This window comes from Nuphar pumila, chromosome 15 (assembly GCF_984573655.1).
Source record: "Nuphar pumila chromosome 15, dmNupPumi1.hap1.1, whole genome shotgun sequence".
Taxonomy (NCBI): domain Eukaryota; kingdom Viridiplantae; phylum Streptophyta; class Magnoliopsida; order Nymphaeales; family Nymphaeaceae; genus Nuphar; species Nuphar pumila.
In genome coordinates, this window is record NC_143263.1 from 23,054,692 (window position 1) to 23,126,780 (window position 72,089).

General features: G+C 39.0%; 3 protein-coding genes across 4 annotated transcripts in view; 2 read left to right on the top strand and 1 right to left on the bottom strand.

Annotated features, from left to right (window-relative positions):
* Positions 1-6,985: 6,985 nt before the first annotated feature.
* Positions 6,986-8,255, top strand: LOC149814792 (TORTIFOLIA1-like protein 2). Its single transcript, XM_089990426.1, has 3 exons — positions 6,986-7,660; positions 7,875-8,069; positions 8,229-8,255. The coding sequence occupies exons 1-3, from the start codon at positions 6,986-6,988 to the stop codon at positions 8,253-8,255; spliced, it is 897 nt and encodes a 298-aa protein (XP_089846552.1).
* A 5,586-nt stretch (positions 8,256-13,841) lies between these two features.
* On the top strand, positions 13,842-45,936 carry LOC149814793 (TORTIFOLIA1-like protein 2). The gene is made up of 9 exons (XM_089990427.1): positions 13,842-13,998; positions 14,134-14,231; positions 14,349-14,543; positions 14,601-14,893; positions 37,544-37,659; positions 41,873-42,552; positions 44,375-45,106; positions 45,229-45,394; positions 45,799-45,936. Exons 1-9 carry the CDS (start codon positions 13,842-13,844, stop codon positions 45,807-45,809), a joined length of 2,448 nt encoding a protein of 815 aa, XP_089846553.1. The 3' UTR covers positions 45,810-45,936.
* A 15,448-nt stretch (positions 45,937-61,384) lies between these two features.
* LOC149814794 (Protein kinase superfamily protein) overlaps positions 61,385-72,089 on the bottom strand; it is a 12,809-nt gene continuing 2,104 nt past the window's right edge. The window contains exons 2-6 of one of the 2 annotated variants that reach the window (XM_089990657.1): positions 71,020-71,351; positions 64,395-64,530; positions 63,687-63,823; positions 63,352-63,475; positions 61,385-62,121 (exon numbers count right to left, since the gene is read on the bottom strand). In XM_089990657.1, the coding sequence (XP_089846783.1) occupies positions 61,493-62,121; positions 63,352-63,475; positions 63,687-63,823; positions 64,395-64,530; positions 71,020-71,351 (1,358 nt within the window). In that variant the 3' untranslated portion in view covers positions 61,385-61,492. The remainder of the gene's footprint in view (positions 62,122-63,351; positions 63,476-63,686; positions 63,824-64,394; positions 64,531-71,019; positions 71,352-72,089) is intronic. The other variant, XM_089990658.1, reaches the window with a different exon arrangement.

Sequence of the window (72,089 nt, forward strand, 5' to 3'; positions counted from 1 at the left end):
TTATGGTAAACCCATTTTAAGTGCCAGTGAAAGTATCCTTTTTTATAGTGACTTTTTTGTAATCACGAATGGAACTTTTATTGATGCACTATGTGATGGGCGTTGCGTGTCACTGTTGATCATATTTGTTGTAGTGATAGAAAACCATTTAAACAAAAGCACAATAACTTTTTATGTAAAAAACAGACAAAATTCATATTCCATGTGAAAAGAAAACAAAAAGAATTTCATCAATGATTTCTCACATGAAAACAAAGCCAAACAAAAAAGATAATGCAGTTATGTGTAAAACTAATAAAATCAAAATAACGCTCTATCACAAAAGGAACTTGCAAAGATTTTCCTCATATAGGGTACGTTTGGAAGTGAGAAAGATGTAGGAAAAGTGATGCAAAATAGAAAATTTGTATAGATTTTTTTTACCCTTCCAAGCGAGAGACTTTTTGGCTCAGAGATTTTTTTTAAAAAGTACACTTTTTGACAGGTGGAGGAATGTTTCTTACCCACATTTTTTTACACTATCTAGTGTGAGTTTTGTAAAACAAATTTTAAAACAATATTTTTAATTAAAACAAGTGTGAAAGCCAGACACCAAATAATAAAAACTGGCTCGCACGAGTGGAGGAGTTCAGGTCGAACTTAGAGAATGGGAAATACTTCGTATTTAATACCCAATCTAACTTTGCTTTATTGCCTTGAAAAATAACATAAATAATTAAATAAAATAACTAAGAAAGTGTTGCCATACACAGAGAGCTTAAACAAATAATAAAGTGCCTTATTACAAACCCAAATGAATTAAATTGAATAAAATAAAGCCTAATCTAAAAATAAAAGCAAGACTCTTGAGTGCTTGAGTCCTTAGTAGTCCCCTTTTTTTGCTTTTCTTATTCTCATATTACTTTGTGGTCCCTTTGAGGGCACTTTTGAAGGCTTGAAGGAACATCAGAGGGTACTTCGAGGGCACAAAAAGGGCTCTATTGCACGTTCCAATGCTTTTCTGCAAAACACAAAAACAAGAAACAAAGCAGTACGATGAAAACTAAACAAGAATTTACTAACTAATGACTAAAAAATTCAACAAAAACAATATTTGAATTAACTAAACAAAACAAAACATGAACTAGGCTATGAACTAACTAATAACCTAACACTAAAAGACAAAACAACAAAACAACCTAACTAACTATAATTCAAGGACTAATATAACAAACTATGATTAACTAACTAAGCAACTAACTTGCTAACCAACTCAAGAAATCAACAACTTAACTAAACCTAATGATCAAGAACACATTAGCAAGAACTAAATAGAAATCAGCAAAATGAAACTATGCTACTCGATTAATTTGAATCAATTAAAACTATTATGAACTATTAACTAACTACCGGATGCCAAAATAATGGAGGATGTTGTGTGGTGAATCAATAACTTAAAACTGAAACTAATATAATAATTAACCTATGTTATTTAGTACCCAACTAAAATAATAGCAGTCAACTATGCATTCAACGTCTAATGAAATAAATACAAAACACATAAACTAACTTATATGTCAAAACAGTTAACCTAATCAGCAACACAAAGATCAATACCCAAACTAAGTAAAGTGGAGATCAAACAATAAAAAGTGACAATCAATAAAACCTTACGCTACACATGCTAACCTATTACTTTGTTTAAGCCATAAAATTATGTACACTAAATTTTAAACATAACAAACAAATGAATACTCCACTGAATTACTAACAACAAAACTATGTTAAACGAAGCCTAATAATAAACGTTAAAACTACAACCAATTGAGAAAAAGTTAACATGCAATGTGACACAAGAGATGCTGACTGAATAAACTAATAACACGAAGATTCAAAATAGATTGACTAAAAATAATAATGCTAAGACTGATAAATAAAGCACGCTAAAGCTGATGGACAAAACAAGAATCGACTTAAACGAATGATGCAAACCGTTGCACTACGCTCTTTTTTTTATTATTATTATTCTAATAAACAATCTAACAAACTAAGACTATCTATTGTTTGATTAAACTTAACGACAGTTATTGAACAACAACTAGAACAAAGAAGCACGCACACGAAGAAAAAAAACAAAAAATTAATTCAAAAAAGTTATGCAAGATGCTAAATCGGTTAAAGCAACAAATTTTATCCACTTGATCTAAAAAGTACCACGATAAACAAAAACGTGAAGCAGGCTATTCTCAACTAGATCCAACTTAACTACTCAAGAACTAGCCAAGAAACAAGAAAAGAAATATAAAACCTATTCTAAAACTAACGATCTACCTAAATCAAGATTATCGAATACTTAAATTAAGAAACGTCTAAACTATAAAAAATGAACTATGTATTTTTTATTTATTTATTTTCATATGCAAAACATAAACTAACCTAGATGAATATGCAGATGCTATGATGCTCTACTAAAAATATATGCTATACAATACTTTTATGCGAAGCAAAATCTAAATCTACGGTGAAAAATAGGGAGAAAGAATATCACCTCGCGGATCGCTTTCAATGAAAGGGTTGAGAGGAGAAAGTGGTTGATCCCAGCTACATACATGCCTCCCCGACGAAAAAGGTAAGAAGTTGCCAATGACGAAAGGGTTCGAAGCTTGAAGAAAAATGAAAAGAAGAAGAAGGGGAGAACAAGGAGAGAAATAAATCGGCAAAAAAGCGAGAGGGAGCAAGTAAAAGAGAGTGAAGAGGGAGGCAAAAAGCAAGGGGAGCTTGAGGCTACTGGAAAAACGTATTTCCAGCCCTTCTAATCCTATTTATAAGCCTAATTAGGTTAAAAACCATATTTTTAAAAGAGATACAGTAAATTCTCTATAATTTCAAAAGGTCTCTTCTTAAAAAAATGAGTTTTTCAAAAGTTTTCTTTTCTAAAGACAATTAGAAACAATTAATTAAGTTCTAATATAATCTAAATTATGAATTATAAAGGTTCTATATAATAAAAATATTGAAAAACACAAGGCCGAATAAAAAAATATATTGTTTCTCAAAAATTGAGTTTCAAAGCAAATTCTTGAAAAAAGCGATAAAAACGGGTTTTTAATGAGATTTTATTATGAATCATGCATAAATAAAGATGAATAAAATGCAGATATTATGCATGATCACTCTCCACCACCACCATCCATCGTGTCACCATCACCACCACTACCCTCCACCTCTCTCTCGTTTTTTTTTTCATTTTTTTCACCCTGTTTTTTTCACGCTACACAAACAAGCAAAAAAACTTTATTTTGGAAAACTTCTCCTATCAAAAAATTTCATAGGCAAAACTTTCTTTTCTTACGAGAGTTTTTATCTCTTCCAAATGTACCAACAAGGAAAAGAACAAATCCAGTCACCAATACGGCGAAAAAAAAACAAGGATAAGAGAAAAAGAGAGATGATGATTGACTTCACTTAATACGATAAACAACTAAGAAAAAGAGGGTGCTACGAGACTTCAGTGTTGAGGTTGAGCTAGGCATACAATGTGCCTCACGGGGTCAAGCTAGTTGGTACTATAATCTATGAGGAGGGCTTAAAAGTAAAAAGATTTTATTACAATACAACTTAAAGTAAATGGCTCTCTAGCCCTAAAAAATTTAAAAATAAAGAAAAGTAAAATTGACATAGACTTTGCTCTTGTGATCTAGTCACTCTTGTTTACTTGGGTGCTACTGTGGAGTTTATAGGGCCAAAGGTCCCTATATCAAGAGGCACATTTTTGAGGTAATTACTGGAGGTCTCTTTGCACAAGAAGCCTTACCTACAAAGCAAAAAAAAAAAACACAAAACAAATGAAAGATTCAGGGGACAAATTATAAACAATTGGGGTTAGTTACAAAAAAGAAACAAAAATCGAAATAAACTAAAACTAACTAAAAAACATACTCTAACAAATTAACTAAAATGTAGCAAATTCAAGATTCTAACTAACTGCAAAGTAAACCAAAACAAACTTTAACTAATTAACTATGAAGCAGATCAAATCAGATCTAAACTAACTAATTATGAAATACTAACTAAGAGAAGAATGTTAAAACAAATTAACTAACCAATAATGGACAACAATAAAATAAACTAAAGTCTAATCTAAACTAATTGACTAACATTAATTAAAAGCAAAACGGGTTTAACTATCTAACAATACAATATGAATTACTTGACTAACTAATTACCTGCGGAAACAATAGGATCTAATCTAATCAAAGTGCATGCCTACACTAATTAATGAAATCTAAAAGAAACTAATTGGACTGGACCAAGCGTGCTAAAAGATTTGAGATTAGCTTCAAGCTTCAAGAGGTCGACCTAAGCGCTGCAATCTACATCGGCATGCTGCCCATGCCATTGCCAAGAGAGGCATAGAAAAGCAACGGTCAATGGATAAGCTAATGGCAGGGAGAGAGAAGTTTTAGGTTTTTAGGGTTTTGTTTTTCTTACTTTCTTTGGGTCACGTTTCCGAAGAGAAAAATTCTCGTAGGAAAAGAAAGTTTTGCCTATAAGAGTTTTTGATAAGAGAATATTTTAAAAGGAAAGTTTTTCTCTTGTTTGTTTAGCATGAGAAAATCAGAGTGTGAGAATGTGCAAAAATGAGAGAGGAGGAGGGTGGTGGTGGTGAGATGGGTAGTGAAAAGTTTAAAAATAAATTTTTCTTTGTAGAAAGCATTCCTCCACCTCTCGTGAAATAATGTTTCTTGAAAAACAAAAAAAATGCTTTGCAAGTCTCTCACGTTTGAAGGAGCTGAAAATCTGTACTAGTTTTTATTTTGCATAATTTTTTCTACATTTTTTAGCTTCCGTGGCCTTAAAACATTAACCATACGCTGCTTAAGGACGCGTGGCATGCTGACCAGGGCCAAGTACTTATTAAGTACACTGGCCCGATCACCTTACCACGCCTTATTTACAAGGATATTTTTGTCATTAGGAATGAGTTTGGAGGGACGTAACTGTTTTACTTTCGAGGAGCGTTGAAAGTATCCACGTGTCAAGAGATTAACGGCAAAGATCTGAGACTATAAAAGGCGCCCAGACTCCGACGTCCGAATTTCAAATCGCATTGGCAGAAGCGCGAAAATGGCAGTCCCGAGGTGGAGGGAGGGATATATAGCGAGAGAGAGAGAGAGAGAGAGGGGCGTCGTTTCTGCTCCACTCAGGAGAGTACAGAGGCAAGCTTCGCATCTTCTTTCTGGTTTTCTTCTTCTTTTCCTTTTTTTTTCTTGAGACCACCTATGCGGATCTTCAGCTTGTGAGCTAGTTTCTGCGCTCGAAGAAAAGAACCGAGGTCCTTGAGATTTTCGGAAATTTAGGGCTTCTTTTAGGGGGGGGAAAGATCGAATTTGAAGCTTCCGGTTTTACGATTGCGGTGAGTCTTAGTTATTCCTCCTATTCTCTTGTTGAGATCTTGCGTATGGATTGCATCTTCTGAGCTAGTTTCCGTGCCTGAAAAACCGAGCTCTTCTAGAGATATTCGGGTTGTTTATGTCCACGATAAAATTTCAAGATTCCGGAAGAAGGAGTGCTTGCAATCATGTTAAGTTTTAACTCTTTCTTCTTCCAGATTGTTGTTACGCTTGATCAACCTTAAAGATCAGAGATTCTCTGGAGTTTTTGTTCCTTTTTGCTTATAGTTTCAATTCCGCGGTAGCTTGAATGCTAGTTTTCACCGTTTCCATACTAAAAGAATGATTTCTGACTGAAATTTTGTGAAAGTGATCCATCAGTAAACATGAGGAAAGGGGGTGCTCTTCAAATTCCATGAGTTTTAGTGTTTTCTTCTTCCTCAAACATACTGGTCAAAGGATTATGGCCTCAATTGCTGGTAAATTCGGCATTTGAGTGTTTTTAACACCGTTTTTTGTCTTTTCCCATATTGATAAAACGACTTCCTAGTGAATGTTTTTGGGAATGATAGGTTTGTTTATGCTCTAGAACCATTCTGTGAGCTTCTGCACTAAGTGATCTTCAAATTGTGATATGCTTTTGTCTTCTATTCTTCCTATATTCATTTGACCTCTATAGAGGATTTGAAATCCAAGAGAGTTTTAGACCTTCTTGTCCTTTTTAGTTTCGGCATTGAATCCCACACTTTTGATTTCCATATCGGGAAAGTGATTCCCTTGTAATTCTTTCGTGTGTCTGCATCTATTTGTGTTGAGGTGCCAAGACATCTGACTGGTTTGTTCAAGCTCCCTTGATAACGTTTCACCTCTAGTCAACCTTGAATAGAGGTGTTCAACGTCAGCTCAACTAATCTTGGGAAGTCCATTTAAGTGGTAAATAAAGAACAAAGAGGATTTGGCCTCTCCTACGAGATAAAGAATTGAATCTTATTCCCTACCTGAGTAGGTTGGGCAGAACAGAACTCACCGTTCACAGCTGGGGTAGGTTTGAATGGCTTTTGCTCTCCATTCCATCAAGCAAGGTCTGAACCTCGACTAGGCTGGTTAAGAGCTCACTAAACTCACTTATTCCAAGCCAAGCCTATGCCTCTTGCTAGAGATTACTTGTTACCCATCCTTCTCAGGCGTGAGGAAGAGGTTATGCGCCCAGAGACTATCTTTAGGCCTCTGGAAGATGAGTTAAATTTGAACAAGTTTTAGTGTTTTTTTTTCCTGTAATTGCATGTTTTTGAAAGAACCAAGATTTTGATTTATCATGTTCATATTTGAATTTACCTGAGCTCATGTTAATTTGCACATTTATCTTACTTTTAAATGTTTATCCTGAAATTAGATAATTTTCTCTTTGAAGCATGCTTTCCCTTAAATGTTCTTTTCTAATGTGTCCTTTTGAGCACTTAACAGTTTTCTTTCCTGCTGTGCCCACCTGTTTGCACCAATTAATTGTAAATATAAAATAAATCTCCATTTTCCTTTCTGTTGTCTTAGGTGCTTGGTTACTTTAGAGCAAGTCATGGCTTCAAAAGGCAAGATCTGAATATTGTACACAAAAAATGACTATTCATAACATGAAATATTCTAAGGTTAAAGGAACTTGCAGAATTAATGCTCAACAAGCCACCTTTGAGTTAAAGCAGCGCATAGTTCTTTCCTTGAACAAAATAGCAGATAAAGATACGTATCAAATTGGGAAAGATGATCTGGATAAGATTGCCGAGGGTTTAACTGCAGATGGAATTGGAGCATTTATTGCAATCATAATTGATACCGACTCGGAGCAAAAAAGTGCAGTTCGCAAGGAATGTATAAGGATCATGTCCTTGTTGGCAAGGATTCATGGGGAGCACTTGGGTCCTTACCTTGTGAAAATGGTAAGCAGTATTGTGAGACGTCTTAAGGACCCAGACTCTGTTGTGAGGGATGCATGCGTAGAATCTATTGGTGTTTTAGCTTCAGTAATGATGCAGTCACAATCCATTGGAAATTGTCAAAAAGAAACTGGAGGTATCTTTGTTGTTTTTGTGAGGCCACTATTTGAAGCGTTAGGTGAGCAGAATAAGCACGTACAATCTGGTTCTGCGTTGTGCCTTGCTGCTGTTATCAATAACTCTACATATCTCCCAGAGGAAATTCTGCAGAGGATGTTGATTCGGGTTAGCAAATTGCTTAGGAATCAACGCTTTTTAGCAAAGCCGGCACTTCTTGAGCTGACTGCAAGCTTGATTCAGGTCAGTCTATTTATCCTTGTTACCACACTTGTGTTTGTTCACATATCTGTATGGATATGATTGAACAGTCACCATTAGATTGCTCTTTGCCTTTGTGATATGGGTACTAGGGTTGCAATTTCTAGCTCAAATTTTTAGTGAAAATAAGTCTACCAAAGGGCCATTTTAGTTTGTCAGTTTACTTCTATTCATAACCTTTTTGTTGATGTAGCAGGCAGGGGGTGCTTCAACAGCACACACTCTATCTACAGCTTTGACCAGCATCCAAGAAGCTTTGAAAAGCAGTGAGTGGTCAACACGTAAGGCTGCATCTGTGGCATTGGCACATGTAGCCGTGAATTGTGGTCCTTCATTGATTTCTTTCAAGGCTTCCTGCATTACTTCCCTTGAATCTTGTCAATTTGACAAGGTTAGTGTGGAATGTGATTCCAATACCACTCACCATTTATCTTTCTTTTTACTTGACTGCATTTTTCTTCTTCTCGCTGATGATAAGTTTGCATTTTATTCTTTCAAGGTAATATATATGTCTTTAGTGCACTTGTTTTGGTTTTCCATGTTCTCTTAGTCAGCTTCTCTTGTTCTCGCAGGTTAAGCCAGTTCGAGACTCAGTCATGCAGGCTCTACAGTATTGGAAAAGTATCTCAAGCTCTGAGCACTTTGTTTTTTCAGAAGATGGATCCTTTTCAAAAGGTTTGAGTTATAATCCCAATAATCCCATTTCTTATAGTAGCATTGTTGTTACTGACCTTGTCATTTTGAAGTTTTGAGACTTGTGGATTGGTTCTTTGCATTGCATTATTGATTAGCATGGCGCTATGCTATTACTTTTAGTTGACAAGATATGATATTAACCTCCCATGAGGGTTATTTCTTGGAAGCTTGAGTGATAGTTACACTTACACAAAGTATTGCTGACTGAGACCAATGCCTAGTGGTTAAGAGCAACAATGAAGTAAAGCCTACCAATGCAATCCGGATATACCTGGAATTAAATCTTGAGTTCTTGACAAGGATTTGCAGCAAGAGATGGTGTAAAAGAAAGCAAAATACACATGCTATTGATCCCTAATGTTCATTGATGGAAAGGGGCCAACTCCATTAGAATTTTCTTTATTATAAAACCCTAAAGCAGCAAACTTTAAAATAACATTTACACAAAATTAAAATGTATATCATAGCAAGCATACATAATAACAATAAGCTAAACAAATACTACAATGATGGCTATTAGTAAATGGCCAAATTCTTCCAATATTGCTTTTCAATAGAGCCCTTACATTCAACATCGATCAAATAACTTCATGAAATTTATCTTTTCCTAAAGTTGGAATTAAGTTGGCCCTAACTTTTTTTTTGGACAAGTGCAGATGCGGCGATACTACACTTTAAAAAAACTTAGGTGCGGGGGTGCAAGTGTAATATCGCGTATTTTCATACTTAGTTAAATTTGAGATTTTAAAAAATTTGGCCAAGTATAGAAGAAAAATTGTGTGAACCTCAACATTAGACCGATGTTTTTGAGTTTGGGCTTGACTCTAGTGTCATCGACAAGGTCGAGATGAGCCAATCGAAATATGAGAAAGAATTTTATTTTCAACCTTTAAATTCAAGTGAAATTCGATCATAATTCGGGTTATTTTCGTTCGAATTTCGGAAGCGAAATTCGAGTGTTATATTGTTGGATGTGTCTCGAAATTCTGAGCGTAACAACATTTTAATTTTCTGAATTTAGGCTATGGTTGGCCTGAAAATCACATTTTTTCAAAAATTGAGCAGTTTGTCGTTTCGAATCTGGATTTGGATCAGACCAGATATGATGGATTTGATCCAAATTAATATGGATTTGGACTCTATTCAAGACTCATATTAATCTGGATTTGATCCAGCCCAAGACCTATTTGGATTTTTGAGATGGATTTGGATCTGGATCCAAATCCATGCCTAATGAATTTTTCCAACTTTAAATTCATTAGAAACCTTTAAATTGGAGTTAATTAATGTTAAGAAGCCTCCCAAGTAAATTTGATAATTTTTGGAAGCTTCTGGAAATTTATTTATTATTTAATATTAATTAAATAAATAAATAAATAAATAAATAAATAATTAATCAATGTAATTTCAAAAATTTAATTTGACAATTGTTTAGGACTCTAAGTAGAGCCCTTAAACCCATATAAAATCACTTTAGAAGTGTTATAGTTCAACAATATGATTTTTGGAAGCTTCTAGGTATTTATTTATTAATAACAAATAAATAAATAAATTTAATTAATTTCGAGATTTCTTTTTAGAGAGTTTAGGACTCTTTATAGAGCCCTTGTTCATGCCTTAGAAGCTTTAAGAAAGATTTAAAAAAAACTCAAATTTGAAAAGTCAACACTTGGAGAGTTTCAAAATTTTTGAAACTCGAGTTCCAGCTAGGGCTGCACTCTCTTCTCCAACCCATCTAGAGCTCTATAAATAGATCAAAAAAAGAGGAAGAAAGAGAAAGAGAAGGAAAAATAGAGAAAGAGAGAGAAAGAGGGAAAATGAGAGGAAGAGGAAGAGGAAGAGGAAGAGGAAGAGGAAGATGAAGAGGAAGATGAAGAGGAAGAGGCTTTTTCTCCTATCATCCGTCGTTTCAACCATTGTTTTCTTCTTCTTTTTCGATCTACGGTAAATGTACGGGTTTCTCTCTTGTTTCAGATGAGAAAAAGAGCATGAATTTGTACCATGCCATGTTTTAGTGAAAATCCATGGGAATAAAGTAAATCTGAATATTTACTCTAAGATCCGTGGCTGAGATTCATGTATTTTCTTCCTTTCCAACATTTATTTTGGGGATACGTATATATATATATATATATGTACATTCCTATATATGTATATATGTGCTGCTACATATATATATATACGTATGTATATTAGACGATTCATCGATCTAGTGTGCTATGGTTTCAAAACAGAAATCGTGTTTCGGATCTTAAAAAAAATGCATGGTTAACTTTTAGTAACGTCATAATATCATCCCTCTATTGGTTTCACATTAATCTACCAAGCGTATTCTCAAAAGGAGAAAACAAGATTAAAATTGGAGTTTGAAGACCAACCTACTGAGATAGTGTAATAAGTAATGGAACACAATATCTGTAATACCCGTGATTTTTATTAGATAAATAAACTTGAATTTCATACGCAGAAGCTGCTACAATGATACTTTCATTGTTTTATCTAATTGGATCTCGGATGTCCTGTTCGGATCTTAGATGTCGGATCCTTAAAATACTATTTGGATCTTCGATAATTGGATCCAGATAAATACCTAATAGTAGATTTTAATTTTTGGTTCGGATCCTTGATATTTGAACCTTGATATCATGGTTAGATTTGATATTGGATAAAAAACTTATTATGTGGATTTGTGAATTTATAATCAGATCTTAAACGGGAAAAATTTATATAGGATCCATAATAGTTTATTTTGGAGCCATATTCATCTACTGAAGGTTTGGATCCAAATTACATCATTTGGATCCATAGTAAATTATGGGGATCCATAACAAGGTCATCAGACCAAAATAAATTTTATTGGGGTTACATTAAAAAAAATTAATACTTTAAAATCTAAAAGGAGATCCGGATCTGTGGATGGATCCGGATGGGCCCAAAACGCTAACCCAGTTACGAGTGGGTCGCGGGTCACAATCAAACCGAAACCGCACCCGCTGCCACGTTAAGTGAAAAAGGGGTAAGATTAAAAGGGGTTCAGCCACTACAGGGCCGAACCCGATAGGGAGAGAGATGGGGGAGGGCATTAGGGTTCAAAAACCTAACCCTGTGCGAGTTTTGGGGGAGGGGTTTTGCGCAGCCGCGACGGGAAGGGGAGGGTAACAGGACCCCTTCCGTTTCGGGCTCCTTCCCTACTTATTCCCTTCCTCATTCTCCTCTCTTCCTCCCACTCTCCTCTCACGCACTCTCTTCCCTCTGCCTCTGATCTCTCTGTATCTCTCCCTCTCGGTCTTCACCTCCCCCTCGATTCCTCTCTGCCCTTCGGATCGACCTCCGAGCTCCGGCCTGTTGCTTGAAGCCCTCGCTGGAGACGCCGACGTCTTCTCTAGTGGTGGTGCTGTCAAGGCTGACCGACCTTCCATTGTGGTTGCCGCGGCCTCTTCACAGGAAAAAGGTAGGTTTTCCTGTTTTTTTTTCTTTTGGGTATTCTGTGGGTCGAGCGTGTGTTGCGGGTGCAGTGAACAAAGATTTAAGGGTGCAGCGAATCCCAAATCGGAAAAGAAATTTTGGGGATTTGGGTTTTAAGCCATCAAAAATGCCAAATCTCCGATTTGGGGATTTTGGATTTTCGATAGGAGTTATTATGTTTGGTGTGGGTTTAGATTTCTGGAATCATCATCTGTGTGCTTTGACAAGTCTGAACTGAAGTTCCCTTTTATCAGTTTTATCAGATAAGCTTTGCGTTAGCCGATCTGCATTGTTTTTTTTAATTACGTTATATCGGTTCATGCTGTTTACGATGTCTGTGTATTTTAAGTTTTGGGTATCTCGTTTGATATTCACCAGATTAACCAGGATATTTGTTTGTTCAGTTTATCTCTTTTGATAATTAGTTAGATTCCTGTATAAGTGAAACTCAGACATTGCTTTATCTTTCTTCTCCATGCAACGGAAACCAAGTTGTGAAATGAATAGTTCAAATAAAAAAAAAACTAGTCAAATACTGTTTGGGATTCTGGCCTGCTTATATTTCCTAATAGTTATCTTTTCTGCATTGGGTAGAATTGCTGTCTCGAATGATTTTGTATTCGAATTACTGACTGGGATTTTCGATTTGTGCCGTGGGTGTAAGTTTCGGGTTTTAATTAAGGAACCCATTTGGGGATTTGTCGAAAACTCCAAATCGTTCGATTTGGCGATTTCGGACCGGTAAACAAAGGGGTTTTAGTAGTCTACATGGGTGGGGATGTGGTGCTACTGAAGTTTTCAAGTTTACGGACTCACTGTGCTGATTGTATATGTATACCCGAGTTGCTATATCTGTTATGCACATTATAGAGGTTAAGGTGGTTTTGTGATATTGTTTATTTGAAGTTTTTTTTTCTTTTTTTGATATTACTACACACATAGGGTACGTGTTCAATCAGCCTTGTTGCACCGTAGATGTATAAACACAAACATGCTTTGTGTTATCTGCTATGCCATGATTCTATTCACGATATGTCTGGTCATTTTTCTATTGATATTCATCTAATTAATTGAAGTCTAAGCATGATCAAAGAGTCGTTAATTCTTTTGTTTTCCACATGCAAATGCACATGAACTGAACCTGCATAAAATATGGTAAGTGAAAAAAAAGAAAAAGAAAAAGAAAAAGAAAAAGAAAAAGAAAAAAAAGAAGTGGCCTCAATGAGTTGAATTGTTGTAAATTCAAGTGTCATTATGAATTAATTTTTGGAGTTTTATTTCATGTTCAATAACCTATTCATGATGTATAAATCGATTGCTCCATTATGATGATAAATATGTATATATGATGGAGGCATGAGATGGATCGTCACAATAAAGTGCAATGTTTTGTTGTTCTAACATGGTAACACCAGTTTCTCGAGCTCCGTATCGCATGACACCTGCGGAGTTAGTAGAATTGAAGAAGCAGTTGCAGGAGCTTCTTGACAAGGGATTTATTAGACCGAGTGTGTCCCCTTGGGGTGCATCAGTCCTGTTTGTTAAGAAGAAGGATGGCTCAATGCGACTTTGTATCAATTACCGTATGCTAAACCAAGTGACAGTGAAGAACAAGTACCCACTGCCGAGGATTGATGATCTGTTTGATTAGCTGAGGAAGGCAAAGGTGTTCTCGAAGATCGACCTTCGTTCTGAGTATCATCAGTTGAGAATCAAGACGGAGGACATTCCAAAAACGGCATTTAGGTCCAGATATGGGCATTATCAATTTCTAGTGATGTCCTTTGGACTTACAAATTCCCCTGCGACATTTATGGATCTGATGAATCGGGTTTTCAAGTTGTGGCTGAATTCTTTTGTCATCGTGTTCATAGATGACATCTTGATATACTCGGAGAGTGTGGAAGATCACTGAGAGCATCTGCGAGTTGTGTTGCAGACACTGAGAGAACATCAACTTTACGCTAAGTTCTCAAAGTGCGAGTTTTGGATTGATAGAGTGATGTTTCTCGGTCACGTAATATCCGAGAGTGGAGTTGAGGTTCACCCAACCAAGGTAGAGGCTGTTTTGTCATGGGAGCAACCAAAGACAGTGACTGATATCAGAAGCTTCTTGGGATTGGCGGGCTACTACCGTCGATTTATTCAAGACTTCTCGCGTATAGCTGCCCCTATGACTCGACTGTTGTAGAAAGGAGTGAAGTTCGTGTGGTCACCTCGATGTGAGGACAGTTTTCAAGAGCTGAAGAATAGGTTGACCACTGCTTCTGTTTTGACATTGCCCTCTGGGGCAGGAGGTTTCGTCGTGTACAGTGATGCTTCCGGGACCAGACTGGGCTGTGTCCTCATGCAGCACGGCAAGGTCATAGCGTATGCTTTTAGACAATTGAAGGTACACGAGAAGAATTATCCCACACATGATTTGGAGTTGGCGGCAGTAGTCTTCGCATTGAAGATTTGGCGCCACTACCTTTATGGAGAACAATTTGAGGTTATGTCCGATCACAAGAGCCTCAAGTATATTTTTACTCAGCGGGATCTGAATCTGAGGCAGCATAGGTGGTTAGAGTTCTTAAAGGACTATGACTTCTCCATCGCTTACCATCCGGGTAAGGCGAATGTGGTGGCAGACGCACTTAGCAGAAAGGCGACAGTCACAGCTGCCAGCCAGATCGGACGCAATTGGAATTTGATCGAGGAGTTGGTCAGATGGTAGCCATTTGCGGGTGATTCTGGACGCATCATTTGTGCGGGAATGCAGGCTAGACCGGAGATCATAGATCGGATCGAGGAGCTCCAGTCAGCCGATCCAGATTTTGAGAAGCTATGTGAGAGTGCCCGAAAGCGAGAAGCGCAGTTTCGTCGAGAGGAGGACGGAACCATCATGTTCGAAGACAGATGGTGGCTTTCAAAAGCGTTACGGGAAGAGCTGATGAGTGAAGCTCACAGGTCGAGATTTTTCGTTCACCCTGGTTCCACTAAAATGTTCAAAGATTTTCAGAGGACTTACTGGTGGAATGGGATGAAACGGGACATCGCGGAGTTCGTGTCTCGGTGTCTTACCTGTCAGCAGGTGAAGATTGAACACCAGAGACCTGGTGGACTTCTGCAACCACTTGAGATTCCAGAGTAGAAGTGGGATGACATCTCAATGGACTTCATAGTAGGGTTACCTAAGACCTGTCAATTACGAGATGCCATTTGGGTAATAGTAGATCGGTTGACAAAGAGTGCCCATTTTATCAGCATAGCTTTTATGCCTGCTTTGTGCTGCAATCAATCGTTGTCGGATTAAACGCACCTGGTCAGCATAGTGCTGGATGATTTCGGGAGACTCCGTTGCTCTCACTCCAACCTCATCCCAGCACACTGGTGATCTACATGGTCGGCTGTACAAAGCTTCATACGGGGCCATGACAATACTGTTATGAAAACTGTTATTGTACGAAAACTCTGCCAGCTTCACGTGTTTGTCCCAATCGCCTGCCCAATCTAAAGCACATGCTCTCAGCATATCCTCGAGCATCTGGATCGTACGTTCTGACTGTCCATCCGTTTGTGGGTGGAACGCAATACTAAACTTCAACGTTGTGCCTAAAGCCTTCTGAAGCTGGCACCAGAATCGAGATGTGAAACGCGGATCTCGATCTGACACTATCGAACGCGGCACCCCATGAAGTCTAACTATCTCATAAACGTAAAGGTCAGCCAAACTCTGGCTGATTCTAATCGGAGCGACGCAGGGAGCTCAAGTTTGAGGTAGGCGATCATGTGTTTGTTTTAATTTCACCTACAAAGAGTGTCTTCAGGTTTGGAAAGAAGGGGAAGGTGAGTTCTCGATATGTTGGACCTTTCGAGGTTCTCGGGCGCGTTGGGGAGACCGCATATCGAGTAGCACTCCCTTCTCAATTTTCGCAAATCCACGATGTATTTCATGTCTCGTTGTTGAGAAAATATGTACCTGACCCTCACATGTGATTCACTATGAGGTGATCGAGGTGCAACCTGACTTGACTACGGAGGAGAGGCTAGTAGAGATTGTAGACCGTCAAGAAAAGACACTGCGAAATAGGATGATTTCGTTCGTGAAAGTGCGTTGGCAGCATCACGGGCTGGATGAGTGCAATTGGGAACCTGAGGCGGCTATGCATCAGCATTACCCTCATTTATTTGGTACGTGCTAATTTCGTGGATGAAATTCTTTTAAGAGGGTAAGGATGTAAAAACCGCAAGTTTGCCATTTATATATATTTTTAATGTTTTGAAACATACAAATTTGGGCCTAGATCCACATTTCGGATCTAGGACCCATAAAGGGGAAATCAGGTATAAAGGATATCAACAACGATTTTATAATAATAATAATAATAATAATAAAGGAATACAATTTTAATTTTAAAGTTAATCCGAGGATCCACAGTTGGATCCATTTGGATCCGACTTGTGGATCCATGTCGTTTGGGGTCGGGTTACGGGTCTCGGGTTCGGACCCGAGCCGCGCCCTGTGTATCGAGTTTTTTTAAAAAAAGAAAAAAAGTAGAAGAAGGGGCAACCCGATAAGGGTTGCTCGATAAGTCTGGAGCAAAAGAGGGATACAGGGGTTAGGGTTCTGAGAGAGAACCCTAACGGTATTGCATATGGGAAAAAGGGGAGGAGGCCTTGAAGCGCAGCCGCCGGCGGGAGGTTCGGCCCCGACTTTGCCGGGCTATCCCTTTCAAAAGCAGGGGGTTCTTGAGTTGGTTTCCCCCTATCGCTCTTTTTGTTTCCCCAAATCTCTCTCTCTCTCTCTCTCTCGGTGTGCGCACACCGGAGGAAGGAGCCCCATTATCGGCGAATCTTCGGCCATCCGCAGGCATGAGGACCCCTCGACAATCTCCTTTCACGAAGGTTGGGAGGAACGTCACCAGCCTGCACCCACCGTAATAGGTACGGGTTCCCTCTTGTGAAAATGGGTGAGAAATCGAATTCAGGTTCGATTTTGTGTGTTTTTTTTTTGAGGGATTTTCCCTGGGTTGGGAAAACTACAAACCCAGCCAACTAGGATCGACTGGGCTTGATGGATACCCCAGCCGACTGGGTCTAATTGAAACCCCAGTCGATTGCGCCTGACTGGGCTTGGTGGAAACCCCAGCCGACTGGGTCGGCTAGATGAAAAAAAGGGGATTTGGCAGCTTATGGGGTAGGGTCCTATTGTGTGGTTGAGGGGTATTGTCCAAGGATATCATGGTTGCAATACAACCCCCATGAATGGACTACGGCTGGGCAGAACCTTGGTTTGGTGTGTTTCCTGATTATCGTAAAAGAGTTTTTACGTATATTGATTTTTTTTAGAATCCTAAATTTTTATCCTCTGCCCTTCCCATTGGAGTGGGCTGGACCTTGTATGCATAATATGAATTACTCGATAAATTTTTGGTCTTGCATCTTCGGTTGCTTCAAGTAGGTTGTAGTTATATGTTTCAACTGCTGTCGGTGAAGAGGTGGATAATAGTGACTTATGATTAGCATGTGCTTGTAAGCTGATTGGTATGCTAATGTTCACTCTTATTGTTGCTCGTATGGTCTGGAAGTTTATACTAATCGTTTTTTGTACTTTTACATTGAACCATATAACCTGTATATTACATAATTACATTCCACCGATCTAGTTAAAATATAACATGCTATGTTAATCCCTGTAAGTAGGAACACTAAACACTTTTGTTTTACTTGTAAAAGGGCCTGTGAGATGTCCATTAGGTGAAAGCAAGATTTACCTGTTTAGTGGTCGGGGTTGGGATAAAAATCAGACTCTATGAAATTCTTTGCAAATGTGATAGTTGTGGAAAACTAGTTGCTACACAAGGTAACACCTGCCTAAGTTTGACTGCTTCCTGTGGAAGAGCTGTAAGACATATTAAAGAAATGTCCTTCTTTGGAATCAGTTGTGGCATGTAGTCAAGTCAATTGCTGAATGACCAATGGCTGGTAAATAGCTTGGTAGCCATAGGGGTGTAGGAAACAGAGTGTCATTGACTGTGGTTTTCTTACTTGGATGGGTCGTGTGCGTGGGCATATGATAGGGGTTGTTGGATGCAAAAAATAAAATAATATATATATATATAATAAATAAAATAAATACAGAATTTCTTATAGGGGATTTTCTCTATGTTGTAGGTCTTGACAGCATACAGAGGCCCAGACCGGGCCTGTGCATACTGACAGACCCAGCCGATAGGGTCGGTTGGGCTGGATTTGTTTATTAGAACAAAAAGAAAAAAAAATAATGTATATAATTCCTTCGTTTCTCCTTCGGTGATATGTTGTTCAGTTTGATAGGAGGAGTGAGAGTTTTTAATAGATGCAGATTTTGATGGAAATGAGCAATGTTATGAGTATACATGTAAAATGTATAGTCATGCTTCTACTAGATTTGTGATGCCTCATTTAACATAAGTGTGCGAAATTAAGGGGTTTATTCGCGTGCACACATTCGTAGGAAATGTGCATTCGGGGATACCCGTATGGGATGGAGGTAGTACATGTAGTGAGAATGTATATGATTGAAAAAAAACACATGCTTATGATTGACCTTGTTTTGTATGGTGCACATGCATTTGGCACAATAGTATGATGTTATATAACACATCACTTTGGTTTTGTTGTGTGATGCATCGATGGCCTTATGGATCATCACCGGTCTGGAGAGCTGTGAACTTGGTTGTGTTCTTATATGTTTAATTTGCATCACTTTAACCACACAAGTTGGTATGACACACTACTACACTGTTCCCGTTGTCCTCACGGACTGGAGTCCTGTAAGGATTCCCGCAAGGGAGGATGCGGGTTTTCACTTTACTTTTACATATGGGGTTGCAAACTTAAAGAATCAACTTTAATAAAAATATAAGAAATAAGAATAGTGTAACTTATGTTCTGGGATCTTTCATCTGGAGAATGACGATCTTAGAAATTCAGTCTTGGGGAGACTGTGAGGATACAAAAACTCCGTGTGCTTAAAATAGGCCTCTTGAACCCGATATTGAGGTTCCTTCTCTTGGCCACGGTTTTAGGGAGAATCCGTCACTTTACCTGGGGGTGGTGTGGTTGTTACAGCTGTGATTGTTATGGTACCAAGGAAGTGACACTTGTGGGCGTGGGGTGTCCCTTGTGTCCCCGACATTAGATGTGGAGGTCTAATGTTCCGAAGGTGATTCAGTCGAGGGCTAAGTTGGAACCCAGTAATAAAATACAAATTTTGTGCTAAGCTACCCTGAGAACCTAACTTGGCCTTCTAGGATTTTACCCGTTTGGTGTATCCGCGGGCGATGAGAATTAAAAAGAGAAACTTAAATTGTATACATTTAATAGGGCATGCATATGGAAACATGAACTTAAATGAAATAAAATAACGTGTTCATACATTACATATATATCATGCATAATTTTGCTATGCATTAGATCATGCATGATCTGTTTCTCTTCCCTGATATATGTTGTTGGATGTGTGATGATTACTCTTTAATGTATGTGGAATACCCTGCTTACCCAAAGTGAATACCTGTTATTGATTAAAGGTTTTGCATACTTAAAAGATGTTGCATGAATGCTTAAGTTGGATTGAGTAGATGTAATAATTGTTTTTCTTCAAGGAGATTTGCATAAAATTGTACCTATGTTCTTTATGCTCATTTATTTCCATTAGAGGGATATGTACACAGAATCTTTCGGATTTTTGACCCTTCTTTTTTATGGTTTTTCATAGATGCAGAAACTCAGTGAAGCGACTGGTGTCTAGGCAAGTCACGAGAGTTCAGAGTGCAATAACGATTAAATGAACAAAAAGGGAAAACAAAAGCAGAGCCATGATGTCCCTCTGTGATTTATCCAGCAAGTGTAAGCTCTATTGTGGTGTGTGGTTATCCAGCGGTGAGTGAAACTGTAAAGACCCCAGGTCTCTAGGAATATTGTCACATCTAGAAATTTTTTTTTTTCGCATTTTCGAGGGACATGAGTTGGGGTCGTTACACTCATGCATGATTCATGTCTCAATTTATGCATGGCATACTTGATTCATACAAAATCATATGATATGCATATCATGTTTCCATGCATAGCATGCTTCAACATTCATTCATTTCTTTCAAGCATCACAAAAATCATGGGTTTATTCCCAACACAGGCATAACCCATGGCTTATGCGAAATTTCAAATGTACTTGCAAAAGCGCTCCATATCTCCACTACGCTAAAGTCATGTCTAGCATGACCTCCATACCACAACATGAAAACACACTTCATATTCCTACTAGTCTACGTCATGCCAACTTCAACAAGCAAAACACTTCTATTTTCTTCCATTCATTCATGCAATGACATGACTCCGAACTTCAAAATTATAATTATGAAATCAAATCATTTCATATGCCATACATAACTCAAAACGCCATTCAAAATCTTACATGATTCTTTTATCATGCACTTACCCTGGATCAACATTTATTTTGACAATTTTTCAATGTCATTGCGCATATTCGTAGGCATTGCATTGCCCAATGCCTTATGAACTCGTATACTCATTCAAACATCAATTCACTCATGTGTACCTGTCAATAACACATGCTTAGCATACATATATCAATTTCATCACATAAACTCCTTTCTCGTGCTTAAATATGATTTTCAGATATGAGCTCTCATGCACTCAAATCCAAATTTCAGAATTATGCAAGCACCTACCAAAAATCTAAATTTTTGTTGTGTATAATGACATCCAAAACTGAAATCTAAATGTGCATCTAAACATATTAGAACTAACATTTAGGTGTGCATAATAACACACTCCAATCTAAATTTCCGATATGTTCATTTGCATAATTAAAACTGAAATTTAGTCATGCACATTAACACAATTCAAAACTGAAAATTGGATGTGTACAAGAGCACATCCAAACCAATTTATTGATGTGCACAATCACATTCAAAACTGAAATTTATACGTGCACATTCACCTTCTAAACTCCAATATATATATATATATATAACATGAGCCTCAATTAAAACTGAATTTATAAGCATGAAAATATTGCAAAAACATGCTCCAAAAATCATGTTTCAAATCTGGAATTGTTCTCACACAAGCATTTCATCGATCACTTGGCACGTGGGCACAAATTTTGCATGAATAAGAAAAGAGGGAGAAGGGAGATTTTCGGCTGGCCTTAGAGAAGCAAGAGAGGGAAGGGAGTGGGGGTGTTGACTGGGGCAAATGAGAGAGGAGAGGGAGGAGTCGGGTGCCCTAGGCATGGGCCCCACTTCCTTTCCTCTTCTCCTCATGCGCTAACCCAAACCGAAGTGGATCGAGTCTGACCAAAATGGGTCGGTTCCCATCCGAGCTACACCACAAAAAAGAAATAAAAGAAAAGAAAAGAAAAGAAAAGAAAAAGAGTATTATTAATTTAGAAATATTAAATAAAAAAAAAAAAATCGCATTAAAGATTTAAATCCTAGAAAAATCAAATACCACTCTTAAATTGGGTCAACCCATTGGGACCAAACCCACTTGGACACCAAGTCCTCAAAAAGAGATCCATTTTATGTTTAAAAATTTTCAAGAATGTGCTAACACTTAAAAATCTCTATTTTAATCCATTTTAATTGTAACTAACTATGAAATTTGAATATTCAAGCTATGCCACAATACTCAATCATAAGTAAAATGCTTAATTTATAAAAATATAAATTCTTAAAATTTCACAGGTCTTACACCCACAAAATACTTCAACTTCCCAAGGTCTTTCATTTGAAACTTCATAGCAAGGATACCCTTGATATCTTTAATATGTTCTTTTGAATTCTCTGTCACAATGATGTCATCAACATAAATGCGTAATAACGTTATCCTTCCTTTCTTTCTATAAATGAAAAATAAATGATTAAGTGAAGACCGTTGAAAACCATGGTTTTGAATTTCTGAAGTAAAACTTTCAAACCAAGATTTGGAGGCTTGTTTAAACTATATATTGCCCTCTTCAGTTTGCAAACATGTGATCTCGGTCCATAACGTTATATCCTGTGGGTTGTACCATATGCACTTCTTCTTTCAGGTTACCATGCAAGAACACATTCTTCACGTCCAACTGGTTTAGAGGTCAACTATAGTGAACTGCAAGGAACAAAATCAATCTTATGGCACACATCTTGACAATAGGGCTGAACGTCTCATCGTAATCTAGGCCATTCTCTTGAGTATAACCTTTTGCCACATGCCTTGTCTTGTATCTTTCTATTTTGCGATCAGGTTTATATTTTTATCTTATAAACCCTTTTTCAATCCAACAACGTTCTTCCCTTTGGGTCTTGACACTATCTCCCATGTTTGACACTTATGAAGGGCTTTTATTTCATCATTCATTGCTTTCACCCATCTTTTATTTTTAGCAGCTTGATTATATGACATGGGATCATCATGCTTGGTTATCTTAGTTAAGAACATTTAATTATCTATGGAAAATCTATCATGACTTACCGATATCTCTATTGAGTATCGAATCCTCTTTGATCTCCTTGGCCATCATATTGAGTCTCTTGAACTGCTACACTGATTGGTTTTATATATATATATATATATTGGTGTTGAGCATTGGGATTAATAGACCCTCTTAAAATCGTTAAATCCGATATGTTAAATGTATTAAAAAAATTTGACTTTCATTAAAAAAGTTTGGATTTTTGCTATTATGATAAATTTGAATTATGTGGTGAAATATGCAATGGTTTATGTGCTATGATTATGTATTGATGTGATACCTTGAACACAAATTTGAATATTTATGTATGATTGTTGTTCACTGAAAAATTTGCAATGCCATTTAATTGTAGAGTTGTTACGTCTGAACCTTAGATAGGCCTTTGGAGGCCATAGACGCTCAACTACATGTTTTTGTATTTTTGTAGGTAACTCGTTAATGTCCTGAAAATACAAGAAGCAGCAGAAGGTGTCATTATCGGCAACCGAAGTTGAGTACCGGGCCAGGGCCAACACAACATCTGAAGATGTGTGGTTGAGAAGATTATTGGAAGACATGGAGGTGCATATGCAATCGTTCTCAAGGTTATGTTGTGATATTAAAAACACCATCTACATAGTCGACAATTATACATTTCATAAACGTATCAAGCACATCGAGATAGATTGCCATTATGCTCATGAAGAATAACTTAAGAAGATTATTATCCTATCTTATATAACATCAAAATTCCAGCTAGTTGACTTCTTCACAAAAACACTTCTATCTATCCTGATTCACTTCTTACTTGACAAACTTTCGGTGAACACATCATAAGTTTGAGGGAGAGTGTTAAGTTGTGTCATATATATACATACATACATACATACATACATACATACTGTCACATGGGTGCGGGTGCGGGGATGCGGCACTTTAAAAAAACATGGGTGCGGGGGTGCGGCAAATTTTTTTTTGGACCCGGGTCAGATTCGGATCCGACCCGGATTCAAACCTGTGTTTATTTAAAGCACGCATGTAGGGTCCTCTCCCACGCGGAAGCAGATCAGGTCATGCTGAACATGAGCGTGAACATGAGTGTTTTTGCTCATGCACACACCGTGACCATCTGTTTGCATTTTGGATGAATGCCACATAGTTTGTTGACTTTTTAGCTTTTTAAAATGCAAATCGGATGGCCACACAGCATAACCTAATCTGCTTCCCCCTCTCCATGCTGCTCACTCTCTCTCCTCGCTTGCCTTCTCCCCCTGCCGTCGACTTCCGTTCATTTTCTGGTCACCTGACGTCGGCAAGCCCCACGTCCGGCGAGTCACCTGATGCCGGTCTCTGACCCCCTTTTCGGTGAGCTCCCTCTCGCCTCTCTCTTTCGTGGGTTTTCTTCTTCTTCTTTATTTTATTTTTTTTACATAGGGTCGAGTTGACGACACCAGGTGCCACACCCGCACGTGCACCCGTGTCGCGTCGCGTCGACGCGGGTGCAACACTTGGTTAGCCGAATCCCTGTGACATAGCATACATAGTATATACATATAAATATATATATGATACATATGTTCATATCATTGTAATAAGTAATACCCAATAGGGGTATTTCAGTATTTTCATTATATAGGTTGTGCCCACTAGTGTCTTTGTATATTTTTTGTTTCCTTTATTTTTTGTCAGTTTTGTAAATTTCTGTTTTTGTTATGGGCAATATTGTCATTGCTAAAATATAGCTGTTGCGAGATCCCAACTGCTATAAATATAGCTGTTGGGATGGTCCCAGCAACTATATTGGCTCTCCTTTGTGTATATATAGGGATGCTTCCCCTTAAATGTAATAGGCTTGTCTCAAGCAATAATCCTAATAAGACTCATATTTTTTACTCTTTGTTTATTGCCCATTTGTGGATTGTGATTGTGTGCTTGTATTTGACCCATAAGTGGTCCTTGTGTATCTACACTTTTGTTTGTTTGTAAAGCCCATAAGAGACACTCTTTTTTGTATTTGATTATACTTTCATCATAGAGAATTAGTCGCAAATTTCATTTTCAGGATTTTCCTTGCAAGGAAAAATCTTTTCACATTTTGAAATTGTTTATTTTTCATGAAAAAAATCAAAATAATCTTGGCACATCAATAATTAAAACCTAAAGTATTGTGATATATATAGAATATAGGCTAGATTTGGAAAATTTAATGATTATTGGCATTTTCTTGGCATGTGGAAGTCTCACTATAATATTGAGAGATTTCAAAATCACAAGGATATTTATTATATTGACGTCACGAGTCGTTGAGATATTATACAATGAAGTGTCAATTCCTTATTTTGCTCAACCCATAAATAATTTTCTTTGTTAAATGGGGAAAACCAAGTGAGTAGTGTATGTAAGGAAGGGTTTTTTTTTTTTTACCATTGCGGAAACCTTCTCTGAAACCCAGGGCTTTTACAATTCCACTCTCAATTGGATAAAACAACCAACCACAACAGAGCTTGCAAGTATCATCCATACCAAACCCAACCTTTAATGATGAGTATTAAGTCTAGAGACAATTGCATAAATGAACTATTCAGAGTACAATAACAACTAAATGAAACAAAAATAAAATAAAATTAGAGCCACGCTGTCCGTTTGTGATCGGTCTAGCAAGAACATGACACCCATGATTTCTCCAGACGCCAGTCGCTTCATTGATTTCCTGCTTCTGCGAAAAATCATAGAAAGAGGATAAAAAATCTGAAGAATTCGGCGTACAGATCCCTCTAATGAAAACAAATGAGCATAAAGAACACAAATACGATTTCATGCAATATTTTAGAGAAATGCAATTATGACAATTACATAATCCAATTTAAGCATTTATGCAACATTATTAAGCATACAAGAATCTTAATCAACAACTGGAATTTCAATTTAAGTAAGCAAGACATTCAACATGCATTAGAAATTAACCATCACACATTTAACAACATGTAATAATTAAGGAAACAAGTAAAATACACATGTCCTAATGCATAGCAGGATTATGCATGATTTATGTGCAATGTATGAACACTTTATTGTCTTTTATTAAAGTTTTCCTTTTCATATGCATGCTCTATTAAATACATACAATTTAAGTTCCTCTTTTTAATTACCGTTGCCTGCAGATATACCAAGCATGTACAATTTCTCCGAGGTCATGTTAGATTCTCAGGGTAGCTTAACACACAATTTTGTAATTTATTACTGGGTTCCGAACTTAGCCCTCGACCGAATCACCTTCGGAACATTAGACCTCCACATTTAATGTCGGGGACACTAAGGATACTTCACGCCCAAAAGTACCACTTCCTTGGTATACCAAAACAACAACTGTGTCGAACACACCACCCTCAAGTAAAGTGACAGACTCTCCCTAAAAACCGTGACCAGGAAAAAAAAAACCTCAATATCGGGTTCAGGGGTCAAAGTAAAGTATACGAAGTTTTTGTATCCTCGTGGTCTTCCAAAACCGAACCTCTAAGATGCCCATTGTTCAGATGAGAGATCTCAGTTTATACATTATACTGTTTTTTTTTCGTTATCTTTTATTTAGATGTCAATTATTAAGTTTTGCAATTCAACAGGCAAAAGTAAAGTCAAAAGCTCGCATCTAGCCCTGTGAGAACCATCACGAGACTCCCTCCGGTGGAAACACATAGAACAATGCAATATAGTGAAATAAAAATAAAGGGGATTATTATGCGATGCATTTAAAATACATAAAAGAAGAGCAAATCAAAACTCAAGGCCCATCAGACCGTGATGATTCATTTTGAACATCGATGCATCGTATGCAAAAATCATAGCAATATGCAATTTATGCAATGATACCATCATGATTCCGAATGCACATTCATTCATGCAAATTTAACAATGTGCATGAGCCACCACAGTCATATGTATGTGTTCACGTTCCATGTGAAATTACTTTCATAAAACCACTTAACACACATGCACTCGTTCATGATTCATAAGTACATGAGAACATTTATACATGATTGTACATGCCAAATACACATCGATTTCATGTATGCACACGCTTTCTAAGTGCACATTCATATATACAGTTTTCAACTGTGTATGGAACAAAGATATTTGGGAGCATGTTTACATTCAATTCACGTAACAGTGATAATTGCACCCTTTCACATAATGCACATATTCAATTTAGTGGCATGCTTTCATTCATTGTGCATTACTCATGTCATTTGCATACACATATTCACATCAAAGCATAATTTTCTTAGGTGTGCACATACCTGTCAATGTATAGTTTCCCATCATGTGCAGACATACTTGTTAATGCATGTTTTTCATTGAAATAACATCACATGCTCATTTTTTTATCAAGTGCACATGTTCTAGCATACGCCATCAATGTTATAAAACTGTTCAAACTCGATATTAGTGAATAAGCACATTAAGAATAACTATTTTAAATGATGACAAGAAGATCTGATTTCAGTATTTTTCATGCACTGTACACAGAACATCAGAAATTCTTGATAAAACGGTGATTCTAAGTAACATAACAGGTGTTAAAAGGAAGACATGTCTCTTATCTTAGACAAAGTAAAACAAGGGTCACATGAACTGATGAAACAAGAACCAAACAATACCAACTCATAATATTCCATTTTGGTAGCAAAAGATCATGCTATCAACATAAATAGATAAATTTAGTCAGCTGCAACCTCCTTTGCTCGGATGCACACAGGAAATCATACACATGAATGTAGAAACATATCCTTGTAAAGGTTATGCAAAACGCAATTCCTCAATCTTTGATGAAACGGATTGTTATCGAGAAACTCACACCAAACAGCGGGTTACTCTCATTCTTTTAGTTTATCTGAAATTGTAATGTTCAGCCAAAAAGGACAAGTACTAGTTTCCACCTGGAGCCTCACATGCTAGCATCCCTATGGTTCCCCAGTTTCGTTATCAGAAGAAGGAAAGTCATCCCCATGGGTGCCAAATTCTATATGAGACAGTAGCGGACTTAACAATTGAAAAATAAGAGTTACAAATTTGAAGAATGAAGAATAATAACATTACTAGTAAAAATAACAGAGACCATAAAAAGATTAAAAATGAGGACATATAACAAGCCAAGTAAGACAAGAAACCTCAAGACATACTCGATTCGACCTTTGCTCCCGACAAACTTCTTGCTTCTTCATTATAATTAATGCAATATATCTATCTATATATATATATATCTATATATATATATCTATATATATATATATATATATATATCTCTCTCTCTCTCTCTCTCTCTATATATATATATATATATATATATATATATATATATATATATATATATATATATATATATATATAGCCACAAAGCAGGTCCATGACATAACCAAATCCTAACTTGAATTGGGCAACACTAACTTCAGTTCAGTCCCAACGGCTAATTTTTTTTCATAAGGTACTACCAGCACCCAGCCGACTGGCTGGGTTCTGACCCAATCCAGTCGACTGAGTCGGTTGGGCCTATCAAGTCCCAACAGAGCGTAGGCTGAGCCTGTGCATCCTCTGCCTCTGGCAGTCAGCTGAGTATCACTCAGCTGGCTGCCAGCCGGCCTATGCTCTAGGATCACAAATTTTTTTTTTTCATGGATTCCATCCAAACAAAGCATAAAATCAAACCGGTGTTCGATTTCTCATCTAATTTCAAAGGAGGAGACACGTACCTTAGAGCCAACGCTTTGGAGGCGGTTGATGCAGCAAGAGGAAGGCTGGCCGAGCTTCGACAGTGCTGCAGTGAAGGGGCGATCGGGAGGGAGAACGAGAAGGGGTTGAGAGGGAGACAAAGAAAGAGGAAGAGAGGAGAGTAAGAGGGTGCAAGAGAAGGGGTTCGGGATCCCCTATTTGAAGAAGGGGGGACCCCCGAAAGGGGAACCCCCGAAAGGGGAGGGGATAGGCTTTCCCCCCTTTCCCTTCGGCGCCCTCGCACCCCACCCTGATTCGCACAGCGTTAGGGTTTTGAACCCTAACGCTTTCCCCTCTTTCCTCTAAGTATCGGGTTCAGCCCTGTAGCGGCTGAAACCCTTTAACCTTGTTTTCCCCCTTCCTTTTTTTTTTATCAGGCAGACCCCTGCTCTTTTTATTAAGTCTTTTTTTTTACACATGACGTGGTTCGGGTCCGGACCCGAAAACCAACCCCAAGTTGGGTCCGCGTCTTACCCATTCGATATGGATCCACAAGTTGGATCCAAATGGATCCAATTGTGGATCCTCGTGTTAGATTTATAATTTTATTTTAAAGATTTATTATTAATATTATTATTATTTTCAATACATCTAAACATAGAGGATATTAATTATATATAAATGCCCCTTTATGGGTCTTGGATCCGAAATGCGGATCTCAGGCCCAATTTGCAGATTTCAGAATATTTTATTTTATAAAAAATAATAGCGAACAAAAAATCACGATTTTTACAGTGTAGGTTGCTGAGGTTTTCTCTCAGTGGAGGCAAGGGGAGCAAGAGCCTTAGGTTGACAGGGGTCAAATAGGGTTGGCTGCATCGGGAAATGGTTGAGGTGAGGCAAGGAATGATTGGACTTCTTGGTCGGGCATCGATGATTAGGCATGCGGTGAAGGGAGTTTGTTCTGGTACTTGGCGGGCAATCATCCAGGCACAATGTAATAAAAAAATTGTTTTTGATTCGGGCCGGATTCGGACCCGACACGAACCACCGCCTCTCGCTGTCATTAAAGACAACGAGGCAGGCTATAGGGGGGTTACGAACCCCCCCCTCACCGCCTCTCGCCCTCTCGCCCTCTCGTCTCTTCCCGACTCTCCCTCGCTCGTCTGCCGTCGCCACCTGCGACCCCCCTCCGACGCTGCCGCTGCCGCCGCCGGCGACCACCAGGTACGCGCCTTCTCCTTTTCTTCCCCTCTTTCGTTCGTCTCTCTCCCTCTCCCCCTTTCCCCCTCGTTTCTCCGTAACGCAGGTAGGGGAGGGTCAAACCAGGGTTACCGGAAGCGCCTAGCTAAAAGGGGAAGCGCGCTTCCCCGAGACGCGCTTCGGAAGCGCGAAACGCGGCGCTTCCGAAACGCACAGGGAAGCACACATAAAAAAGAAGCGCGTCCCCCTTTAAAAAGGGACGCGTTTCCCTTTAAAGGAAAACGCGTCCCCCTTTAAAGGGAATTGCGTCCCCCTTTAAAGGAAATCGCGTCCCCCTTTAAAGGGGGACGCCTTTACGAAATACCAAATTTACCCTTTTTTAAAACGAAATTGACACGTGAAAAACAATAAAAAAAATCTGAATAAGGGTAAAACAGACATTTTACAAAAAATCGTGAAAACTTAAGGGCGAAGGCAGGGTTTTTCTTTTTCACCTGACTCCTCTCTCTCTCTCTCATTTTCGGCCACTGGCGACCTCCGACGACCGGCGACCTCCGACGATCTGCGACCTCCGACGACCGGCGATCGAGCAATGTCTCTGTTCAGGTATGTTCCTCTCTTCCACTGACGTCCGACGACCTCCTCCATTGCTTAACAAGGTTGTAAATGCGTAGGCTCAACGCCTCGCTTCGCCTCTGAGGCTCACAACTCTGCCCCCCACATGAATCCTAGCTACGCCACTGCACTGAATCAATGAGGCGAAGCACCTCGCTTCGCCTCTGAGGCGTACACCTCAGGTAATGAGGCGCACGCCTCAGGTAGGTAATGAGGCGCACGCCTCAGGTAGGTAATGAGGCACACGTCAGGTAGGTAATGAGGCGCACACCTCAGGTAATGAGGCACACGCCTCAGGTAGGTAATGAGGCGCACGCCTCTCACAACACTGCCCTCAAACTTCGGGGGCAGCGTCCCCGAATTTTTTTTTTTGACATAAAATAAAAAATGGCTACAATTATTAATAAAAATCTATTTTATATGGACAAATCGAACTATTTGCTGCAGTCAGGGCTGGGTAGGACTGGGCTGGGCTACAAAAATGAATAAAAATCTATTTCATATGGAATCAGGGCTGTGCTAGCCGGCTAGAACTGGGCTTTTAAAAAAAATAAATAAATAACTGTTACGGTAGCCTCCCGAAACAGTTATTTATTTTTTTTTTTAAAGCCCAGTCCTAGCCAAGCCCTGATTCCATATGAAATAGATTTTTATCCATTTTTGTAGCCCAGCCCAGTACCCAGCCCTGACTGCAGCAAATAGTTCGATTTGTCCATATGAAATAGATTTTTATTAATAATTGTAGCCATTTTTTATTTTATGTAAAAAAAAAATTGGCTGATTCACAAATTTTGCTATATTCATTGAGTCTTGGACTCTTGGCTGATTCATGTACTGATTCGTTAAATTTGATTTGATGGGCATGTTCTGATAAAAATAAATAGAACTAGTCTGCAGTTCTTTTTAGATTGGATTTATCAAGCTTCTACCTATTTGTGATTTCCTGGGTTAAATTAAATCTGTGGTGTTTCAAGTTTCAACTGTCATGTTTGTTTGAGATTTAGTTTGATTAAACTTGAATTTTAAGGCTTGATGCTTTCCTCTGTATTCATTACGGGTGTTAATGCTATTAGAAAAAGGAAATCTGATTGGTTTCATAGTTCTGAAATTTAGATTGTGACTGCGAAGCTGTGTGATACATATTGTCTGGATTATTTTAAGAAATGAGCATGATTAGTTTATGTGCGCTGACACTGAAGTTGTTTAGTAAACCCCACGATATTTTACGGGAATTCAATTGCAAGGGGCGTTCATGGTTCACTTTGAGTCTTTTTTTTTCCTTTTGTTTTCGTATTCTACTCTCCATCTTTTGCTGTTAATAATAGTTTTTTTTAAAGTGTTCTAAAATGATTCCTATACTTTTATGATGCAGATATATTTGCTTGTTCTTTGCTTCATTAATGACCATCACAAGCTATGATCACGATAATTATGATGACGATGATGATTCTTTTTACAATTTGGAGCATGAATCGTCTAGTGGTGTTGGGAAGGATAATGCAAGAAAGGGCAAGATTCCATATGAGTTTGAGAACAGAAATGAAAATTGTTTTGATGAGGAAGATGAAGAAGAATATGACTACTATTCTGAAGATGACCAAGATGATGAACCACCTAGCATGCATAAAACAACAGTGCTATGGCGCCATGTATTGAAACAAAAGAAGAGTGGGCAAGGAAAGCAAGGTGGAACCCAAGTTTTTATGTGCAGGCACTGCAAAAATATTTATCATGGGTCATATACTCGAGTTTTTGCACATCTCATGGGATCTCCAAAGGGACAAAGTGTTGGGATTGTCTATTGCCCTGTAGTTGCAAAAAATGCAGAATTGGCAAAAAAAATTAAGAGGCAAGTTCGTCGAGTGGAGGTTTCATCAAGTGCATTTGAGTTGAGGAGATCAAGAATTGATACTCCGAAGAAGCCTATTAGTATGACTACATCATCTAGTGGAAGCCGAAAAACAGTTGATATTCGTGATACCTTGAAAATGGTAGAAACAGATGATGTAGATCACAAAATTATCAGATTTTTGTGTGCAAATGACATACCTTTCAATGTGCTTCGATCACCATATTGGGAAGAGATGATATCTGCAGTTAGTAAAGTGCCTGGATATAAACCCCCATCATATGAAAAAGCGCGAACAACGGTGATTGACAGTGAGAAAGAGTGTGTTCACAGGGAGTTAAATGAATTTCGAGAAAAGTTTGAGGAGTTTGGAGTTTCCATTGTCTCAGACGGTTGGACAAATATCAAGAACAAACACTTGATAAATATACTTGCCTCAAACTGTTTTGGCTCGATGTTCTTATATGCAAGCGATTTTTCTAATGTGCAACAGTCAGCTGCAAACATTGCCGAGTTTTTGAAGACGGGATTTAAACTTGTGGGGCCTTCTAATGTAGTGCAAGTGATTACAGACAATGCAACAAATTGCAAGTTAGCAGGTGAAGAATTAAAACAAACGTACAAGTATATTTTTTGGTCACCTTATGTTGTGCACACACTTAATTTGATCTTCAAGGATTTGGCACATGAGATTCATTGGTTGGGAGAAACATATTTGCAGAGTAAAGAAATTGTGAAGTATATCACAAATCATTCAAAAGCACTAGCAATCTTTAGAAGTAATGAAAAATTAGAATTAATAAAGATTGCAAAAACAAGGTTTGCTTCACATTATACTACTTTGAAACGCTTGCTTGATGTGAGGGAGAGCTTAAGGCTCACAGTAATTTCAGATAGATGGAGCGATTGGAAGCAATCATGCACGGATGACACTATGAAAAAAAGGGCTGTTACAACAAAAACAACTCTTCGTGATGAAGAATATTGAGATTCTGTACGTTTAACATTATTGATTACAAAACCCATCTATAAGATGATTAAATTTTGTGATCAGGAAGGCCCTATAATTGGTGAAGTGTATGAAGGCATGGACAACATGTTGGGGGAAATCAAAGACAATCTAAAAGGACAACCAGATTTATATGAAAAGATTCATAAGATTGTCTCAAATAGATGGGATAGAATGAATGTGCCTCTCCATAGTCTAGCCCACATGCTTACTTCAAAATATTACGAGTCGGAGTATCTCAAAATCCCAGCAGCAGGAGGGGTCAAACGAGTTTCTCCTGGTAAAAATTTTATTCTATCAATTTAATAAAGTTTAATGATTTAATTATTTTATTATTTCATTTGCATTTTCTTGTTATAGTTACTAAACATTTTTTTTTGCAGAAAAAGATAATGATATCTTAGACGGTGCAATGCTCGAGCTTGAAGTCATATCTTCTGGAAATGAAGAGCTATCTACACTTTATAGGTCACAACTTATGGCTTTTGCATCAAGAAGTGGAAGATTTAGCCGAAATGCAGCAAGAATAGATGCACTGAATCCTACAACGTCGGTGCTTAATTGTAGCGTTTTTATGGTGGTGATACACCTGAGTTGAGAGCATTAGCCATTAAAGTTTTATCTCAACCTATTAGCACATTTTCTGCAGAAAGAGTGAAGCACCTATAGTTACATTCACAATGTTAAAAGAAATAGACTCAATGAAGATCGTGCTGATACCTTAGTGTATATTCATTCCAATCTTCGATTGATTGACAGGTATAATTAAACTGTGTTGTACTTTTGTTTTGGTATTTTTTTTTCTCTTTTTCTATCATTGATTGTTTATTAGCATTCATATTTTATATTCTTGTTATAAAAGGTGCAACGATCGCTATAAAGAAGGGCCTAGTCGAAAATGGGATATCAATCCAGAACTTCCTATTGTAAAAGAAAATACGTTGAGATTAGAGGATATGCGATGGAGAGATTTGGATGATAGTGCATAACAATAAAGCACTATTTCCAAATCCAAACATAAAGATGCACAACCAAGAGCTCCATTACCTCCAATAATCATACGTACAAATGAAGTTGAAGAGGATACAAATCAATCCAAACTGCAGATATACAACAGCGACCATCAGTTCCTCAAGGTCAGATTGATCGTTTCTTTAGCAGGAGACCTAGGCAAGATATGTTGATATTGTGTTTTTTATATTTTAAATTATGGTTTTTGAACATTTTAATTTTTTAAGGTATTCATTATAGGAAATGAAGGAAGGAGCAGAAGACATGGTCGTGGAGGACAAGACGCACGTGATGATGCAGAAAGTTCACGATCTATTGCTGACTTGAAGGGGAAGAGAAAGATGACAGATTAATGAACTCTTGAATTATTAATTTTTTTTTGATGATGTAGTTGGAGTAGTCCAACTTAAAAACTTTTATGTTACTTTTTTGTCATGGTCTTATAATATTTTTTTGGTATACTTTTATTTTGAATCTTGCATGATGAAGTGAAGTAGTGTAAAACCCCATTAAAGAAAAATCTGTTTGGACCCGGACCGGGTCGGGTCCGGACCCGACCCGGCCCCCTTTTTATTTTAGGGTTTTCAAAAAACCCGAGCATTCGGGCGCCGCAACCCCCCCCCCCTTTTCTTTCCCCTTCGCGTGCGGGCAAGTTTGGGAAACCCATCAGGGGTTTCCCATTTCGATTGCCCCCTTCGCCTTTATGAGAGAGGTTGGAGGGCGAGGGGAGTCACGCCTCCCTCTCGCAGCCCTCGCCCCCCCCTCCGCCCCGGTCTCCTCCCTGCTGCGCACGTCGCCGACGCCGGCCACAACTCCCAGGTACGCCGTTCTCTTCTCCTCCCTCTTCTCTTCTCACCCCCTCTCTGTCACCTCGTCGAGAGGCCGGCAGGCGGCGCACAGCCCCTACCGTGCCCTCCTGCCTCTCTGGTAATCACCGGAGGGCCGACAGGTGGCTTGCAAGGCCCCTGTCGTCCCCTCTTCCCTCTGGGGGTGCGCCAGAGTGCCGGCAGGGGACCAATGGCCCCTGCGACACTCCCTCACCTCTGTGGGTGACAGGGAAACTGACGGGAGGTCGGTTTCCCTCCCTGTCACCCCCACCCCGGTCTCTCTTTCGGCAGGGGTCAGTTCCCCTGCCACCTTTCGACCACCTTTAGGCAGGGGCAATGCCCCTGCCGCTTCTTGTTTTTTTTCGGCAGGCGGGGGCTCGCCCCGCTGCCTCTTGTGTTCTGGCGCGCAGGGGTAGTGCCCCTGCCGCCTTCCTGTCTCGGCTGGCAGGGGCAATGCCCCTGTCGCCCTTTATTTTGTTGGGCTGGCAGGGGCTCACCCCCTGCCGCCCCTGGCTTCTGGGAGGGCAGGGAATACCCCCTGCCGCTCTTGACCCTCGGCACGCAGGGGGGCCGGACCCCCCCCCCCCCCTGCGGCTCCACGATTTTTGACTGGCAGGGGTCGAGGCCCCTGCCATTTGTAGGTGTTTCTGGTAGGGCCGAGGCCCCTGCCGTCTCTTGATTCGTCAGGCAGGGGCTGGGGCCCCTGCCATTCCTCATTTTCGACAGGCAGGGGTTGGGGCCCTTGCCATTTCTTCATTTTTGTCAGGCAAGGGCCAGGGCCCTTGCCATTCTGTTTGTACCAGGCAGGGGCCGAGGCCCTGCCTTTCCCTGTTCTTGAGGTAGGTGCCGAGACCCCTGCCATGCGTGACCTGTTTGGCTGGGGCAAGGGCCCTGCCCTTCGCATTTTGTCATGCAGGGGCCGAGGCCCCTGCCATTCGCTATTATTGTCAGTCAGGGGCCGAGGCCGCTACCATTCACTATTTCGTCAAGCAAGGGCCGAGGGCCCTGCCTTTTGTTGTTCTGTCTGGAAGGGGCCGGTATCCCAGGTCACTTAATCCTAGCCTTGCTCCCGTCGCACCATTTAATTAAATTATCATAATTGAATACTCACCCTGTTGCAGACCTCACATCGGACCCCCCGCTCTGGCTCCGCGGCCCGAGCCTCGTATCATCTACACGCGTAGACGCACGCAGCTGCACGACATCCCGAGGTAGGGGAAAGTCGCACGAATAGTGTGTATGAACAAAATAAAATAAGACTTCTGAGATAGAATAATTATTTTGCATATTTGCGTATCTGAAGAAGTATTGGTTGACCAATGTTTTACTCTTTGTGATTCTTTTGAAATTGCATAATGTAAATTCTTTGGGTAGACTCATTCTAGAAAGAATCAAGTAGTTTACTTGGCATGCCTGTTTACGTGTACGATTACTTAACTCATAATTGTCTATTATGCATGCTTATTCCTTTGAAACTGCATACTTAAGATAGACTTTGTGAAGAGACTCAAAACCACTGCAATTGCTATTATAACCGAACCTTAAGGCAGGTACGATATGAATTTTATGTAAGATCATGGAGGGTATTAAAGTGTGAAATCTATACTTTACTGATTTTGATGTGGTAATATCGGCCTCCACAGGCCAATTGCTCAGAAAAGCAAAACGTGTCATGTAGGAACCAAAAGAATCATAAATCATTATGTTGCCCTCTCATCGTAGTTGTACCTCTAGGAAGGTACAATCGTACTTTTGGACAAGTACGTCCCATGTGGGTTACGATGGTGGGATGATGAGGTTGTGGCAACCTCGATGAGTGCAATTAGCAAAATGCTGAGATCACATAAAAAGATGACCATTCGCCTTCACAGGCAAGATGCTCGAGTGGGTCTAATGGACCGGAGCATGTAGGATGGGGTGGCGGTTAAGAAACCCCCGTTGTACCCATCCGATCTTCACGGTTCATCAAGGGAGAGGATGGATGGTACAAAGACTCCGATGGACAGGTTGTTAACAACCACCCCACGGGCAAAAGACTCGGTTTTCCCCAGTCATCGGAGTTAGGGGAATTGGGATTACCATAAATTATCTTAGGTGGTAACTCCCAGGCACTTCTGCAGAAGTTGGATGCATCCATGGGCCACGAATGCCTTTGGGGATTTACTCTCTTGGTCACTGACCGTCCCCTTAGGAGCGGACTCAGTCAGCCATTCGGGTTAATGAAAACACCTGACATAATAAACCCCCGGATCGGTCTCGGCTGTTTCTACGTTTCGCGTCTGTGCGTACCCACAGGCCAGTTAATATCAGAACTTAAAGAATATATTCATGAATAGATGTAGATGACTGAGACTTACACTGCTTCGACTAACCACTCTTTGCACTTATTACATTTGTTAGAATAGACTACAACTTCTTTAATTGCTTAAATATCATAACTGCTTATCTCATGAATGTCCTGTTTTATTTTCATTCTACTGGTTTGTTATGAAACTGACCCATTTCATGGGCAGGTGAGGAGTAGGACTTCACTGGCGGCCGATGGCGTGGTGCAACGTGGATCAAGATTCATCTTCTTTCTGCTGGCGGCTTGGCTCTGGGACTTTTTGGAGTTTTCTTAGATTTATTGAACTTTGGAATAAAATGCTCATTTTGTAATAAACTGCATATTTTAATCGATTGCCTTATTTCTTAAATTCCTTTAAGTTGTTGTACATGTGAATGATGGTTTTTCAGCTAACGTACCCAGAATTGTTGACTTGTGTTCCTTTCTAAATGTCTTCCGCTTTCATTTTTAAAAGTTAAAACTTTAAATCTTTGAAAGGTTTTTCGATAAAGTTTTCGAAATCACAAGTCGAAATTTTGGGGCGTTACAACTTGGTATCAGAGACAGATTAGAAAGAAGTGAATCTTGATTATTGAGCATCCCATCGCGCTGTAAGTAAGTCTTTGATATTTCATAGCATGTTTAAACTAAATTATATTCTTGTTTTATTCGTAGTACCATTGGATATATGGACCTGTTTACTGGTGCTAGTGGTAGTCGCGGTAGGAGCACGCGTAGTGTACGTGGTCGTTCCGTAAGGGAGAGGGGCGGACGTGAGATGTTCGGGGCTGGTTACTGGGCTAACCACCCTCCTCTACCCATTTTTACGGATGAGCAAGGCTTCTCACTACCGATCGCCTACCAGATACCCTTGGCAGCAGCGTGGGCTGAAGTGCATGCTCGAGAAGGTGGTTTCGCGCCTTCACACATTCGAGTGCACCATCAGACACCACAGGAGTCATCGGGAGATTTTGTTCCCCCTGAGTTAGCAGAGGAGTGCGGTTTCTGCGGAGAAGCAGGGCACACCATGGATGCTTGCCTCCACAAGGCCGAGCATGACGACAAGATCGCATTTTCGATTGCAGGCGAGCAACCACCACCTCCGGCAGACCCAGTGGGTGGTGTATCACCCACATACACACCTGCGACGGATTCTTCAGATTATAGTCTTGGCTCCCCGGAATATACTCCGGCGACGCCCCTTTACGGGCAGGAGCCCTCCTACGAAGAGCCACTTCCCTTCACCCCTAAGCGTAGATTCAGGCGCACAGGCAATAGAAGGGAATATCTTAGGAAGTACTCTAGCCGTCCCTAAGGGGAGGTAGCACGTACCCAGTTTTGTTGGAGTCTGTGAACTCATTTATAACTACGGAATAGAACTTTTGCTTATGTACCAGCACAACTGGATTCTAAATATTTGACTTTCGTAATAAAAATTTATGTTTTTGCTTTCGCTCCTATACTTATGCCTACTTGTACGTCTTCAGTATTTTTGACGTTAATCTTGGTTGCTTTTTAAGGATGGCGGGAAACTCAAGCCACAACATGGCCGATGAGTTGCGTGAGCAGAGGGGATTCATGATGGATACTATGATTGATGTGATTGCATACAACTCGTAATCTACGAACTGGTGGCAACTAGGATTGATGTGACCGCTTGTCTTATAAGCTGCTTACATACTGCAGTCGTATGATTGCTTATGAATGGCTTGTGATGCAATGGTTTATGCGTTACGATTAATTTAATTACTTGTTGATGGACTGAGCCATTTTATGATAATTGTATGTTTTACGAGCATTGTTATGAGTGCTTGTCTTATTCAGTTGTTTTGTTTGGCTGACAGGTAGAGTTAGTTACTCTTCGCCTGTAGAATCAACTGGATTGCCATATCTGCACGTTCTCATGTGTCGTTTACGCATGCTTTGAGGTCCTATTTGGGGATTGTAATGTTCCTCGTGGCAATAATACGATGCGTAGGATTATATGCTTTTGTGTGGAGTGATATGATGCATATTGCTGATATTCATGCTTGTGCCCATATTGTGGCTACTGACCCCGAGACGGTCAATGGTTCAGAGCAGTCGATTGTATAGATGCGTGTATCACTAAGTATGGTATCTGTCGAGGACCTGATCTCCAAAGAATTATCTGCGAGGGCGTGTATGATCAAGATCAGGTACCCGGCTAGAGTGGTAGATTCTCTGTGAGGATGTGCACTGTCCATGAACGGGTAGCCGCAAAGACGGTGAACTCCTCTGAGGAAGTGTATGGTCCAAGACCAGATATACCATCTAGGGCGGAATTCCTTGTGAGGTTATACATTTCCCAGACCAGGTGATCCGATGTTGATCTTGTTGATTGTACTAGTGGCTATCGACCCTGAGAGTTGTCATTTGTGTTGATGCGTGTATCCAATGATTTTCATTGGATATGACATTTGTTGGGGACCGAATTCTCAAAGGTTTCGCTGTGGGGGTATGTATGATCAAGATCAGGTGACCCGGCTAGAGTGGGAGATTCTCTGTGAGTGTACACCGTCCACTAACGGGTAGCCGCGAAGACGGTGAACTTGACCAGGTATACTCTCTAGGGCGGTAATTCCTTGTCAGGTCGTATATCTTCCGGACCAAGCAATCCGACGTGGATCTTGTGTTTTTGCTTACCATAAAAAGTCATGGTGAGATATGATGATCTTCTGAGATTGTTTGTGATAGCCAACTATGAATTCATTGTTTCGGCTTTCTGTTTTAGCATGATTACATGCATGACTCAGTTGTGAGAATCAGATCGTTAGCGATTTGAGATAGTGATCATGTTTTGGCCCTTCTACGGAAGAGTGAACTTTTCTGAAAAAGTATGACGCCTTAGTGAGTCATAACCAGTGATAGTTGGCCGCGTAAGGCTTTGAGAGATGAGAATAGATTAAGGTTGTTCAGGACAAAACGTTTGTTAGAAGTAGTGAGCGACAAACGATGTCCTGATGATGATTAGATGCAGAGACCTCGTTCTAGGAACGAGAACAAGCTAGTTGTGTGGTGGTTCACAGCTTACGATCAATTGAATCGTATGCTGCGTTTGTCAGTTGCATTGCTTACTTGCTTTGAACTGCTTACTGGTTGAACTGCTTACCTTGTTGTATTTGCTTACCTGTTTAACTGCATATCTGCTTTAAATTGCGTAACCTACTGAATTAAATGTACTTACTTCAGTTTCTTATAGTGTCTCTTGTGCACCTACTAGTTTTTCACGAAACTAACCCATTCTATGTGATGATTAGGTGCACTAAGGGCGATGACACGATTGCAAGATGACTTCAAGACTTCTTCCTGCTCTTAGCTCGCGTCCTGAACGCTATGGGTTTGTATCAGATTTTTCTTAGGATACCCGAATCTTGTGAGTTTTGGTTCTTTAGCTAACGTGCCCAAAGTTGTCAGCTTGCCTCATGATTTAACAAAAGAATAGCCTTCTGCTGATTTCATAAACAAACTCTGAAGGAAAGAGATATTCTAGTCTCTTGCCTGTTTTTCTGAAAAGGTTCGCAAGTTTGAAATTTGGGGCGTTACACACAACAAAGGTTTACAGACTGGAAGTAATCTCTATGTGTTGTTGCACACAGCAGAACATTGGGCCTAGCATCGGAGGTGGCAGGGAATATGGCAGGGGAGTAGGCGGTTCAGTGGTTGACGCTATGAGTGACATGAGTAGTTGAGGCATTTGGCCAACCAGCTGGCATGCGACACTCTTGTCGGTGCTTTTGGTACATTCAAATAGAGCTGACGTGCGGGGATCTACCTCGAGAAGGGGTGTCTGTCATGCAACCCTACCCATGGCTGCCTTGGGTGGTCTCCGTAGCATGCACAACGGTTGGGGTCAGGCTTGCAATAGCAGGTCTGTATCAAATGGGGTTCAATGGCCAGAGGTGCACAAGTCAAGGCTAGACTGATGCCTCTTGCAGCTGCACCAGACCTGGCACAAGCCTGAGTGGCCATGGGCTATGGCAGGACATCAGTCCACCCAACCACAGTAAATGCCATCCGGCTATAGCCAAATCGTGTTGAAGAAGAGAGAAAGGAGAGACAATGAAGAGAGGGAGAGAAGAAGAGCAGAGAAAGGAAAAATCAATTCTCGTTATGCTAAGCTCATAACAAATTCTCCTTTTTATCCTTGGGCATTTACATCTGGTCAAAGCCTTATTCTGCTGCAAAATAGGTCCAAATTGGACCTAGGCTCCAGTCCTATGGCTGAGATCATGCTCAAGGGTGTCTTGCACAATAGTGTCACCCACGAGCGTGCCCTGTGCACATGCCTCTCGCTTGTGCAGCAGTCACCTCTAGTGGGGCTGTATCACTAGGGGTCATGGTTAGCTTTCCTCTTCTCTTCACCCTTCTCCTTTCAGGTTTCCAACCAGCTTTAAGGGTTACATAATTTTCACATTCACATGTATACATGCATAAAGCATAATTCAAGCATGTGTTGTCTTGGAAATTTAGGAGGCCATTGCAGTTATTAACTATGCTTGTTATCCTTTCATCAATTAGCATAAGGCAAGAGATGTGCAATGACTATCAGTCCTTGATCTTCATATGCTTTTGTGCTGGCAAAGCACTTGAATCTTTGACTGGTCCAAGGTTCGGAATAAATATGGAACAAGACCTTGTCTCTGGCTTGTGTATTTTGAGAATGACAACAATAATGTCTAGGCTTAATTTAGTGCTCTAAGTACATTGTCTTCAGATTGCTTTGGATTACCTACAACTCGGTCACTGTTTTCTCTCTTTACCATTGTACCATGAAATCATGAGGTGGATTTTTCCACTTTCTTAATAGTGCTGAAATAGCTCATGTTTAAAATTTTATGCAGGCATAATAACAACTTTGATGTTGGTTGATGACCGTCATTGTAATTATCTTAATTTGATTGCTCTGTTTTCTCCTTCATAATTAAATTTTAGCTTTGATTATGCATCCTTGAATTCTTATTGCAACTTGTCTGTCTTTTACAGAAAATTACTGTAGAGGAGATAACATGGATCTGAGCAGTATTGGTGATGGTGGGTGGAAAGATATCCCTCTTACAGCATCTGGTGTTTCCACTACTAAAGGCAAGAATTCCATCAGCTTGGAAAATAGAACTCCTCTAGCTGACAGAAAAACATGCCCAAATCATATGCATAAATCTCAATTCTCAAAAGAAAATGACTGGCATGTTGAGATTGCAGTTCCAAAGGCTCGTCCTGTCTTTTCAACTGATACAAACAATGAAGAATCACAGGGCAGTTGTATCACTAAGACCTTTGTCAGAACAAATTTGGAGGCAAACAGGAAATCTGATCCAGTTTATGATATGCAGACTGATGATAGTCCTGAGTGCCTGTCCATATCTGATGCTGTTCCAGGCAACTTAGAGACCAAGCATATAGAACATGACCACAATAATCTGCAAAATAGAGGGCTGGATAAAATTGGCGTTTGTGATTGGCCAATAGCTGAAGCAAGTAGTCCAGAGGATCATACTGTCCCACAACGAGCAGGGAAGATGAAAAGTTTGGATTCTGTTGTGACAGAATGTTGTTCTCAAAGTTTGGAGGTGTATTCTTCACACAAAGCTAATGAGTTGGATCTCATTCGAAGGCATCTGTCAGAGATTGAGAAGAAGCAGTCAAGCTTGTTTAATCTTTTGCAGGTAAATTGTTCTTCCTCAAGGTGAATCTGCTTTGATACTGCATCCATGCAAAGGAGCTAGTTTCCTTTCCTCTTTGACATGTATTTAAATGCTTTCTTGCACTGAGGTTATATTTATTCATTGGACTAGATATAATAAGATCCTGCATTTCTTCCAGAGAAAATAAAGGTTAGCAATCAAGCATTCAAATCATAGTTTGAATCTAAGTGTTTTAGGATTTTATATGAATCCACATAAACTCATATATCATGTGGATTGGGAGTGGAACAGGGTCAAACCACAGTAGCATATTGACAATCTTAGTGAAAAGGACCTTTAAGTGGTTTATGTTTTTTTTGGATTTACACATCTAGAGTATGGGGCATCCTTTCCCATATTTTTTCTTACTTTCTCTCTCTCTCTCTCTCTATATATATATATATATATCATAATCACAAATATCGCCTAGATTTGAAATTCTTGTGATTTTATCGCTATAAAATTGTGATAAAATCACAAGCCATGATTATCAATGATAATTTCGTGAGATTTTCAAAATCTTGCATGTTTTGAATATTTTGCAATACTATCACATTTATTCACAAATTTATCGCAACTAGAACCAGATACCCAAAATATTTGTACATGCAAGGCATTTAATGTCCACTTTATAAAAAGGTTTCAAAAAGGTTGCTTACATGGACGACTCCATGTGAACACATTTGAACTTTCAAATTCAATGTGAAATATGAAGTGAAACCATCCCTTTAGATAGAAGTGGGAGAGGGCCCTCCTTCCTCCCCCTCATCGATATGGGACTATTTGTTTTGTCCCTTTTCTAGCTTCTACTTTATGTTGTTAACATTCATAGAAAAGCACTTATTTCACTTGTTTTTAATAAGATATTATTTTTGTGTATATTATTTATAAAAATATAATATTTTGCGACCACTACCAATACCAATGTATTTATTTATAATTTTTTACAATAATTTTATTATATATTTAATATGATATTTTTTAAACCAATATTTTCCCAATATTTTTCCCAAAAGAACACAAAATTTGAAAATCTTATGAGATATTCCATTGCTGAGAAATTCTTGATACTCTCTCACATAAACGTTGGATTGTTTCCAATCCAATGGTTTTGGTGAGGTTGAAATTTTGATGGCTTCCCATCTTTAATGGCTTCCAAAAAGTAAATGAGGAAAGGCAACAAGGCATTAATGTAAAAAACCCATCTCTCTCTCTCTCTATCTATCTATATATCATAGTCACCTATATCGTTCAAGGTAATTTCTCAGAGAGATTTTCAATAGTTAGTTTTCTCGGCAAAATCTCTGGAGTTTAAAAACTTGAAATATATATATATATATATATATATATATATATATATAAGATAAGAAAATAATAGAGGTGCATTATTTTCCTTGCAAAAATATAAAGAAACAAGTTTTAAAATATAAAAGAAAAAAGGTAAGCTTAAAATATAAAAGATGAGTTGTTTTTTTCCAAAAATATCATGATATTATTTGTGATATTTTGAGTTTTGATGATATTTTGAAAATATCGCAATATGTTGCCGATCATATTGGCTGACCTTAAGTCACTAATATTATTGTGATATTTTCAAAATAATGGCAATATCTGTGGCATTGATATATACAGAGAGAGAGAGAGAGAGAGAGAGAGAGAGAGAGAGAGAGAGAGAGAGAGAGAGAGAGAGAGAGAGAGAGAGAGAGAGAGAGAGAGAGAGAGAGAGAGAGCAATTTTGTTTGGTGCTTGGCATGGTAGGAGGTTTGTGATTGCTGGCCTTCTGATCTTTTTCTTCTTTTTTTAGGTATTTATGGAGAGCTCGATGGAGAGTCTGTCTGTGTTGCAGTCAAAGGTGCTTGGTCTTGAAAGAACAGTGGATAAAATTTCAGTTGACCTTTCTCATATTGGAAATTCTTTCAACCCAATGAATATGAATACTTGGATGAAGAATTTAAGTAATTCATCATCTCCTAGATTGTCCACATACAGTTCTGGGACACCTCGAGATAAAATGTTTGTTGAGAGGCAATCACAGGGTTGTACACAACAGGTTGAGTTGAAAAGTGGGCCAAGATCCTGTGTCAAGCAAGTTCAAGAGGTAGAGCTTTGTAAAAATCCTAGACTCACCTTAATCAGAAACCCTATAGAAAAACCTGCTAAAGAAAATTTAGCTTGTCGTCTTCACAGGAAAGTATCTTGCAAAACTAAAAACTTTGAGGTGCGTCATTCTTCTCTGTCCTCCAAAGTCCACACCAGCATGGGCCTCTCAGAGAGTTATAAACCAAGTTTGGTTAGAGACCACAGGCATACCATGTGGATACACATTGACAAATTTCTTTGTGCTGATGATTTTGAATCTGCATTTGTGGAGGCTCTTTGTGCTGAGGATGACCATATTCTAATGGAACTTATGGAAATAACTGGCCCTGTCTTGGATAGACTGTCACCGGGTACTACCAATGAAATACTCAGTGTTGCAGCAGCTCTTTTAGTGAATCATATGCATCTCGACTGGCTGATCCCTTGGTTGCAACAGGTATCTTGGTACTTTCATGAGTATAAACATCAAGTTACCTTTTCTTATAAACAACCAAAACAGGTTGAGATTTTTATCGTGGAAAATTTGGAAAAAGGACTAATCATTTCAAATAAACTCAGGTTGTTGAACTAAGTACTAATGGCCAGTTGAATTCCTTCGTGCCATCTGCAAAAGCAAAGGGGGGGCTATTAGCGGCCATGCAAGAAGCTGCAGCCATGCATTTTTCAGGACAGGAAGAGAGGAGGTGTATCACAAAACTTGCACTGAAGTTGGGTCAAATCTGGGGTGAGACCTGTTTGTATATTCTTTTTTTTTAGTTTTAGTTTTTTTGTTTGTTTTAAGTTGTTCAGGGGGCAGGTTTATGATTAAAGGAGACCACATTATCTATTTCCCCCCTTAAACATAAGATCAGGTGAAAAGTCCAACATAGGAGAATTATAGCCTGTAAACTATGAAAAAGAATCTGGAGGATTTGGCTTAGGAGTTGGGGGAAGTTCTGCCTGCCATAAATTTTCTTGCCTAAGGAACTTATATTCTTCAACTGAAGAAACATAAAAAGGATTTGAGAGATTGAAGACGTGCTTCTGTGATTTGGTTTGTTTCAAATGTTGGTGTATTCTTTATTGAATTATTAGCGAGTACTAATCTCATTTGTAATACCATACTGACAAAATCTGTTTGTTTTGTAGAAACAAGCTGATGGAAGCCTTCTAGCCATCAGGTAGTCAAGCTGGAAACTGCAGATGGCAGAAAGTTTGCAAAATAACCAAGTAGAATGTCCATGGATGGAATGATTAAGATAAACTACTTCTATGTACTGGAACACTAGTTGCTGATTGAAGAGTTTTGATTTGAACCACTTGTTTATCACAGTGATGATTTGTACTTTGAAATGGGGCTAGCATCAGAATCTGCATAATATAATTTATCTTTCTTAAAATGATTCCAAGATGATTTGTTTTCCAGAGAACTGTTAGTATCGGATTGTAATTGCGAGTGCTTGCAACCTTATAAACTGATAACCAAGTATGCAAGACCACCACGTTCAGGAATCAACAGAGAATAACCAAGAAATATGTATTACAGAAGATGAACAAAGATCAGGTAAAATCGGTACTAGTACCATCCTTAAAAGGAGAAAAATAGGGTGCTGTTTGGTCTTTGGATCTATTTATATTTAATGCTTATAAATGGTAAACAAAAACAATATTTATAATTTGTTGTTGTTTGGTTAAACTATTTTAAGCAAAAACCAAAATTAGCTGTGTTTGGATAGCAAATACCATAACAGAGGCAAACATGCGTTCTTTGGCATTCACCACTGCACCTTCTCTTACATTGCCATAGCGTGTAGTTTGATAAAATCAGCCAACAGTATGATCCAAGGGTTCTAGGAACAGAAATTAAAACAAGAAATGTGGTGGGAAACAGAAACATGTTTTGTCGGAAAAAATTGATTCATTTACAGCTGTCGAATTTTGCATTGCTGGAAAAACATGTATACAAGTCAGATTCCAGTGTTTCAAAAGTGGGTTCTCACTAAAAACATGTAGTTCACATCCATAGGGCTGTTTGGACCAATATATATATAGCGGATGCGTGCCCGTCACGATCTCAGGCATGATCAGCAATGGGTGCTGATTAAAAAAAAATGACCTTTAGCATCGACCTAAAGGTTGTTTTTCCACCCAGCGCTTTAGCAGCATTCATTACTGCCGCTAAAGCCCCCCTAAAAAAAAAGACAAATCGCATGTGTTGGGCACTTTCAATCGATGGAAGGGCGTCCACTGTTATGCCCTTTCCCGTGTATATATAGAGACTGGCGTATGAGACTGAAATATGAGATCTAGAAATATAGGCATTTTCAACAATTCTGTTGCAAATCCAACCATGTGGATGTGCTTGGCACGGTGAATTTGCTAGTAATCAACCAGGATCGTGTATTTTTGACAAAAAATGTGATTTTTTAATGCTTGAATACTTATGAAGATTATGAGCCATTGATTTTAAAGTGTAAAAAAATCTTGTTTATGCAGCAAAATCAGATGATTCAAGAGCAGGTTTTTATAAAACCAAGCATGTAGATCCCATTTGTATGGTTAGGTTAAGAGAAAAGAAGAAAAAAATAATGAAAATCGCGGTTCACATATTAGTTCTCATATTTTAGTGACTCAACCATAGGAAAAGTGGTAGGTGCTTGAACATTAGGTACTTGAACATGCTAGCCGTCCATAGCATGCTTGATGGAGGGCTAGTGTCAAAAACAAAAAATTTGAAAAGCAATAGCAGTGACAAAAGTCATCGCTATTGACCTTTAGCAGCAACTTTTGTTGCGCTATTGCACATTTGGGGGAAAAAGTTATTTTTTTATGCTGACCATCCATCAAGCGCACAGTGGACGACCAACATGTTCAAGTAAATGTCGAGTACCTAATGTTCAAGCACCTACACACTACTCTCTCTCTCTCTCTCTCTCTCTCTATATATATATATATATATATATATATATATATATATATATATATAATGGGGTAATGTTTTCTACTCTCGTGGGTAAGAAACCCCTTGGGCCTCGTTTGTTTCATGCAAATTACAAGGGAAAGTGTTGAGCTGACAATCTTGATGTAATCCTTTCCTACCATGAATGAAACAAACATCAATCATCATTGTAGGAAATTGCCATCCTGTCACAAGTGAAACCCAGTATTTCTCACCACCTATCACTTTTTATGTGTAAATTCATTCATTTTAAAAACAAAAAACAATCACACTATACAACAAAAATGACACATTTCTCGAAATGTCCTATAATTTTTGAAATCAGTTATAACACCTAAGATTTTTTATAAATTTTAGAGAAATAAAGATAAAATTTATGTCTCAAATTTGGTTTAAATTTTAATTTGGGTTTGAATTTAAATTTGGATTTGGAAATGAAATCCATAGAGTGGGACACCCCTTGGGCCCTCTTGGATCTTGGAGTCCAAAATGGAAATGACTCAACCAAGTCCAAGTCAATCCAAGGGGGGGGGGGGGGGGGGGGGCTGTCCCCATCTACTCTCCTAATTCCACATTCTTCAAACTACTTAACTATTTCCATATTCCATTAAGAGACCTAATTAGCCAACTTGTTTAATTGTTTCCTTATTGCAATAAAAAAGCTAATTAGCTAGTATCCATAGAGGTTTTCTTAAGTTAAATAAAATTCAAATTAACTAAAATTTTATTGGAGTTTCCTTATTTAATTAGGAGACCCCATGTGAAAAGTTATGTGAAGTAGTGCATTCTTCCCCTCTCCCACACACCCCCTATTTCCTCTTTCTCTTTTCTCTCTCTCTTCTTCATCCCTCATGCCCCTCTCTGATAAGGATCAAAGGGTGGCTGCATCTCCGTTAGTGTGCATCCATGGTAGAAGGAGCCGGTTGGTGAATACGATATCGGGAGTCTTTCAATAGATCTAAAGTTTTTGAGGTAGGTACACCGTAACTTTGTTTGTATGCATAATGCTATGATACATGAGCATGCCGTGAATTGATCCCCAGATGTGTATCAACACATATCTCATGTAGAAATTCATATTGTGTCATGTATGAAAGTTTTAAAACTTGAAATCCTTTTTCAAAATCCGATTTTGATTTTTATAAAGAAAACATATTATCTTTTGAAGAACGTATGATTGTTGATATTAGCTTCATATATGCATTGTATCTCTATATTTACAACATAATTCCATGGTTGTATGCATGAATCTGATGTGTTCTTGATGAATATAATATCGTTGGATTGTTTTTCCTAATATTTCTTGTTTAAAAACATAAAATTCTTGGTTGATTCTTGAAAAACTATATTCAATTCTTTGTATTTTTATCTAACTAGTCATAATGGTAATTTTGGTTCTCCCAAATTGTGAACCCATAAATCTTAAAAAATTGTGAGGATCTTTCAAACATATATAAGTAATATCAGTCAAAATCCCAGACTTAGATAAGTCATGGTTTGGGAGATATGCCCTCTGCAAGTTGACATAGGAATCCTGTCCTGATAGTGATTCTGTGAAGATATAAAAACTTTATAAAAATCATATCACCCAGAATTCTCAGGATCTATGGCCAAACTTTTAATATCTATTAGTTTGGATATGGAAGAACACACGGTTAAAATTTTAGAGGTTGATTCTTCATGGCTCAAAAATAAAAATTCATGGTAATTGGTTTAGAATCTATATTTTTTTTGGAACACGTTCTGTCAAATAACAGAAATAACATATATTATGAGATTTTTAGTTCTATGTTGAAATTGAATTAAATTATGGGTTTTTGTGGACATAAAACGGACATATCAAGTCACCCATAGTCAAAATCCCAACATCTAATTTGTCCTAAGTAATTTATGACATAGTTTTTATTGAAAAGACAAAATTTGATAAGACTGTTCTGTGCACAAAAAATAGTCTATGTTATAGAAATTTTAATTCTTGATATGTAATGAGTTAAGGATTCAGTTTTTGCCTATATGCATTTAATATATGTAAGAACATTCTGTTAAAATCGTAGAGCCAAAATCATTTTTATGATTGATGATAAAATTTACAATGATAGTTAAATTCTGCGTTATTAGTCTTTAATTTGAGAATTATTTTGTTTGAATGCATGAGACGGTTCAAGAGTGAACCAAATTAATATGACATACTTTCATAAGTGAACCAGGTGGACTTTTGTCATGCAGATGCACAGTATGTGGGCCTATGGAGGCCGTGTGGTTGTGCCATCTTTGCTGAACTTCTTTTAAATGCTAAACTTTAAAATTATGTTATGATACTATAATGTGCAACATGATGTTATGATATGCAACATGATGTTAAAATGTGCATCATGATGTCATGATATACAACAACATGATGTTATGATATGCAATGTAATGTTATGATATGCAAAGTGATTTTATAATGTGATTATGATATGATATAAGGCATAAAAAACATCCATGCACATGTAAATACTCATGAATAAACTTGTGGTTTAAAAAAACCAATGTGGTGTTATAAGTACATAAATATATTGTGTGACATGTGATGATAATGTGCTATAAGACATAAAAAATATGCATGCACACGAGAATGGTCAAGAATGAGTGAGTTATTGAAAAAAATCAATAGGGTGCCAAAAGTGCACCACATTATACAAAAATTTACATGCACACATAACATAAAGTTACCTCAGAGCGGATATGGGGGTATAAATGCTCGATTGATTTAAAGGCACCAAAGCATACTAAATGAGTTATCAACATAAATGAGCAAATAAATTGTCTAACTACGTCAAAATGAATTCAGAAGTATGATGCTCATACTATGAAAGGCAATAGTAAAAGCTACCCTGGAGGGGTACTTAGGTTATTAAGCCATCTAGACTCGGACTTACCTTGAAGAGGGTAGGTGGTACAAAACTCCATTGGACTATTGTATGTTTCGAGCGAAAAAGACTCATTTTTTCCCCAATTCTCAGAGTTAGGGACCAGACTACCAATGTGTCATAGGAAAGTATGTCCATGTCTTATGCAAAAGTTTAGGATAAATTCTAGTTTCAGAGGCCACTAGTGGGACTTTTCTCGATCACCGATTATAGTTAATTGATCCGTTTCAGTAAATCACTCGAGTAATTAAAATACATAGCATAATAAACCTCTGAGTGGTCTTTTATGACTTGATGACAGTGGCCTGCGAGTACCTGTAGAAGGACAAGCAAGAAAAACAATTCATTAGAATTGAGTATGTTCACTTTCTGATGATCTTGTGTTGAAAGCATAAATGAATTACATTTGGGTTAATTCAAGTCATGATGAACATGTGCTGAAAATATGCATTTATTGATTCAAATGCTTAATCATTGGTATATGCATGTTTTGCAATATGGTGCATGAATTTAATTGTTATATTTTTTCTTTTGATTGCATGATGTTGTATTATACATAATCTGAAAGAATGTATAATTTCACATATGCTTGTCTCCATATATACATGCATTGTTATTGTATTCCTATTGAGAGTCAATGAGTCAGACCCCTCCATTCAAGTAATGAGTAAACGAGGTGGAGCGATGGAGGAATGCTATAGGTGGTGCGAGGAACCAACTATTTTAGACCTAAGATTTGTTTTGAATATAAAGACTTGTTAATTTGTTTTGATAAATGTTTATAAATAATTTATTTAATTGATAAATAGCTCGATTTGGTTCAACAATTAAAATGTCTATTTCAATCTTAGATTCATATTCTTGAATTGGAACTGATTTACGATTTAGACCTAGACCCAAGTCTTATACATAGAATGGTTTGAATCCCATGATGAGTTGAAATACCTATAACTGCCAGAAATTCTGACCAAAATCAAAATGTCCTTTGGTTGTTTTATTCACGAACTTAGTTCTAGTGGGCTAATATACGCTCGTGCTTGTTCTCAGGTAGCCCCCTAGTGCTTAGTCTAGTTGGAGCACTGCCATCGATAACACCTTGCATCATTCACTTAAAAAGAAATTGGTCATATTTTTGGGTTAATATTTTGGGGCATTATATTCATCCCATGTCCAAATTCGCAAATGTTCAACGTCTTAAATACCATTTTTGTAAGACCTATAATTTTTTCAGTAGAAGTTCTGAATAAATTCATGAGGGTTTTTATTTAAAAATAGCTAATAAAGCCAAAATGCGAAACAAATAGATTTTAATGAGCCAATTACATTTATAACGTTTGTATCATCCAAATATATGCTCAAACAGTCAGGGAGTCATAACTTCCTCCCTGAGTAAAATTAGGAGATTTGTATGAGCCAACTTTCTTAGTTTCGTTAATACGAAGAGAATGACGTACTTAGAATTTTTTTAAAAAAATTGATGAAACCCCAAAAAATTTATGGGACCCACAAAAATGTTGGCGATACATACATAAAAATATCTCAAAAAATATCTTGTGGGACCCATAAAATATAACACCCCAAAATCCAAGACTTGTAACTTTTTATGGAAAGTTTGAAAGCTTTGAAATCATTTGTTTATCAGAGTTTTTAAATAGCAAGTCAGCGAAAAATAGTGTTTGAAAAAGCAAGTCAATGGACCTTGGGTGCATTATAGCGTAAACTTTCTCTCACAAATAGATTTGTAACTCAATTCATTCATTGAAATAAGAACAGAGTTTTGGTAACACAGTTTTAATAATTCAGAATTTAATCAAAAGAGAGATTTTCAAAGTAATTTTATACCAAATTTATCAAAATGTCCTCAAGAGCGAAATGTTAGAGAAAGAGCCTCATCTTGATCTCATTATGCCATCGTGCCATTGTAATTCTGAAACACCACCTTCCCATAAAATGAGTTAGATTCACAAAAAACCAGTAGGAGTGCAAATGACAAGAAGGAACAATGACTGCAATAAGCAAGATAATTACTAAATTAATCAGGAGAAGCAAAACTAGCAGAGATAACCATACATGTTGTCGAGTATTGCAAGCAAAACTCAAATAAAGCAAGTAGCTAAATACGAGAGCACTAATGAACAAAGTGCTAAACAAGTAAAATAAACAACTATAACAATCCAACTGATTCTACAAGTAGAGAGTAACTAATTCCACCAAGCAGTCAAGCATAGTAAGCAGAGTAACTGAATAAGATACGCATTCATAGCAGATCCCATATTACATGCAATTACCACTGAATTCTTCATTCCACTAGCAATTAATATAGTTAATCATAAGGTGCAAGCCTATGCACAACAAACAGTTGATAAACAATCACACGACAACAATTATATCACAAACTGCAAGCAACTTATAAGACAAACATTTATATTAGTCCTAGTTGTAAACAATTTATAGATTACGAGCTGTAAGCAGTCACATCAGTCATAGGATGTTTAAGTCAACAAGTGATACATTACAACAAGCATAAATAGTTCAACCAAGTAGTAAAGCAAGCCACATGTATCATATTGCAACTAACATAATGCTATTATTATAAGCATTTAACTAGTATGAGCAACTAATTATTACTAGCAAAGAACTAGTGTAACACTACAACAAACGTGCATAATTCAATGCATAGTATACCAAATTATAGATCAAACAAGCAAGTCATGTCACAATACACACGTCCCAAATAATGTGAATAGGATAACTTATGTTTTGATATTAGCTGGCCTTGTGGGTACGGATAAGGCACGACCCATAGAAACATCTGAGACTAATTTGAGGCTTTATTTTGCCATGTATTTTAGATACCCTGGATAGCTAGCTGAGTCCGCTCTTAAGGGGACAACCAGTGACCAAGAGAGTAAATCCCCAAAGGCATAAGTGGCCCGTGGATGCATCCAAACTTCTACAAAAGTGGCCTAAAAGCTATCTTTTATAGCCCGTTTCTTCTAACTTTGATGATAGAGAAAGCTGAGCCTTTTGCCTGAAATAGCCATTAATGGCATGTCCATCAAAATTTTGTACGATCCATCATCTCTCTTGATAAAGTCAGCGGGTCCAATGGGCACGACAAAGGTTTCTTAACTGCCGCCCCATTCTACATGCTCTGGTCTGCTAGACCCACTCAAGCATCTTGCCTGTGAAGGAAAAACCATCACCATTAGGTGATTAAATGTGCTAGTGCACGTTTGAGGCAACCACACACCTCTAATCCTACTCATCGCAGTACACAACATACCTGTTCAAAAGTACAACCATGATGAGAGGGGTCAACTTATTGTGAGGGTGAAAATATCACCATTTTGTAGTCTCAAATACGTATCATTGTACATTCAAGGTAAACATAGACCTCTCATCCTACTAATTGTAGTACGCAGTGTACTTGTTCAAAAATATAACTATGATGAGAGGGGTATGGATTTCTCAAAGGAAACCCCCAAACAATGCTTTGCCAAAAATACATGGTGTAACCATTCAAGTTCAAACTTGACATGCTCTGGTCCTTTAGACAGTCACAAGCCTCTTGCCTGATACGCAATCATCAACATTACATGATTTACAAAAGTGTGCCAAAACACGCTTTGAGGTTACCACAGACCTCTCATCCTACTCCTCGTAGTCCAAACATATCATACATATCTATATCTAAAAGTATAACTACAAAGAGAGGGGCATGGATTTCTTAGCAAAATCTTACAAAGAAAGTGACAAGACAACCTAACAAGGTCTCGTAATAGAAATGATACAACAAAAATCTAGAGATGGTGCAGATCCCTTAGTAGAACCTTAGCCCAACCCATGAACAAGCCCCTAAATGGGATTATCTGAGCGGCATCGAAAACATAAATTGAATTTATAAACACTTCTCTTAAATACATCAATTTGGGAGATCCAACCACTCGCTCGCAAAAGACTTTCAAAATTCTCTTTACAAAACTATGCATTTTAAAAATAGGTTTGGGCCTAAAACTCATCCTTTTTGAGAGAACTGAAGTGCATAAGTGTGCATTGTGTCTTTTAAAACAAATGAACAAAATGAAATGCACTCAAAGCTGCACTTAAGTGTAAGTAAGTGAAAAGTGAGCTCATGCCCAATACAGTGTGACGGTAAGGTGTGATCGATCCTCAAAGTGCAAAACTATATGTTGAGTGCAAAAGCTCGTAAGCAGTGTACAAGGTATGAAACCATACCTCGGCTAAACAACCATATAAGCAAGTGAACACGCAAGACATTGCATGAGGTACGAAACCAAACCTCAGCTAAACAGACAGGCAAGCAAGTAAATGCATAAGGCAATGCATGAGGTACAAAACTGTACCTCAGCTAAACAAATGCATAAAAAAAGTCTATGCGCAAAACATGGAGACAAAGTTGAAGCAGTAAATTAGTAACATAGAAATCAAATACATTCAAAAGTAAGGCAAAATGTAAGGACAAAAAGTAAGTGCAAAAAGCAAATACAGAAAGTAAGCCTGGGCACATAAAGCGCGACGACAACAGAAAGTAAATGCAACAAAAGTAATCCTGGGCACATAAAGCACAACGACAACAAAAAATAAATGCAACAACATAAAGCGCGACAACAATAGTAAAGTGCAGGAAAGTAAAACAAGAAAGAAAAAAGCCTAGGCGCATAAAGCGTGAGGCAACAGAAAGAAAAGTACATAAATTAAAAGAGACAAAAGTAAAAGTCATGGCGCATATAGCATGAGATAATAGAAAGGAGAAAGTAAAAGCCTAGGCACATAGCGCGGTGACAACAAAAAATTAAAGTGCAAAAAAAGTAAAGAGGACAAGGATCGCGAAACTGCATCCTTGAGTTAAATGCATACATATGTAGAGATATGTATACATATTGTCCTTAGTCTTTTCTTTTCTTATTTTAAGTTTTAATTACTTAAGTTAAGTTCATTCATTATCCTTTGCGTAACTTTCCCCTACCTTGAGGGATTGCAGTTCTGTGTATGCTTGCGAGCGTAAGAGAGGATGGGCTTGGGCCACGAGGCATGAGTGGCTTCATTGTGCAACCTGCAAGTGCAAAGATGTTAGTATGCTATTATCAAAACACGAGGCAGGTCCGGTAAGACCCGCAATGGTCGACAGACTGAACCCCAATGCGAGGGCTGGTAGGGGGCTCTCCTTGCCTGCAGAGGGGCACTGCTCCCAGCAGAAAAGTTGCAGAGGCAGAGGCAGAGGCATAGCCCTTGCCTAGCAGGAAGTGGTAGAGGCAGGGAACCATGCTCTCTGCATGCCCGAACAACAGAGACAGTGCCTACCAAAGGGTGGCAAAAGGGTAGGGGGCCTGCTTCTCTCATTACGCAGGCAAAGCAGGAGTTGGCAAGGGCGGGTCACTCTGCCAACCTACATAAAACATCGGCAGAGCCTTACCCCTGCTAACGTGCCAAAAGAGGGGTCAAAGTTGGCAGAGCTTGACCTATGTCGACCTGCCCAGAAAACCCGAGGTGGCAGGGGTTCGACCCCCGCCCACCTAACGAGAAAAAGAGAGGGAGATAGCGATAGGGATTGACCCCTATCATCGCTCTCGGAGTCAGAGAGGTGGCAGGGGCTCGACCCTTGCCAACTTATCGAGAAAAAAGAAAAGGGAGGTGGTAGGGGCTCGACCCCTATCGACTTGCCTGAACAAGAGGTAGGCAGGGGAGCCCTGCCACTCTGCTGACCAAGGCACGAGCGACCCCTCTCCTGAGATCCCTCTGCCTGACAGAAGAGGCGATGTAGGCGACAACCCTACCACCTACCGAAAAAGAAAGGGGGCGGCAGGGGCTTGGCCCCTGCCAGCTTGCTGAAGCCAACCGACGATAGGGTCTCGCCCCTGCCTACCCTCAGAAAAAAAAACACGGGCAATAGGGGATTGGCCCCTGCCTGCATGTTGAAAGGCATGCAGATGGTAGGGCTCTGCCCCTGCCGTCCAACAAAAAAACCCCACAGGTGATAGGGGCTTGGCTCCTGCCGGCCCGACACAGGCGGCAACCCTCGCACCTGCCAGAAAAAAGAAAAGACGAAAAGGATGAGATCCTTTGCTTGATGACCATCGATGAATATATATATATATATAATGTGATTGGTAGGGGTCAGTTTGACCCCAACCTCATTTTGGTTACACCCATGACCGTGAACCTGGTCGACCCTATTGGTCGACTTCCTCAAGGCCTGCTGTAGGTTATCTCACAACCCCCGGTTGATCATCATCAATCGAGCAGCTTGTTGCATGCTTTGATAGGCGGCAGCAGTGCCGCAAGCCACTGTGGTGTTGATCGGTCTACCCATAGGGGTCTACCGCGATCTGCTGAACCAAAGGTGGCGCTGCACCATTGACTTGGGTGCATCAAGGTTGAAAAAAAAAGACCCTCTTCAGGTGCTCGTTGGGCCTGCACACATAGGTGGCAGATGGGCTCCTCAACGAACGCTAGCGTCGGTTAGCACGTCTCATTGATGACATCACTTGGTGGTGGCAGTCACATGGCCATCGACTTGTCTATGACTCAGAGCAACCCAAATACAGTCTAAAGAGTATATATACATATGATAAATTATTTTGAGAAACAAAAAGGTTCCTTACGGTCTTATAAACGATAAAAGCTTGAATTTGTGAAACCTCAAGTGTATACGTATTCTTGTCTATTTGTCAATCTAAAAGAAATATAGGAAGTTGGATGGTTTTGGCCAACATAGTGTACGCAAACACACTTTTGCGAAAGTTGCATATTTCACTATTTGTTTCTGAAATGTATGTGTATCTCATTCTTGAGTTTGAGAGGTATAGAGAATGATGATTGAATCTGTTACATCTGCTGTAACTAAAATATATATTACATCGGAGATTCACTATTATGCACATACACAGAGTAGGGCTAAAATGCATGGATGCGCATATACATTGGTAATGACAAAAGCTTACTTTAGTGCACAAGTTTAAATAGCATAATGATTTTATTATATACTTATGAAACAAATGTTATGTATCGATGAATGTGGCAAATGATTTAGATATCCATGATGTATTCATATTGCACATGGTTTTATATGAAGTTGATATATGAGTGTTGCAACCAATGTTTCAATGCATGAACCGCCTATTGTTAAATGCATATTTTTGTTATAATTGCACAAAGAAGAAATATTACAAAGGCACGATAGTACAAATTGAAACTGAGCATGTCAAATCATTGTCATGCCATATGGGCACATATGAGACTAAGTGAATTACATATAATTGAATCATGATTGCATGTAAATGTTATGACATGTCTTGTGCCAATTGATATATGCTTATTCTGTAAATATTTACCTAATAAAGGGCATTTGTCTTCTCATGACCATGTGAAAGCTCAAAACGGAGTTTGCGGTCATGCGAGACCAATGTAGTGCCATACAAGCACTTATGAAAAGTTGTACTTGAGACATGTCTTATGAGTGCATGGTCAGTGGGAGTACGAAACGTACACCCGAGCTTAGAGATAAAACTTTAAAATGCTTAAGTATAAGTACTCGCTCATTGTTGAGCCAAAATTCTGAGAAATTATGGTGGATGCCAATGAAGCATTCGATGGGTAATGTGCATACACGGAGATCACCCTGAGTGTGGGTTGGGATTTTGGAAATCCTTTGTGGTGCAATGACTTGCACATAAAAATAAATAAAATGGAAAATATGCACACATCAAATAAGTGTGGGATTCTGGGTTTACCTGAAAGACGGTATATGTTACCAGTTTTCCGGGATACTGGCTATACCTGAAAACGATATATGTTACTGGTTTTGGAGGGCTCTGGGTACACCTGAAAGACGGTGTATGTTACCGAACCCATGGTCTACCTTGAAGAGGGTAGGTGGTACAAGATTCGTGGACATTCTTGTTTTTTTTTTGTGAGAGCTAGGCGTCTCACCCGGTCTCCAGTCCACGAAGTTAGGGGGCCAAGACTACTAATGCGTCCTAGGTGGTAGATCCAAGTCTTCTGCAGAAGTACAGGGTGCATTCTAATTCTAGTTCTAGCCATTGGAGAGTATTCTCTCGGTCACGGACCGTCCCCTTTGGACCTCCGTACGGCTAGTCATACGGGTTATTAAATAATAGACCCCCGTATGGTCTCAGTCTGCTATGATGTCTATGCCTGTGCGTACCCACAGGGTAATTAACAAGAGAAACATAAAGTCAGTACACTGTTGAAAGTCTTCAAGTATACACATATTGCTTGATGTTACATTTGCTATAGTATGATCATGATTTACTCACATGATGCATAGCTTAACAATGCTTTACTTTACATTCAAATGTGAGAATCTAAATGTGATTCATTAATATGATATGACATTCATGAAGGTCTTTTCTTTATATAGTAAATCATGAAATACTTGCAGTTAGTAAACTGTACATTCAAAGCTTGTTTAATTACTGTTAGATCTTATATTCATGTGTTGCACATATACTTGTACACATGACACTGAGCACATTCATATAGATATTTTGCTTCTTACTCAGACAGGGGAGTCTGACCCCTTCTGAATTAATATTTTTCAGGAAACAAATTAATAAAGATGAGCAATTGCAGTTGTCATTGCGGACGGGCCATGAGACCATATCTTCTTCGAATGTCCTAAGGAATTCTGACTTGAAAAAAAATCATTAAGTTGTAATTGATAACTTGTAGTATTTCAATGCAAGAGTTTGTTTTACTTAATGCCTTGTGGCTGTGATATCACTTGTAACCCACCCAAATAGATTGACTAAGGATTTGATAAAAACATTTCCGCTGTTATTTAAAAAAAAATTATTCCAAAAATTTCAAGTTAATTATTTGGTGTGTTACAATATATATATATATATTTATGAGAACTGAACATATGAAGCAAAGGTGCAAATATTGATAATATGTATGAAAAGTAATATAAATGTACACAAACTTTATTTCTTAATAATATTATAATAACTAGTAAGAACTAACAAATTTATTTCTCTCATAATATATATATATAAATATATTGATAATAATTGGAGGAGAAGACTTGGATGAAGATGATAAGAAAGGATATGAAGGCTTTTAACCTCACCGAGGACATGACATTGGATAGTAATGATTGGAGGAGAAGGATTCATGTGGAGGACCCAAAATGATTTTCTTTTTGGTTCATATCGCCGACCCCAATTGTTTGGGATGAAGGCGTTGTTGTTGTTGTTGTTGTATATTGATAATAATTACAGGGCCGGAAAACAAGTTGAGCCACTCAAAGCGTGGTTCATGTTTGGCTTGAAGAATTTGTTCAAACTCGTAAAATAGGCTTAATAAGCTGAACATGGATAATAGGTACTTTACTCAGCTCGACTCATATGAGCTCTTTAGGTAATAAAAAATATATTTTAGATATATTTTACATTATATAGTATATGCAGAGCATATGATTGAACTATTTGATTTGCAAAACAATAGATTTAATGGTAAAACCTTATTACATTTTGTTATAAAACAAATCTTTTTTTTGTAATTCTATTTCTTCCAGCTCTAAAACAATTTTTTTTGTAAACAAGCCAGCCTGAACTTGGCTCATTTAATTCAGGTTTATTATGAGCTTGAACTCAACTTGGCTCAGCATAAGAATGAAGCAAGCTTGAACACTTCAAGCTTCGCTCGTTCTGCTCGTTTACCAGCCCTAAGACAATCACACAAGTTTATACTTTATGTAAAAGAGTGCATATATGCAGTGTACTTTTAATAAAATAATGAATATCATAAACAAAATGTCAAATGCAGCTTATGGTTTTATGATGAATAGAATATATTTAATAAATGAGGTAAAAATAATGCAGTTACATTAAATTTATTTTTTTTTCCATTTCATTCAATACATTACATCCTTAATATTAAAAATATATAAAAAGTATTAATGTTTCAAATAAATAATTAAAAATTCTAAATAAGGCATAACTCAATTTTTCATTTTTAAACGAAGTTTCATATTTGAGGGAAACATGCTAGAAACATACATAAAACGTGTATTCCAAATAATGACCACCAGTTTCCTCTATAAGGTAAGTAGGTTTTTCTCATTCGATGGGAAAACGAGTTTCTCAAGCATTTTTACAAGTTTTCCATAAGTTTCAGAAATGGTTTCTCAAGAAACGAGTTTCCCACATAAAAATAGAATTTCTAGCAACCCTGGCATGACCACCATCACTCAAATCTCCCACCAGATTCTTGTTGGGTCATGGAAACGCAGCTCTGTTCTCTCCACAACCTGCCTATATTTTTGCTCATTGCAAATTTAAATTTTGCATCTCCGACAGATGTCTGGGGTGCCATTGAGGGATTTAAATTCTTAAGTTCAGATAGCCCTAGAAATCGGCTGCAACATTGATTTTGATGCTTCTGCTGGTAGCATCAATGGCAGTGAGAAAAGGGTGGATTCATGAATTGGTCGTGGTGTGGTGGTATGGGTGTTGGCCACGTGAGGCAACTAGGAAAAAAATAAGAGGAAGATAAATAACTGTACAAAAATAAACAGAGAAAAACACAGGTTGGTTTTAAAACAGGCCCTGTTTCTATTTCTTTTCAATAAAAATTATAATGAATAAACAGAAAGAAGACATCCAAACAGGGTTCACAGAAAACTGTTATTTATAAATACATCCAAAACTGCCTACACTATTTTTTATCTGAATTAGTCTCCAAAATCGTTCTTGTCGGATAAAAGACAACGAAGAAAAGAATTTTAGTATTTCGAAGTTGATCTTTGTTGCATCTTCTATTTACTACTAGTAGCATCAGCAAGAGCTTTGTATGTGATATTCCAATGACTCGAGCAGAAACTAATTTTGATAGCACACTTCATTCCCCGAGAGAAAAGAGTATTTCAGAAACCATCCAAGCACGACCTGCAAAAGAACTGATAAAATAGCACTGTGTTGAAGAATCAAATCTTATACAAGCCAGACACTTCTGCAGACGGTCTTTTGGTACCGTTTTTAACAGGAAATGACTTCTGCGGCAGGCTACATTCATCCGACCGACCATTAATATCAGCACATGCAAGCTGGTTGTTGTTGTTGCTGCTGCTTTTACTGTCTGATGCTTTTGGCTCCCTACAACGTCGATGTGCTTCACTGCTTCTGTCATCATGGGGTTCGTTTGGCAGTTTCTTCACCACAGCGGTATTTCTTGAAGTTCTCTTAGTAGCGTCGTGGAGAGTCGGACCACTACCTCCATTGTGGAGAAATGCATTCTCCTGAATGTTATCTGGTTCCTGCAATGTCTCCAAGATTTCAACAGCTTCTTTCATGGTAGGTCTTCCCCTCGGATTCTGGCTAAGACACACATATGCCAACCGGGCCACTTTTTGTGCACTTTTAACCGAGTACTGACCTTCCATTCTTTGGTCTATGATCTTTAGCAACTTCCTGTTATGATTTAGAAGAGGTCTAGCCCACTCAACCAGGTTGTGCTCCCTGCTTGGCCTGCTCTTATCCAATGCTTTCCCCCCAATGAGCATCTCGAGGAGAACAACCCCAAAGCCGTATACATCACTTCGAGCAGTCAAATGACCTACCAGTGGTAGTAGTAACATTAATTAGCAAAGAACTGCATAGGAATCAGTCCATAAATTTAAGAATGAGATCCAGAAAACCAAGGAATTGACGTATGCAACACAATCAGTTGTTTTCTCTTTCTTTTTTCAGCTCATCAATACCATTTAAATACATAGCAAGTTATGTCACATGGATACTCCATTTTGGCTCTCGTTCCCTATCTCCTCATATGTCATTGAAAACTTCATAAAAATGGCTGTAACCCCGTACCTGAAGCCATATCCATGTGAGATATATACATTAGCCATATTGTCCTTTTCCTAAGTTAGTGAGTTGTCTAAAATATGGTTTCCTAGAGGAAAATCATCACGAACTGTGATCAAAATTGTCATCGCCCTTGTCTTTACAAAGCAGGATCCTAGATGGACAGTTACCAGAAAGAAGATTCATGTCAACTACATGCCAAGAAAACTCTGCTAGAGATTTGCAATTTTCTTTTTAGCCTATGGTGTCATCCAACACCTATGGGTTTTGGATAACAAGAAGCTACCATGATCTCTTTTCATAATATACATTATTCTTATTGCCCATTTCTTAAGTCGGTGAGTTTTCTAAAATATGGCTTTCTAGAAGAAAATCATCACAAACTGTGATCATGATTGTAACCACCATTGTGTTTACAAAGTAGGATCCTGAATTGACAATTATCAGATGGAAATTTCGACAATATGCAAAGAAGAGTTTGCTAGCCACATCACATGACACAACACTTAGCATGTGTATCCTGTGCGGACATGAATCCACACTCGAAGACTTCAGACATGATATGACACCATGGACATAGTCAAACCAGTTTCACAGTCATTAACTTTATCTATTTTCTTTTATGGTCTTATTTACTTGAGTTCTTTGTATTTTAAAATTTGTCATTAAATACATTATATTTCAATTTCAACTTAGTTTCATTGTTTGATGTTCCTAACTACAGTGATTTAGAATTATTATTTTATACACACTCACATGCATACATACATCTATGTGTGTCTATGGCTGTGTCCTTGTATCCAAATTTTTTAAAATCATTGTCTCACGCGAAGCGAATCCACATCGTGTCCTGCTCCCACATCCGTACCCATGTGACAGTTTGCTAGAGATCTGTAAATATTTTTATCCAACATGTGCCACCCAACACAAATGCATGTTTTGGGCAACAAAAGGCCACTATCATCCATTTTCATAAACTCACCTGTCATCACATATTCAGGAGCTGCATATCCATATGTTCCCAACACCCGTGTTGAAACATGTGTTTGGTCACCCATTGGCCCATCTTTGGCAAGACCAAAGTCAGAGAGCTTCGCATTATAATCCTGCAGGTTGAACAAATGTTAGTCAAGCAATAAAAAGGATTCAAAACATACTGTTACGCTACCCTTCTGTTTTTGCTTTTCTTTCCATAAATTTATTTTCGGCACAAACAATAAGTTTTTGTTAATCTTCTTAAGGAACCAGAAATTTGATATTGTTGTCCAGCATTGAAAAGAATTCTAGAAGATGTTGGTCATCTGGGAAGCAATTTACCACATCTAGTAAAATATTTGATGTCTTGAAGTCGCGATAAATAATAGGTCTTTCTGCTCCATGAAGGAAGGCAAGCCCTTTAGCTGCACCCAATGCAATCTTCATTCTGATGGACCAAGGCATGGTAACACAAACACCTAACAAATATGAAAAAGACTATTAGGGAAAGAAACCCAAATTGTCTCTTCTCCACAGCAAGTAGTGTGGAACTATAGCCTTGCTTAATATGACATGTTTTCCCGTTTTTGGTTTCAACATTGACAAAATACCCTTTTTTTCGTGAAAGATTATGTACTACAACCAGATCAACACCACTCAGAAATGATAGTGGATAGAAATGATGGAAGAGATTTGGCAGATAAAAAGTGATGACCGTCTGCCATAATGACAAAATTAGCTTATTGCGTTTAAGAACTTAAAAGTCATTACAGTTCCCTACAAGAAAGATTTTCCAATAACAACTGATCTCAGATATACAGTTACAAGATGTCACTCTATCTGGAAAGCAGCCATAAAAAAAAGATTCTCTCATAACTACTGAGGAACTGAAATAAATATTTAAAATGTGACCTTTCAAAATTTGATGAAATCACAGAATTTTGATCATCAGTATGACTGCCCAGTTTATGTATAGCAAAGTTAGGTTTTCTATGCTCGTTAAAAATAAATCTATCCAAGTCAATATCAGGATTCTATTCGGATACCTACGTCGAAAAAGATGCTTTTCGAGGCTGCCACTTGCCATATACTCATAAACCAACAACCTGTGATCATCCTCACAGCAGTAGCCAACAAGTTTGACCAGATTTGGGTGACTGAGATGTCCAAGATAGTTTACCTCAGCCTGCAAAACAAAGACGGCAGAAGTACTAAACTAGAATAAAGACTGGAAAGAAAATAAGAACTACAGATTGCCATCACTCAAAAAAGGCTATGTCACACGGACACTTCATTTTGCCTTCCGTACCCGTGTCGACATGCATGGACACCTGGACATGTCATTTTACCCTCCTTACATACAAGTTTGTATTCAATTTATAATTATATTTATATTTTCAGTTTATAACTTTATATTCTCAGTATATAATATATATTTTAGATATAGCACATATATTTAGATTATATTCAGTTTATTTTGAATTTATTTTGTATTTATGTGATATATATATATATATATATATATATATATATAGCCGTGTCCCCATACCCACATTTTTTGGAATTGCCGTATCGTACCCTCTGTACCGTACCCACACCCACCCAGGTGACATAGAAAGAAGGAAATAAAAAACAACTATTGGCTTTCTTAGTTTTCAGACAAGCAAAATTTCTACTGCCACTACTACTACTCTATGGTACCCGGACACTCCGTTTTGCCCTTTGTACCCATGCATCGACAGCCGGACACACCATTTTACCCTCTGTACATAAAAGTTTGTATTCAATTTATAATTATATTTTTAGTTTATTTTGAATTTATTTTATATTTATCTGATATATATAGCCATGTCCCAGTACCCACATATTATATTGTACCCGCACCCGTACCCATACCTAAGTGACATAGTTACTACTACTACTAATTGATTTCACTACTTCTAAGCTTATTGCTACAGACAGGTTAAATTGTTTTCTTACATGCTCCCCCAATTTAAGCATGTTTCTCTGTTGTAAAGCTTTATTAAAAAATTTTAATGGTTTTCATAGGCATAACCGTGTGAGCTTACTTTTTAATGTGATAGGGAGGTGTTGAATTGAATCCTGTGCTTTTAGGCATAGTTGGCAAACTCGTGTCTCGGGCCCGGATTGGACCCCTACTGGGTCACCGAGTCAGCAGGTTGACTCAGTGACTCGGATGAGTCAGGACCCTATATTTTATAGTGTAAGCACATGAACAAGACATGGAAATAACTAAACTTCAAGCTAATATGTCAATAGCTAAGTTACAAAAACATATCATTATACATGATTATTAACTTTTTTCATTGAACAATATTAGATTCTTCATAACAAGTGACTTTATATAAGAATAATGCATTAAAATAATAAAATACATGATAAAAAAATTTATTTAATAGGTTGGATCGGCAGTCCTGAATTGTGACCCAATTGGGGTCCGATCTGGGTCGACCCGGGCGATTCTTGAGTCGACTCGCCGGGTTTGCCAACTATGCTTTTAGATAATTTTTGTGTAACAATCATCAGCACTGCATCAAAGCCCCAAAGAGCAAAAAGATGCTCAAGCAAAAAGAAAAAAAAAATACAGTCTCAATCATGATGTTTGCTGTACATTGCTCTGGGGTGTGTAAGGGATTGGCATCTGGACATCAGGTATGGTAAGTTCAACTGGGAACTCGGGTGATGAATAGGTCATGAAATATCATTCTGTGGTTGCACTGCTGTTTTGTGTAGTTGCAGTCTATTTGGTATCCTTTAAATAGCAGCCCAGATTCTGTGGACTTGGACAAACACCAGTTTCAACAATCACAGCTAGAGACAAGGAATTCTAGCGCTTTATAACCTTCGGTGAGTCTGAAACTAGCAATGTACAGAAAACACAACAATGGCTCTAATATTTGAGGGCAGCATAGGACCAGCTTGTGTTAAGGTAATAGCGTCCGTGTCTATAGTCATTGAGGACCTGCCGTGCAGGCTTTGACAGCGGGCAATTGCAGAGATGATTAGGTAAAACTGTAGAAATCACATAATGCCTAAGGAATAGAGTAGTCAGGGGCAGGTCATGAAACTGTTGGACATTTTGGGTTACGGGTCCAACCCACAGTCTGACCCGGTTTTGACACCCTATTAATGGGTCACGTAAGTGGCTGAATAATGGAGATAGTGGGTGGGAGTTACGTGAATGTGGAGAGACCACATTCACGTAACTGCCCAATTCCTCCATTACATAAAGGGCTTAGGGGTTACGAAGTTGATGAGGATTCGTAACACATCCCTGCCCAAATTCAGTTCTGCATTAAGGCTTAGCAGAACAGGGTCCTGCTCACCGTCAACATTAGGCCTGGGCTCATTGTGGGCGTCGACCGGCTGAGGAGAACGCCGAACTACCTACACGGACAATGGCGAATCCAGGTACGCTCCCTGTCTTGTTGTTTTTACAGGGGTTTCGCCCAACATTGGGTTATGGGCCCACTGCCACGCATTTCAGCTGCGCGTGGCCGTGTAGGCCGTTTTGGCGTCGGTGGAGTCGCCGTGGGGCGACAACCACCGATTAGCTGCAGACTGTCGCCGTGGGACGACAGACTGTCTTCACCGGCAAATGTCACCGAAAAGGGCGACATTACATTCCCGGTTTCAGGCAAAACTCATAAAAATGTACGTTTTTATACCTGTGGCCGTTTTTGCCGACGCCGGGATCATCGCCGGAGCCGTCACCTGTAATCCCCTGCACCGTCGGGTTGCAGAGTGGACGGCATATGCCGGACGGTGGAGCCACCATTGTCGCCGTGGGGCGACGATGTCTGACGAGGATGGCCGGCATCTGGGCCTTTTGCCGGAAAGCTGCAGGTGACAGGAGCGGTCTTGCCGGTGCCACGGATCACCCACCCCATCGCCGGAGGAACCTACAAAACCGACGATGGCAATAAAAAAAAAATTATTTAAACCCTTACCTGTCTCCGAGGAGGAGGTGGGTTCGCCGGGGTTTTCGCCGTGGGGCGTTTTGCCGGCAAGGGCAGCCATTGGCCGGCGGCATCCTTGCTGATGTCACCGGGGCTGCCGCCGGACTGGCAGGCACTACCATGCCCTTCAGCCATCGGACGGCCCAATCACCATCGTCGCCATGGGGCGACGTCGTCTGACGGGGGGGGAGGGGGGGTGGTCGCCGGACCTGCATCACCGTGGGGTGACGCAGGTCGCCGACAGCTGCGCCGGTCGCTGTTACGGCGGCGTGAGTCGCCGTGGAACCGAAAAGGGAGAAAACCCCCTTTTCGGTTTCCCTAAAACTGAAACAGAAACCATCGGGTTTCTGTTTAGGTTTTAAAAATGGATCGGATCGGCTCCGGCGAGGAGACCCGAGGACAGACCCGATCCAAACCCTTTTGGGTGGATCGGGTCTGCTCTTTTACTTTTTGGATCTGACCCGAACCCATAAAGGTACTGGGTCTGGGTCTGATCCGGAAACGATCGGGTCTTTCTCTCGGATCGAGTTTAACCCGGGTCCATTCAGGGCCGGGTCTAACCCGGTCTGATTTTGGATCGGGTCCGATCCGGACCCATTAAGAGCCGGGTCGTACCCGGGTCCAGTTTGGACCGGGTCATACCCGGGTCCGGTCTGGACCGTGTCGTACCCGGGGTCCGTTTCGGACCGGGGCGACCCCGGGTCCATTTAAGGATCGGGTCATACCCGGGTCCGGTCTGGACCGGGTCGTACCCGGGGTCCGTTTCGGACCGGGGCGACCCCAGGTCCATTTAAGGACCAGGTCATACCCGAGTCCGGTTTGGACCGGGTCGAACCCAGATCCATTAAGAACCGGGTCTTACCCAATTTTGTTATGGACCGGGTCAGTTTTGGACCGGGTCTAACCCGGGTTTGTGTTCGGGCCGGGTCCGACCCGTATTAAGTATGGGTCGGGTCAGACCCGGATCCCATTTAAAACTGAGTTGGATCCATAAAAACATGATCCAAACACTGTTGAGACTGAATCGGATCAGGAACCTGATCCGACCCCTTCCGGAACCGGTTCAGAGCTGTTTTTGACCGGTTCTTTTCAGTTTCTCACCGGTTTCGAGATGCAGAGACCCTGTTTTCATAAATATAAAAAAATATAGGAATTTTGGCATACGGTTATGGGGTTTTATGAACTTTTGTTCATATTAAGTATCGGTTTATAAGGTTCAGAACCGGTTCAGACCCTTAGATGACCGATTCGGGGCGGTTTCAGACCGGTTCAGAGTGTTTTTAGATCGGTTCCTACATGTGGTCCCTGGGTTTTACCCATATGAGCATGCTTTTGTTATTTTTTCATGCTTTATAAAGTATTTATTTTGAATAATGTATGACTTATGCATGTTAATTCATGTATTTAGCGTTGGTTAAGTTATGCATGATGATTTTAAGCATGAATTATGACTAAATTTATGACAATTAGTTTATGCATTTTTTGTTGAAGTATGAACTGATATTATGTCATGAATATACATGCATTAAAATGTGTGCATGGGCGTGCTCCATAATACGAATAGGTTTTTCGGTAAAAGATTTTGATTAACCGATTCATGTAATCACCAAAGTGATCTGAGTCGTGTTAATTAAGGATTCTTTGGACCATATTAAGATTCGTAATTATGATTGTGTGTGAATTTATGAAACATCGATTCTACCCAAAGGTAGGTCGTTGTGTTCCAAATTTACACAGGGTGTGATAGTAGATGTGTATTCCAGCCCATGAAGCATGTTCGTACCCAAAGGTACAGTGCTGAATTGCCTCTGGATTCATGATCTACTAGTTTCACCAACTGAAGTCAATTCCTTGAGAATTGAAGAAACGGAGCAATTATGAGTATTATCGTTTTCACCAAAGTGAAACGATAATGGCTCAACTATGCTTGTCTCAGAAAAGGTGAATAATAAGGGGTCTCATATTTACTTTTTCAATATAAATCTCGTATAAAGCGATTTATCCCCCACTCATACGGAGAATAGAAAAACTGTTTTTAAGGTTGTCTATGAGAAGTGGGAGCGCTCAAAATGATGTCTATGAGAAGTGGGAGTATTCGAATAATCTTAGCCTGTTGTTTTTGCAATCTTGAGTGGCTTAGAATATTTGAGGTGTTATCTCTCACTGCAAGACGGTGAAAGAATTTCTGAAATCCATTAGGACAGAAATTATTAGTTTTATACGAGATTTTATCTCAGGCCATTTGGATAAGAAACTTCATTATGGGTCTTGGTATAGTAGACTCTATTGAGAGACCACTAAAGATCTTTTGTGACAATGAAGCAGCCGTGTCCTTTTCAAATAACAACAAGAGCTCAACATCGTGTCGACACATGGAGTTAAAATATTTTGTTGTTAAAGAAAGGACTGAGAATCATCTGGTATGTATTGATACAATTGGGACGAAGGAAATGACTGCGGATCCCCTTACTAAAGGGCTAGCACCGGGATTGTATTCCCAACATGTAAAGGGAATGGGTCTTTTTGATTCATTCTGATGTATGACAATACATTATGTAATCACATTTGTGTTTATGTTTTGATTCTCTAAGGTTTTGAGTTATTGTTGATTTTGCATAAAGAATCTCTCATATGGGTTAGAGAGAATAACAGAATAACAATATTAAAGGACCAATAGAATAGGTGAGAGACCAACCTATTCATAAAGGTAATTTCTTTACATGCCTAAGCACTGAAGGTGAATTGTTGTGTAGTACAAGGAAATATGACATTTCATAAAAGGGTGTTCATATCCTTGACTCATACGATTCATCCTTGTGATAAAGGGTGGCATGTGAACCCACATGAAGAATTAAATCGAAATAACGGTATACACCTCGATTTATTACACTTTTGGTGTCAAATGGGTCAAGTGGGAGAATGTTGGACATTTTGGGTTACGGGTCCAACCCACAGTCTGACCCGGTTTTGACACCCTATTAATGGGTCACGTAAGTGGCTGAATAATGGAGATTGTGGGTGGGAGTTACGTGAATGTGGAGAGACCACATTCACGTAACTGCCCAATTCCTCAATTATATAAAGGGCTTAGGGGTTACGAAGTTGATGAAGATTCGTAACACATCCCTGCCCAAATTCAGTTATGCATTCAGGCTTAGCAGAACAGGGTCCTGCTCACCGTCGACATTAGGCCTGGGCTCATTGTGGGCGTCGACCGACTGAGGAGAACGCCGAACTACCTACACGGACAATGGTGAATCCAGGTACGCTCCCTGTCTTGTTGTTTTTACAGGGGTTTCGCCCAACAGAAACTTGAGCCAATTTCTTGTACATGAGAATGCAAATTATGGTTCAGTCTTCCTATCTCCATTATTGAATTATCTGGTGCTTTCACTCATGCGTGACCTCACTGTAGGTTGTAGAGATATTGCGCTGGATCTTGTTTGGTTGGATGAGATTCAGCCTCAGACAAAGAGAAGAAACACAGATGGTTTGATTTATCATGAACGCTCTGTCATTCATATGTGAACAATAAATTCTGATTCTCACCATCCATTTATTGAACAGGCAGTAGTAATCAATTGGAGATTGTGTGTATGACAGGCATCAGAGTGAGTGACTATTCGTAGTTGATTAATGGCAAAAGAAAGAAAAAGAAAAAAGCATGAAGATGAAAAGATAGGCCAAGAAATTACCAGCCATTCTCGGTCACCCTGTAATCCTTCAGGGTTGAGCTCCTTGACTGCGACTTGCATGGACTTGAACCCAGGCCTTATGTTCTCGTCGATCAGTCCTTTGTATACAAACCCGAAGCCACCTTCTCCAAGTATCTGATCTGGCCGGAAATTCTTGGTAGCTATCCTCATCTCCGTGTACGTAAACACATGCACATCATATCCACTGAACTGCCTGAAGTCCTTGACGTCTCTCGGTGTGGCCGGCGGGAATGGATTTCCGGCATTGTTGGCAGATGCATTATGACTGGGACCTGATGGAGATTGAGATTTCTGGGGCTTGATCTCAGCTGCTGGGGATTTGAATTGAGAGAGAAAGGGAGTCTGTCATATTAGACGCTAAGAAGAAGCAGAAGCAGCAAAACAGAAAACAATGTGATCAGGAATGAGTCCATGACCATGGGGTGCTTATGCCTGATTGTCGAACACTCAAATCATCTGAGGCATTGACTTGGAAATCCTGTGCACCCGACTATATTGCCGCTGTTGCCTTACCACACAAATGCATGTGGATGTGGTCAGGCCAAGCATCTGGTCTGGATTAGTTGGTTTTAAGTTTTACAAACCCAATCCTTTCTTAATTAATTGGTGAGCCAGAGTGTCAAGGGAGACCATTCCATTGATCTTGAAAGCGGCGGAGGAATTCTCAAGTCAAGTTTATATATTTGTTTGTTTTGAGATAATTTTCCCAGAAAAAGAGAAAAAACGAGGAAGTTTTTCTAAAAAATCTACCCAAGAATTTCTTTGCCAATAAATTGCCGTTTTAAACTTCAGTCACCACCACCCACCGTTGTCATACCTTGTCAGCACTTGGCAATAAGCAAGCAAGCCCCAATGACTAGAGGGGGCATAGAGGCCATTTCGAAAGATGACAAGGGTAAAAAGGGTGAGAGGAATTCGTACGTTCCCTTGATCTGAATGACCATTCTGCTTCTCCCCATAGACACAAAACCACTGGATCTACGTCATGTTACAAGGTCCAGCTTTGGAAAATGGATCCGGATACTCAGTTCCGGACCCACTTCTGATAC

Excerpts from the sequence above, each read along its gene's own strand:
- LOC149814793 (XM_089990427.1), top strand. The coding sequence starts at position 13,842 with ATGTTTCTCGGTCACGTAATATCCGAGAGTGGAGTTGAGGTTCACCCA. Across the intron at positions 13,999-14,133 it reads ATTTATTCAAGACTTCTCGC|GAGGTTTCGTCGTGTACAGT; the intron begins GTATAGCTGCCC and ends CCTCTGGGGCAG. Across the intron at positions 37,660-41,872 it reads ACGTGAGATGTTCGGGGCTG|AAAATTACTGTAGAGGAGAT; the intron begins GTTACTGGGCTA and ends TGTCTTTTACAG.
- LOC149814792 (XM_089990426.1), top strand. The coding sequence starts at position 6,986 with ATGACTATTCATAACATGAAATATTCTAAGGTTAAAGGAACTTGCAGA. Across the intron at positions 7,661-7,874 it reads TGACTGCAAGCTTGATTCAG|GCAGGGGGTGCTTCAACAGC; the intron begins GTCAGTCTATTT and ends TTGATGTAGCAG. Across the intron at positions 8,070-8,228 it reads AATCTTGTCAATTTGACAAG|TCAGCTTCTCTTGTTCTCGC; the intron begins GTTAGTGTGGAA and ends ATGTTCTCTTAG.